The following is a 72,089-nucleotide window of genomic DNA, read 5'->3' as shown; positions in this document are numbered from 1 at the left end:
CATAAATAACTTTTCTAATATTTCATTTTTAGAAAAGAGAGTCACCCTCTAAAAATTACTTATGTGCTAATTTGGAAGATCAAAACCTTAAGTTTCAAAAATTTCAAGGAATCGATGGATTCAGGTACACTTCCACATCTAGTTTTGTTATTTTTTGTTCTTGATTATTTGACATGATTGATTCTAGTTTATGGTTTATTAATTTTACACCAAATCTTATTTTATGATTGTAACATATTTAAGAGATCTAGTTGAATAAATATGTCTCCTTTAAAGACGTGATTATTCAGAAAAGACACCTATTGAAAGTTATGTCTCTTGCGATTTTTTATAAATAGGAGTGAGATTTCATTTGGAAAATATACCAAAAACTTCTCAAAAGTTCTTTCTATTCTTTGTCAATTTTCTATTCTTAGATTGATTTTCTTATTATATTTTGCTCAATGCTTAGTGGACTATTCTCGTCAATGGAAAATGGGAATAGTTATTATGCTTCATTGTATCTTCAAGGTTTATTTGCTTGAAACTCATTTGCACAATAAGTATAGGTGGAGGTACCATCTTGAATAGCATAAAGCCAAATTTATTAATGAACATACCATTGGGGTACCATCTCAAATTAACACATCTAGATGTATTAATTTGAGCAGGAGCCACTTTAATCTTCCTAACCAAATGAGTAGGGAAACATGAAAAAATAAAGAAAGTAGTGCATCATACTTATTAAAGAAATCCCGAACCGAACAACCTACCTCCCATGCATCCAAATCACTAGAACGCTATCGAATTAGTGGCTCATCAAACAACCACTTGTCCAACCAAAACCTAACATTACCACCATCCCTAACCCGCCACTGTAAACCTTTCTCCAAAAGACACATACCAACAAGAATACCTTTCCAAAGATGTTACGAATTAAGTGGATATTCAATTGAAAATAAATTCTTATAAGGAGATAAGTATTTCAAAATACCTATTTGATCCCACAAACTATCGAACTCGATAATCAATCTCCATCCAAGTTTCGTAAGGAGAGTTAAGTTCCAGTCATGCATAGGATTCAACTTAAACCACCCGCCTCTTTTGGCAACCAAAGGGACTCCTAATTGACAAGATGGACTCATTATGCCAAAGAGGTAGACCCCCAAGGAAACCACCTACTCAACTTATCTACTTGATCACAAACCCTTACAAGTAAATAAGTTGTTTGCATGGTATAGGTTGGAATTGCCTCAATAATTGACTTCAGCAACTTGAGTCTCCAAACCAAAGAGATTTAGTTCACTTTCTAATTGGCAAACCGAGGTTGAACTTCTCAACAATATACCAGTAAATGCTCTTAGTAACTCACCCATGAACCAATAAAACTTCGAAATACTGACCCAAATCGTTTGTAAGAGCGATGCTTTCGAACTTGGTTAATGAGCAAAATTGGATTTCAAGTTGTTCACTTACCTTATAAGCAACATTGCACAAACGTATCGGATGGAGATGCTTTATTTGCCTTCACCTTTGGAATAAAGGTAATAAATGTTAAATTGATCCTCTCTGACATTAATCCAGTTCGAAAGCCTCTTTAACCAAGTGAACAACTTAAAACCCAATAACCTCTTAGTTACATGGAAAGAATATCGCTTAAAACCCATCAGGGCTTGGTGTTTTAAAGGACCCCATCCCAAATACTACCTCCTCAACCTCAATATTCATTACCATCTTATGTAACTCCTCCAAGTCCGCAACAGACAATAGAGGGAAATTAACCTGCATGCTAGGCCTACAGCTATACTCTATGGTCTTAGTATTTGATAAACCTCAATAGTAACATATTTTAATCCTGTGCTTGGCATATTTTTGGATGAATTATCATAAGATCTAGTGAATTTGATGCTCCTAATCTTTTAATTTCATGTTTTATATCCAGATGAGCATAGGAAAGCAAAAAGTGTAAGAAAAAGGCCAAAAACAGACAAAATAGGCTTATTTCAGTGCTGCACACGGCCTAGACACTTCTACACGGGTAATCCACATGCCCGTGTTAGACACACGGACAGACGACACGCTCATGTGTCATAGCCGTGTAGACTTAAAACCATACCAGAATTACACAAGGCCTGAGCACCTTCACACGAGCGTGGCACACGCCCGTGTCCTTGTCGAGTCCAAGTCTAATTTTATTTGAAAAAGGCTAATTTTTGGCTATTTTGGGCATTCCAAAGTCTATATAAACACCCTAGAAGAGGATCAAGGGGGACGGAGAGAGCAGAAGGCAGAGAATACTCGAAGACAGCTATCAGAATCAGCTCGAAAGCAGGATCTACTTCAAGACTGAAAATCTCCATTTAATTTCATTAGAAGTTCTTAGGGTTTCTTTAAGTTTTGTTGTTTTCCCAATTTTGAGATGTTTTCCCCAATCGTTATGAACTAAACTCCCTAAATACCTAATGGAGATTAAACCTAAGCCAGATCTTATTATTATTTGAATTATATGATAAATACTTGTTCTTACTCTTAATTATGCGTTCTTAATTCTTGCTTTAATATTTCAGGATATTAATTCAAGTCTAATGTACTTATTTAGTGGAGCACTGTTTAAGAGTAGATCTAGTATAATTAAGCGGAGTTGAATGCAATCCTAGACATAGGACGACGTAAATCTGCCAGATTAGAGTCAAATCTAATAAGGGAATCCATAGATCATGTTAATGCAACAATAAGGGTTTTAATTAGAAAGAGATTTCAATTAATCAACCTAGTTGTTTTTAGTCTCGAGAGAGATATTAACATAAATTAGAGCTTTCTACGGATTAAGTCAAGTGAATAAATCGTCTAATTCAGAAGTATTGTCTAGGTGGATTCTTCCTTGGGTATTGTCTTCTCCATCGGTTTTCCAAAAGTATTCTCCAACTTTTGCTTGTCATTTTCTTAGTTAATTAAATAGTTAATTTTAGTTTAAAAACATCCCTTTATTTTATTAGGATAGATAATAAAAAGATAGTAAGTACTAGTACTTTTAGTCCTTGTGGATACGATATTTCCGGTCTCACCACAACTATACTACTATTCGATAGGTGCGCTTGCCTTGGTCGAAATTTTTAGTTAGTTTAACGACCATCAAATTTTTGGCGTCATTGCCGAGGACTAAGATATGATACTGTTATTGCAAATTACTTATTGCTTTTAGTTTATTTTTTCTTTTCTAGAAGGAACCCGTAAAGACCTTTGCTTTTCGATAGTGAAATAGAGAGTACAGCTCGTAGAAACTGAAGAGAAATAAGGTGAAGTCTAGAATACATAGAGTAGGACGTTACAGATTTTACTGAAGAGATGGCTGATAATCAAAATAATCCGCTACCTCCTGTAGTTGCTGTAAATCCTGTCAATCAGAATCCTACTCCTTGTACTATGTATGATTATGCTAAGTCTACTTTAACAGGAACTAAATCGAGTATTGTTCGACCTGCTGTTGCTGCAAATAATTTTGAACTAAAACCTAACACTATTCAAATGATACCAGAGTTCAGTTTGATGGTTAGGACGAGATCCAAACACTCATTTAGCAAATTTTCTAGAATTTTGCGACAACTTTAAGATCAATGGCGTTTCTGACGATGCCATTCGCCTTCGGTTGTTTCCCTTTTCATTAAAAAATAAGGCTAAACAATGGTTAAACTTGTTACCACGAGGGTCAATCACTACTTGGGATCAAATGACTGAAAAATTTTTACTCAAATATTTTCCGCCGGCTAAAACAGCTAAATTGAGGAATGATATCTCTTCTTTTGTGCAGATGGATTTAGAAACACTATATGATGCACGGGAGAGATACAAGGATTTATTGAGAATGTGCCCTCACCATGGGCTACCTTTATAGCTACAGGTTCAAACTTTCCACAATGGAGGAAGTTTTTCTATTCCTTGCTTAATTGGTAGTTTAAATGTTGAGAAGGCACTAGCTGATTTAGGCGCTAGCATAAATTTGATGCCTTACAAAATGTTCATGCAACTTGGCCTAGGGAACCAAAACCTACTAGGATGAGTATTCAACTAGCTATAGATCTATTAAATATCCTAGGGTATTATTGAAGATGTACTAGTAAAAATAGATAAATTTATATTTCCTATTGATTTTTTGTGTTTGACATGGATGAGGATATTGAGGTGCCTTTAATTTTAGGTCGCCCATTTTTAGCCAGGGCTGTTATTGATGTGGGTGATGGTAAACTTGTACTTAGGGTAGGTGACGAAGAGATTATTTTCAAAATTTATGATGCCATGAGATTTTCTAGAGATCAAGATAACTTCTACTATTTTATTGATTCTATTGATCATGCTACTCAAGATTCGTTACAGGAAATCGTTCATAAGGACACGTTGGAACTATGTCTTACACAAGGAGAGGAGGTAAATGACGATGATTATGTGTTAGGTAAGACAAAAGCTGAATTAAATTCTAATGAGTCTTCACTGCAATAAAAAAATTATGAGGGTATTGAGGTAAACAATTAATTGAAATTAAAACCCTCTGTTGAAGAACCTCTTAAATTGGAATTAAAGTAACTACCAAATCATCCAGAATATGTGTTTCCTGGAAATAATTCCATATTACCAGTAATTATTGCTTCAGATTTACAGCCAACCGAAAATGACGAGTTACTTCAAGTATTGAAGAAGCATAAAAGAGCTATATCTTGAAAGATTTCTGACATAAGAGGGATCAGCCTCTCTTTTTGCGCACATAAAATTTTAATGGAAGATGAATATAAACCTTTTGTGCAGGCTTAAAGATGACTGAATCCTGATATGAAAGAAGTCGTAAAAGCTGAGGTAATTAAACTTCTAGATGCTGGAGTTATTTATCCTATTTCTGACAGTTCTTGTAAGTCCTGTACAGGTAGTCCCTAAGAAAGGAGGCATGACTGTTGTGGCTAATGAGAAGAATGAATTGATTCCAACATGTAAAATCACGGGATGGAGAGTTTGCATCAACTAGACTGTTCTTGTGAGTCCTGTACAGGTTGTCCCTAAGAAAGGAGGCATGACTGTTGTGGCTAATGAGAAGAATGAATTGATTCCACCATGCACAATCATTGAATGGAGAGTTTGCATCAACTATAGGAAGTTGAATGATGCCACGAGAAAAGATCACTTTCCCTTACCATTCATTGATCAGATGTTGGAAAGATTATCTGGGCATATGTATTATTGCTTTCTAGATGGACTCTCTGGTTACTTCCAAATCCCAATAGCTCTTGAAGACCAAGAGAAAACGAAATTTACATGTCCATACGGTACGTTTTCTTATAAAGGAATGCCTTTTGGATTATGTAAAGCTCCTGTTGCTTTTCAGTGATGCATGTTGGCCATTTTTGATAAGCTCATAGAAGACATTATGGAGGTATTTATGGATGACTTCTCGGTATTTGTGATAAACCGTAATTTATACATATTTTTACCCCATGCTTAACGCATTTTATGGATGATTTTTCCTTAGAATTGGTGAATTCGATGCTCCTAATATCTTAATTTCATGTTTTATACTTAGGTGAGCATAGGAGAGCGAAAGGAATGAAAAACGAGCCAAAAAAGGAGAAAATGGGCCAAAGTACGAAATCAACACGGCCTGGACTTCCTCACACGGGCAGACCACACGGTTGTGTCAATTTGGCAGAATAGAAACACGACTCACACGGTTAGCCCACTCGCCCGTGCCTATTTAATAGGCTTGACCACGGCTTAAAGTAATCGCACATTGGCGTGTCACACGGGCGTGTCCCTGCCGAGCCCAAGTTGAGTCCAATTTAGAAAAGGCTAATTTTGAGGGCTTTTAGGCATTCTAAAGCCTATAAATATGCCCTAAAGGAAGAGGAAAAGGGGATACAGACGGAAGGAGACAGGGAACTGCTCAAGGGAAGCCGATTGATCCATCTCAGAAGTCGGATTCACCATCAAGACTAAAGATCTCCCTTCAATTTCCCTTCAGGAATTTTGGGTTTTCTTTATATTTTGTATTCATTATTCTTCTGAGATGTTTTATTTTTTAGTTATGAACTAAATCCCCTAAATACATAAAGGGAATCAAACCTAAGACGAATCTTATTATTATTTTCTGAATTGTATGATAAATATTTAACTTGTTCTGAATTATGTGTTCTTAATTCTTGTTTTGATATCCCATAATACTGATTCAAGATAAACTCTTATTCAGAGGAGAAATAGACCCTGACTAAGAGTACATTTGTCATAATTAAGCGGAGTTGATTGCGCACCTAGACATAGGGTGACAAGATTTTGCCGGATTAGGGTGAAACCTAATAAGGGGATCCATAGATCGAGTTAATGCAACCCTAGGGTATTAATTAGAGAAAAGTCTCAATTATTCAATCTAGGGATTAGACGTTATTAGTCCTAAATAGGGATACTAACATAACTTAGGGATCTTTACGGGACAAGTTAAATGAATAAATCATCCGATTCGGAGTCAGAATAACAAGTGAGGTCAAGGTGGATTCTTTCTTAGGTATTGTCTTAATTCAATTGTTTTCCAAAAGTAATCCCCCAATTCTATTTTTTGTGAATTCTTAGTTTAGATAATTAGTTAGTTAAAATAAAACCCCCTTATTCGTAGGCTAGATAATAAAAAGACAATCATTAACTAGTACTTTTAGTTCCTTTGGGTTCGACAATCCGGTCTTGCTAAAACTATACTACTATTCGATAGGTACACTTGCCTACATCGTGATAATAGTTAGTTTCAAGAACGATTCTTTATAAATATTTAAAACCTGACACTCGAAAATCGTGATCAATTTGGTAACTTTTTCCATCTTTGCCTTAAAAATTTAAAACGAGTTCTAAAGAGATGTGAGGAAACGAACCTTGTACTGAATTAGGAAAATGTCATTTCATGGTTCGTGAAGGGATTGTGTTAGGCCAAAAAATTTCTAATAAAGGGATCGAGGTTGACAAAGCGAAAATTGAAACTAATGAGAAATTACCTCCCCCTAGTACAGTTAAGGCTATTCGAAGCTTTTTAGGACAAGCTGGATTTTATAGAAGATTTATTAAGGATTTTTCTAAAATAGCTAAGGCTTTAACGAATTTACTAGAAAAGGATGTGCCTTTCGATTTCAATTAGGAATGTTTAGAAGCATTTAACACTCTGAAAGATAAATTAATTAATACTCCGATTGTAGTTGCACCTGATTGGAATTTACCCTTTGAACTAATGTGTGATGCGAGTGATTTTGTAGTAGGTGCGGTTCTTGGACAGCAAAGAGACAAGCATTTTCAACCAATCTATTATGCTAGCAAGACATTGACAGCCGCACAAGAAAACTATACGACGACTGAGAAAGAATTATTGGCTGTGGTTTTTACATTCGATAAATTTAGACCATATTTAATATTATCTAAAGTTGCCGTATATACTAACCATTTAGCTCTTTGATATCTCCTTTCTAAATGAGATGTAATAAGATAGATATTATTATTGTAGGAATTCGATTTAGAAATTCAAGATTAAAAGGGAGCAAAAAATCTTGCAGCAGATCATCTGCCAGATTAGAAAACCCACATCTTAAGGAGCTTGATGAACATGAGATAAATGACTCGTTCCTTGAAGAACAAATCTTTGCTGTATCTAACTCTAAGGTACCTTGGTTTGCAGACATTGCGAATTATTTAGCTGCAAACGTTACACCAAAAGGGTTGACACATCAGCAGAAGAAGTGATTCTTTACTAATGTTAAAAACTACTTTTAGGAAGATCCTTTTCTTTGCCGTATATATGCAGATCAATTCATTAGAAGATGCATTACAAAGTCAGAAGCAATTAAAATCTTAGAGCATTGCCACTCAGGACCGACTGGAGGACATTACAGTGGGACTAGGACCACACATAAAGTGCTCGAATCAGGTTTTTATTGGCCCATACTGTTCAAAGATGCCAACAGGTATGTTACTTCTTGTGATAAATGCCAACGAACAGGTAATATTTCCAAACATGACGAAATGCCATAAATGTATATAGTTTCATGTGAAATATTTGAGGTATGGGGTATTGATTTTATGGGTCCATTCCCTAGCTCATTTGGGAATAAATACATCTTAGTAGCCGTTGATATGTCCAAATGGGTGGAAGCCCAAGCTTTACCAACTAATAATGCTAGAGGGGTGGTGAGGTTCCTTAAAAAACTCTTCTCCCGATTTGGAACACCTAGAGCAATTATCAGTGATAGGGGTACTCATTTTTGTAATGCTCAATTTGATAAAACCCTTAAGAAATTTGGAGTTTACCACAGAACAGCTACCCCTTACCATCCTCAAACTAGTGGACAAGTCGAAGTAGCAAACCGAGAGTGATCGCGTGATTTTGTGTGATAAGTTTTAAATATTTATAATTAATAATTCTTGAAACTAACTATTATCACGATGCAGGCAATTGTACCTATCGAATAGTAGTATAATTTTAGCAAGACCGGATTGTCGAACCCAAAGGAACTAAAAGTACTAGTTAATGATTGTCTTTTTATTATCTAGCCTAAGAATAAGAGGGTTTTGTTTTAACTAATTGTTTTAACTAACTAATTAACTAATCTAAGAATTCACAGAGAATGAAATTGGGGGATTACTTTTGGAAAATGATTGAATTGAGACAATACCTAAGGAAAAATCCACCTAGACTGTACTTGTTATTCTGGTTCAGAATCAGACGATTTATTCATTTAACTTGTTCCGTAGAGATTCCTAAGTTATGTTACTATCCCTATTCAAGACTAATAACGTCTAATCCCTAGAATGATAATTGAGTCTTTTCTCTAATTAACACCCTAGGGTTGCATTAACTCGATCTATGGATCCCCTTATTAGGTTTCACCCTAATCCGGCAAAATCTTGTCACCCTATGTCTAGGCGCGCAAACAACTCCGCTTAAATGTGAAAAAAGTACTCTTAGACTGGGTCTATTCCTCCTCTGAATAAGAGCTTATCTTGAATCAGTATCTTGGGATATCAAAACAAGAATTAAGAACACATAATTAAGAACAAGTTAAATATTTATCATACAATTCAGAAAATAATAACAAGATTCGTCTTAGGTTTCATTCCCCTTATGTATTTAGGGAATTTAGTTCAAAACTAAAAAGGCAAACATCTGAGAAGAATAACGAATACAAAACATAAAGAAAACCCAAAACTCTTAAAGGGAAATTGAGGGGAGAAGTTCAGTCTTAATGGTGACTCCAGCTTCTGAGATGGATCAATCGGCTTCCTTCGAGTAATTCATTCATTCCTCTCCGTGTTTCCCCCTACTTTCCCCCTCTAGGGTGTATTTATAGGCTTTAGAATGCCTAGAAGCCCTCAAAATTAGCCTTTTCTAAATTGGACTCAACTTGGGCTCGGCAGGGACACGCCCATGTGAATCGTGCTTCGAATCTGCAAAATTGACACGGCCATGTGGCCTACCCGTGAAGTTCAGGCCGTGTTGATTTCGTACTTTGGCCCATTTTCTCTGTTTTGGCCCGTTTCTCATTCCTTTCGCTCTCCTATGCTCCCCTAAGTATAAAACATGAAATTAAAGCATTAGGAGCATCGAATTCACCAATTCTAATGGGAAACCATCCATAAAATGCGTTAAACATGAGGTAAAAATATGTATAAATTACGGTTTATCAAATACCCCCACACTTAAGCATTTGCTTGTCCACAAGCAAAATTCTCAACTCATAATCAAAATAAATTCTTCTCAATTTATAATTTCTATTGATAATATCTCAAAATAATCCATAGGTAATCATATATTGAGTATTCAACTATAAGAACATAAAAGTTTCAAACATTCCAAATTGAGTGTTTAATCATGCAAACATAGGTGTCTCCCCTCATCTAAGTAATTACCTTTGATTCAAAATATCAAAGAGTTTTACATCCTCACTAAAGATTCACTCAAATCACTCGAGGTGTTTAAGGACAATAATTGAAGCACTCAATAGTCAATAATGAAAAATTATTACCATAGGCTTGCATGAAAATCAAATCCCCACCACTATAAATTGAGATGATACATCAATCAAAAGGTCTTTAGAGGGTTGTAATAAGGCTTGGTTAGGGCGTGTGGTCACAAACTGAAAGAAAAGGTTATAATTGAGATTGACTTGAAAAATTTACCTAACTAGAAAAATGGCTAGTCATCAATTGCGTATAACAGAGCTTTTCTCAGAATATGGAATTTTAACTTCTTTAGCTCAAAAGATTACTACTATTAAGATGTATACACATTTTTTTTAAGAAAAAGTTAAATACAAAGTAGAATAAAACTTAGCTAAGCAACAATTTCAATTCCAATCTCGACAAAAAATTGGGGATCAAATTAATTTAAGGGATTTCAACAATAATGGGTTAAGGGTTAATATTAAGGTAATACAAGAAATGGCTTGTTAGCTCAACGGGGTTTACTAAGGGTAATCGTGGAGGTAGGCTTTTCATGGTATGAGTGGGTTAATCCTAAGTGCCTTAATCATTTTGACATATCAAATCAAATGGTGTGGTCTTGACATGCATAATCAAGCAAGTTCTAGAATAACAATTCAATACTAACGCACTCAAAGCAATAATAAAAGTGAGCATGAAAGAATTAATAGATGCTCAAAAGGCACAAAAATATCACAAAAATTATGGCTTTTTGATGTTTAGAACTTGTGAATTCCAACTCGAAGTAATACCTAAACTTTGGGGAAACAACCTAAGATTTTAAATTCTTAAAGATCAACTTATCATGCTTGATTCTCTAATGTCTTAAATTTTAAACAATCAATGCATAAATGCCTATGTTTTAATTCAAGATATATCAATCAAAATCATAAATCAATCAAAATTTATCCTAAATATGATTTGAGAGCTTTTCAAGAGAACAAGGCAGTCATTTAGGGATTTTTCTGATAATAAAATAAATACCCCCCACACTTAAGATGTACATTGCCCTCAATGTACAAAGATAGGTAGGAAAAAATAAATTTGTAATCGTAAGATAGGGGGAGAAGTGAAACTTTTTGTATGTTGAATTCCTTGAACTGGAGTTTTGGAGAGTAATCAGTGCGAGAGTGGAGGAGGATACTCTGGCGATGGTAGAGGTTCATTAGTCCATAAGTCTTGCACCAAAAGAATATTATATCTAGTGGTAGCTATGGTCATGGTCGATCAGGACATGGCGGTCGTAGAAAGCCTTCCCCGGTGGAGTTTTTAGTTCCTATGCGATGATGAGCTTAGGAGCTCTATATAACTATGATAAAATAAGGAAGTTTTTAGGGGATATTAGGAAGAATAATTACTCATAAAGAAATAACCGAAATTGATGATTAAAAAATAAAATTCTAAAGTCTAATAAAAAATAAAAAGTAGTTTTAATAAAAATTAAAGACATAAAATAATAAATAAATGTTTTTAAACATCTTCATCGCTAGATGGTTTGAAAGGTGGGACTAGAGATAAGATGTGGAGGTGCTGACAAATCTGCTATAAAGTAGCATCAATGTTGTCAAATCGTTGAAAACACTGCTGTCGAATCTAGTGAGGCACTCAGAGATGTCAGCATATGAAGCCGCTACATAAACTGGATAAGAGGGTGGTGGTGGTTGAGCGGTGGGTCCTCATGCTGTGGAGGGACATCATCAGGAATGTCCTCGTAGGCCTCCTCCCCAGTAGATTGGGCGAGATGATATTGAGGAGGGTAGGTTCCTTTGCGCTTTTTGATCATCCTCATGCTAAGCATGCTCGAGATGCCTTGTGGAGACATCTGGCCAATGTGGGTTAAGGATGATTCTTGGGCTGCGGTGCTGAGGAGCCCGAAGTGTCAAGCCAACCGAGTAACATAGGGGCCAATGGAGATGACCCCCTTCCTATGCCACTCCGTCTAGTGTTGAATTGCGAGGGCAATAAAATAGGCAAGGTTAATGACGTGCCCGTGCGACATACACCATAAAAAGTAGGCGTCGTGAGTGTTAACGACGCCGGTGCTCTCTCGCCTTCCTGTAATCATGTGAGCCAAAATAACGTTTAGGTACCTCAGAGATGGAGGGAGAGCCGATGCCTTGGAGCGACTAGGATTGTAGGTGTCTCCACCTGGTACTAGTGCGTCCCAGCACCATGAAGGAGAACGATGGATGTGGCGGTTGAGAGCATGCAAGTCATTCTCTTCCTTGAATTCCTCCGTATATAAACCTAGATCCGTACCGAATTCTGGGACGCTGAGCTGGTGAACTAATCCACCTAGGCAAAATTAGACCGTGCCGGGATCATCATAGTTTGTCATCACGGTCTGAAGATGAAATGTGGAGAATAATTCCATCGTAAGCTCGAGATACGTCGGCTCAATGATCCCAAAGAAAAGCTCCCAAAGATCGGTGGTTAGGAGGGCCCAAATCGCTTTAGCCAACTGAACTTGTTCTACCGTAGCCCAGTTGATGCAACGGCCCGCAATTAAAGGTCGGGCCCAGAGTATTTGGAATAGTTCTTCTTGAGGCCTGATGGGGAACCTTAGGAAAGGGTGACGAACTTCCGTGGTAGGACCCGAGGAAGATGGCGCTCCCTTCCTTTTCTTTGAAGCAGGGACAGTGGCCTTTTTACCATGTGAAGATGACATGATACCTGCAAATAGAATCATCAAGTCGTCTTGATGAGTGGTCAAAGTAAAACGAAGACAAATTTTAAATAAAAATCATAATTTTAGCCACAACTACTAAAACTAACTAAAACAATAAGTTCAATGGCATACTTTTATGGCACTAGCATGGTGATATGAGTAAAAATGGCCAGGAATGGAAATATAAAGAGCATAAATTTAGCACATGGCATGAGTTGTAATGGTAAAAAACAAGAAGCAATTGAAAACTATGAATATTGATTTAGAATAAGGCATATGGAATGAATGATAACTAATCTAAAAGAAATGAAACTTGAATGATAGCATAGTGTGAGATACATGAAGATTATAGCATTAAAAATGAGTGGAGTTAAAGGGAAAAGAATGAACAAATGCTAAAAAATGGAGGACTAAGCGTCAGGAATGAAGTTGGAAGCTGCGCACGGGCGTGGTGGGGAGGGCGTGTGGACTTGCACCGGCTAGGGTTAGGGTTTTTAGGTGAAGAAGACAATGAATAGTACAACCTATTTATAGATTTTGGGGCACACGGCCAGGTAACATGCCCTTGTTCCCCAATTTCAGCCCGTGTGATTCACGAATTTTGAGTTTGGGTACGTCTGACATTGAGAACATGCCCGTGTTCCTTGGGCGTGTGGGTGCACAAGGTCGTGTAGCATAGCCGTGTCTGGCATTGTTCGCTTCTCCCACACCTGTGTCAATCTAATAGGTTCGACCACGGGTGCTAAACACAGGCGTGTCGCACACTCGTGTTGTTTTAACAGGTTTACCCAGGGTTCTTCCACATGGGCGTGTTGCACGCCTTTGTTGTTTTGGCAGGCTTGACCATGGCCATATCGTACAGTCGTGGTGTTTTATCACAGCCCGTGTTTGGGAGAATTGTTGCCCTATTTTCACACGGTCCCCTTCTAAGTGCCTCCTCAGGTGTTTAAGTAGGGTTTAGAATGCCTAAGAGCCCCCAAAATTGGCCTTTTCCAAATAGGGTTATACTTGGGCTCGGCAGGGACACACCCGTGTGACATGCCCTTTTGCGATTACCCCAGGCCGTGGCCAAGGCTGTTAAATGGGCACGGGCGTGTGATCTACCCATGTAAGTCGTGGTTCAATCCTGCCAAAGGGACACGGCCATGTAACATGCCCGTGTGAGGAAGTCCAAGCCATGTTGATTTCCCACGTGGGTCCATTTTTTCTGTTTTAGGCCCATTTCTCGCCCTTTTTACTCTTCTATGCTCACCTAAGTATAAAACATGAAATTGAAGGATTAGGAGCATCAAATTCACCAATTCTAAGGAGAAACCATCCATAATTGCGCTAAGCATGGGATAAAAATATGTATAAATTATGGTTTATCAAATACCCCCACACTTAAGCATTTGTTTGTCCTCAAGCAAAATAAATTCTTCTCAATTTATAATCTTTATCAATAGTATCTCAAAATAATCCATAAGTATTCATACATTGAAGATTCAACTAAAAGTTCATCGAAGTTTCAAACATTCCAAGTTGAGCATTTTATCACGAAAACATAGGTGTCTCCCCTTATCTAAGTGATTACCTTTGATCAAAATATCGTAAAGTTTAACATCCTCACTAAAGATTCACTTAAATCACTCAAGGTGTGTAAGGATATCAATAAAAGCACTCATTAGTCAATATGAAAAGTTATTACCATAGGCTTGCTTGAAAATCAAATCTCCACCACTATATATATTGAGTTGATACATCAATCAAAATGGTCTTTTAGAGGGTTGTCATGTGGCTTTGGTTAGGGGGTGTGGTCACAAGCTGAAAGAAAAGGTTAGAACCGAGATTGAATTGAAAAATCACTTAGCTAGAAAAATAACTAGTAATCAACTGAATACAAGTGAGCTTCTTCTCAGAATATGGAATTAACATTCAAACTCAAAAACGAGGAAATACTACCAATATGTATTGATTTAAAATTTTTTAAGAACAAGTCAAATACATAGAAGAACAAAACATAGCTAAGAAATTAGTTCAAATCAAATCTCGACAAAAATAGTGATCAAATTAGAGGATTTCAACAATAATGGGTTATAGGTTAATATTGAGGGTGAATCAATTAATGGATTGTTAGGCTCAAAAGGGTTCACTAAAGGTTAATTATGAAGGTAGGCTTTTGTGGAGTAAGTGGGTTAAACCTAAGTGCCTTTCTCATCTTGACATATCAAATCAAATGGTATGGTCTTGACATGCATAATCAAGCAAGTTTTAGAATAACAAATCAAAACTGATGCACTCATAATGAAAGTGAGCATGAAAGGAATACAATATGCTCTAAAAGCTCAAGATCTCCCAAAAATTATAGCTTTTTGATGCTCAAACTTGTGAATTTCAACTCAAGATAATACCTAAACTTAGGGAAACAACATAAAAGTTTTTAATTCTTCAAAAATCAACTTATTATGCTTGATTCCCTAATGTCCTAAAGTTTAAACAGTCAATACATAAATACATATTTTTTAATTCAATACATATCAATTAAAATCATAAATTAATCAAAATTTATTCTAATAGTGGTATGAGTGATTCACGTGAGACTAAGACAAAATTCAGGGATTTCTAATAATGATATGAAAGACGCCCCACACTTAAGATGTACATTGCCCTCAATGTACAAGGAGAGATATATTGACAAAGATAGATATATAATCATAAGATAGGAGAGAAGTGAAACTTCCTGAATGATGCATGGACTCCTTGAATTGAAGTCATGGAGAATGAACGGCGAAAGCAATGATGAGGGTGGAGGAAGATACTCCGGTGGTGGTAGAGGTTGGGTTCCACAAATGCTGCGCCAAAAGAATATTATATCTCAAGTTGACTATGGTTGTGGTCGAACAGGGCATGACAGTCGTGGAGAACCTTTTCAGTGGAGTTTCAAGTTCCTGAGTAATAGTGAGCTTTAGAGCTCTTTATAACTGTGATAGAATCAGGAACTTTTTTAGGAAATATATAAGGAAAAATAATTACTCGTAATGAAATAGCCAAAATTAAAAATTGTAAAATAATAATTATAAAACCTAATAAAAATAAGCTTAAAGAAAAATAAAATAAAAGGAACATAAAATAATAAATAAAATTTTTTAAACATCTTCATCGCTAGATGGTTCGCGAGGTGGGGGTGGCGATGAGATGTGGAAGTGCTGACAAATCTGCTGTAGAGTAGCATCAATGTTATCGAAGCGCCAAAAACACTACTGCTCGAATTGAGTAAGGCGCTCAGAGATGTCAGCGTATGAAGCCGTCGCATGAACTGGACGATAACGAGGTGGTGGCTAAGTCGAAGGATCCTCGTGACGTGGAGGGACATCATCAATAATGTCCTCTGGGTCTTCATCCTCGGTGGATTGGGTAAGGCAGTACTGAGGAGGTTATGTGCCACGTCATTTCTTGATCATCCTCATACTTAGCATGCTCGAGATGCTCTGTGTGGACATCTAGCCGATTAGAATGATGGAGGATGATAGGGCTACTGTGTTGAGGAGCCCGAAGTACAGAGCCAGTCGAGTCACATAGGGCCCGATAGAGATGACCCCTCTCCTGTACTGCTCTGTCTGGTGGCGAATGGCGAAGGCAATAAAGTAGACAAGGTCGATGACATGCCCATTTGCCATACTCATAAGAAATAGGCGTCGTGGGTGGTGACGACGCTGGTGCTCTCTCTTCTCCCTATTAGAGTGTGAGCCAAGATGGCGTGTAGATACCTTAAGGATAGAGGGAGAGCTGATGCCTAGGAGCAGCTAGGATCGTAGGTGGCCGAGGCAGGGACGAGGTCTCTCTAGCATTTCGAAGGGGAGTAGTAGATGTGGCGGTAGAGGGTGTTGAGTTCATTGTCATCCATGAACTCCTCTGTGTATAGCTCTAGTGCAATCCCGAACTTGGGTACACTCAACTGACGTATTAGACCACCAAGGCGAAACTGGACCGTTCCAAGATCGTCGAAGTTAGTCATGACGATCTTAAGATAGAACATCGAGCAGAGCTCCAATGTAAACTCGAGATATGTCGGCTCGACGATATCAAAGAAGAGCCCCTACGGGTCAGTCGTTAGGAGGGCTCAGACCGCGTCAGCCAATTGAATCTATTCAAGTGTGGCCCAGTCAATGCAGCGGCCCACACCTAGGGGTCGGGCCCGTAATATATGATATAATTCCTCCTAGGGTCCCGGGGGAACCTGAAGGAACGGGTGCCTAATCTCTGTGGTAGGATCCGAGGATGACGTTGCTCCTTTCCGCTTCTTCAAGGTGGAAACAGCAGTTTTCTTACCACATGAGGATGACATTGTACCTGCGTTGAAAAATAGAAGCTTAACCAATACGTCCCAAAAATAGCACAGAAGCATAAAACTAAATAGCAAGATTTCATGAGACTTACATAGTGGATGAAGTAAACAAAAATACTAAATATATCAAGTTACAGTATTATGGGAATAATGTAACAGGAATATGAATGAATGCATGTGGGAAGCATAAATTTCATGAAACTAGGAAAAATGAAAAAGTAGAGCATAATGGAGTAACTAAAATGAAAAAATTTTTAAAAACAAGCATGGGTATTTTAATATTCTAACTATGAATATTATTTCAAAATAGTTCAATAGAGCAGAGAGATCATGAAATAAGCAATATATTTAGAGAAAATAGAGGGAAAAGAGTAAACAAACGTAAAAGGAAGGAGCTTGGGGCATCGGAATCAGTGTTGTAGGCGGCGTACGGGCGTGGGGGTAAGGCGTGTGAAGTTGCTGCGACTAGGGTTAGGGATTTTTGGGGAGGGAGATGATGAATAGTAAGGGGTTTACATAGATTTTGGGGCACAAGGCTGTGGGACACGCCCTGTGGCCTAATTTTTGCCCTTCTATTTCGCAAATTTTGAATTTGGACGCATCTGACAATCGGCCCATGTAACACCCCTTACCCGTTACCGTCGCTGGAACAAGATACAAGGTATTACCAGAACATAACACATACCATTAAACATAACCGAAATATAAATATGTCATCCAATTTGATAGTGCATCGTATAATATATGTCTTGAACAATATTAGCCAACTTTAATGGCTTGTACAAATTAGCTGGTCGATCATTGTAACTAATATTTTAAACCTAGACAAATATGACACGTAACAAAATAATTAAGCCTACTATACATGCCATAATTCAAAACGTTTAGTTCAAATACCTTAAAGTATGATAGTGCGGGTAGATCTTCACGATCCTTAACTCTGAGCAAGTCAAGAACACTATAAGACAAAAGAGAGAAACAAAGTAAGCTTATAGCTTAGTAAGTAAGTATGTAAATACTAATTAAAAAAATCTAACATGTTTACACAACAATTCAAGTATATCTACTTTAACTTCACTATTCATTCCACTTTGATTAAGCTGTCTCTGCTGCGTCATATTCACTAAATAAATCATAACTCGAGTTACAAAACTCGAAATTCAAATCCGTAAAATTTCCTGAATCTAGACTCATAAAGCTTTTTGCTAATTTTTTCTATAATTTTGGTTCAGCCGATTAGTACAGTTTATTAGTTAAAGTTTCCCTGTTACACAGCTCGACTGATCTGACCTCTGTTCACTACAAATTGAATTTCTCTCAGTACACAATTCAAACAACCCTGAAGTCTGTTTAATTTAAAACTAGTCTCAATAAGGAATTTAGGCATGTAAACTATATTTCTTAATTTGCTTTGTACAATTTTTAATGATTTTCAAAGTTGGAACAGGGGATCACGTATTCATCCTGAGCAAGTCACATACAATTGTAAATATCTCAAGATATAGAATTCCTTTGCTTGCTCTGTTTCTTTTATATGAAAGTAGACTCATTAAACTTTAATTTCACATCTCATTCAACCTCTAATTATATTCCTCCTATTTTTGGTGATTTTTCAAAATCACGTCACTGCTACCATCTAAAAACAGTTTTAATGCTAATTTCACTCTTTCACACATTCTTTATGCTAACCTCATTTTATCTTATATATGTATATACCACAAATCATTTTCACCACATTTCATTCACCATAAGTGTAGGTCCAAACCACAATATCACCACAAAACCATCCCGTTGAACAATTCGGATCAATCCTCGATATTTAATGGTTTCCTTTACGCCCCACCATCATACTTCGTTTAGTTCGGCTCTCTTGTACACATGGTGAACACTTAGTACCACTCATGCGACCCAACCGATTTGTCTCGTAGCTCTCTTGTCTACATGGTGTCCTTCACTTGGAATCACGCATGCGACCTAGCTACATTTATCTTTCACGTAGTTCTCTTGTCTACATGGGATACATCTCGTATCACACATGTGACCTAGCTACTACTGAGGTGTCTCGTAGCTTTCTTGTACACATGATGTGCACTCAGCATCATACATGTGACCTAGCTACGCTCCCTCTATTTCATTCGATCTCTCCGAATGTTCAACAGGGATCTCTATCTATATTTATTTCCATTCTTCCAATAGTCGATTTATATTTTAACATCAGCTAGTATATTTATATAATAGGCTGAAATATAAGAATGTACATGAAATTATTGTAATATTTACATACAAACTTACCTTGGTGCAAAATGTGGAAATTTTTCAATTTAGTCCAAAACTTTTCCTTCCCCGTTCGAGATCAATTCGCGTCTTTCTTGATTATGGAGCTTGAAAATTGAAGAAACCCTAGCTATGGAGAGAGGGAGAATTGGCAGCAACTAAGGAGGATGATGATCAATTTTGTGTTATTTTTCCCATTTTATTTCATTTAATATCCAAATGACCAAAATGCCCTCCTTACTAAACTTTCAAAAATTCCTTCCATGTCCTAATTTTGTCCATGAACTTAAAATTGGTCAAATTGCTATTTAAGACCTCCTAATTAATATTCCAAAACAATTTCATACTAAAACTTACGGGATGCAAATTTTGCAACTTATTCAATTTAGTCCCTACTTTCAATTTAAGCACTTTAGGCATAGAATTTCATCACGAAATTTTCACACAATCATGCAATCATATCATAAACCCCAAAATAATTATAAAACAATTATTTCTATCTCGGATTTGTGGTCACGAAACCACTATTCGATTAGGCCCTAATTCGGGTTGTCACAATTCTCCCCCTTTTGAGATTTTCGTCCCGAAAATCTTACCGATAAAGAGGTTTGGGTCTTGTTTCCTCATAGCTTCCTCGGGTTCCCACGTAGCCTCTTCTATCCCATGTCGTGCCACAATACTTTCACTAAAGCTATACTTTTATTTCTTAACTGTTTAACCTCTCGAGCCAAAATCTTTATTGGTTTTTCCTCATAGGTCATATCCGATCGAATCTCAATTTCATTGGGAAATCACATGTGAAGGATCGAACGATAACGTCGCAACATTGATACATGAAACACGTTATGAATTCTTTCTAACTCTGCGGTAAGGCCAACCGATATGCCATGGTCCAATTCTCTCAAGAATCTCGTGACGGCCCAATAAAACGCGGACTCAACTTGCCTTTTCGACTAAATCTCGAATCTTTTCCATGGTGACACCTTCAAGAACACTTTATCACCCACGAAATTCAATCTCTTTTCTTTTAAATGCATATGACTTTTGTCGATCTGAAGCGACTTTCAAGCAATCCCGAATTACTTTTATTTTCTCTTGGTTTCTTTAACTAGATCAACTCCATGAATCTCATTTCTCACTAAGCTCGGTCCAATATAAAGGAGTTCGACACTTACGACCATACAAGGCTTAAATGACGGTGCCATTTGTGTACTTGATTGATAAGCTGTTATTGTAGGCAAACTCAATCAAAGATAGATATTTCTCCCAACTACCTCCAAATTCTAAAACACGACATCTAAGCATATCTTGAGTACCGGATTACTCTTTCCGTTTGACCATCTGTTTGTGGATGAAATGCGGTACTAAAGTTCAATTTTGTACCCAAAGCTTCTTGTAACTTTTTCCAAAATCTCGAGGTAAATCTTGGATCTCTATCGATATTATAGACATAGGTACTCGTGCAACTTCACAATTTCAGCAATATATAATTCGCTAATTTATCAAGTGAGTAATCAGTGCGTCTTGGTATAAAGTGGGCTGACTTTGTTAATCTATCAACCACTACCCAAACAGATCCTTCTTTTTAGGAGTTAAAGGCAAACCGTTACAAAATCCATGGTAATCTTGTCCCATTTCCACTCGAGCACCATTACGGTTGAAGTAATCTCGAAGGCACTTGATGTTCACTTTTACTTGTTGATGATCAAACACTTGGTTACAAATTGAAATGTCCCTTTTCATACCGCCACCAATCTGACTTCTTTAAATCATTATACATTTTTGTGCTACCGGGATGAACCGATAAATGCCATTGTGCGCCTCATGTAATATTTTCGAATCAATTTATCGTTTTTCGCACACATATCCTGTCTTGAAATATCAAGCAGTCATCCGGTCCAACTCGAAAATCGAGTCGTAACTTCGATTCGCATTGAGTTCTCTTGATCCGCAACTCACTATCATTCTTTTGAGCATCACAAATCAATCGGAGAAATAACGGTTTAGCTCTCATCTCTCGCTAAGATTGACCCATCATCGAGACAATGCTAACCCGTGTTCATGGCTCTCAAAGTAAAAAGAAATTTTACGCTCAAGGCGTCAAGAACTTCATTTGCTTTTCGGGATGATGATCAATCACTAAATCATAATCCTTTAATAATTCAAGCCATCTTATTTGTCATGATTCAGATCCTTTTGATTCATCAAGTACTTCAAACTTTTGTGATCGGTAAAAATTCGGCATTTTCACCGTACAAATAATGTCGCCAAATCTTCAAGGCAAAAACAACAATGACGGTTCCAAATCATGTGTAGGATAGTTCTTCTCATGCGGTTTTAACTGTCTCAAGCATAAGCTACCACTTTACCCTCTTGCATCAACACACATCCAAGGCACATCAATGATGCATCACTATAAATTACGAACTCCTTTCGACTCAAATTGTACTAAAATTGGTGCTTCAGTCAATCGTGCTTTCAATTTTTCAAAACTTTGTTGACATTTATCAGTCCATTCAAACTTAACATTCTTTTGCAACAACTTAGTCATAGGAGAGGCAATCATCGAAAATCCTTCAACAAAACGTCTATAATACCCGGCTAAGCCTAAAAAGCTTCTAACCTCGGATACATTCTTGGGCGGTTTCCAATCAACGATCGCAGAAATCTTGCTTGGATCCACCCGAATACCATCACCTGAGACTATATGCCCCAAAAATCCGACTTCACGAAGCCAGAACTCACTTTTACTAAACTTGGCAAACAGTTTCTTTTCTCTCAAGATCGCAATATAGTTCTCAAGTGTTCGGCATGTTCGGACTCATCTCGAGAATAAATTAAAATGTCATCTATAAACACTACTACAAACTTATCCAAATATGGTTGGAAGATCCGATTCATTAAGTTCATAAATATATTGGAGCATTTGTTAAGCGAAAGGCATCACAAGAAACTCATAATGTCCATACCTTGTCCTAAAGGCGGTTTTCGCACATCGACTCCTTAACTCTCATTTGGTAGTAACCGGACCTCAAATCAATCTTTGAAAACACTGTGGCCCCTTTAAGCGATCGAATAAATCATCAATCCTCGCAACGGGTACTTGTTCTTTATAGTCACCTTATTGTCGACGGTAATCAATGCAAAGTCTCATTGAACCATCCTTCTTCTTTACTGAATAATACAGAGCACCCAGGAGAGAAACTCGGTCTCACAAATCCCTTGTCTGTTAACTCCAAGAATCGAGCCTTCAATTCTTTTAATTCATCGGAGCCATTCTATATGGAGCAATCGAGATCGGTGCGATGCCGGCAACAAATCAATGGCAAAATCTATCTCTCGTTCGGAGGCAACCCGGGCAATTCCTCGGAAATACATCCGAAACTCACAGACTATCGATGCGATTCAAATTTCAGTTGAGGCAACTCAATATTCATTACATAAGCCGGATAAGCTTCACACCCTTTTCTCATGTATTTACGTGCGGACATATGCGAAATCACCATAGGCAATTTATTTGATTCATCTGTTTCAACCCACGAATTTCTCCATTTTCACATTTCAACTCTAGTGTCTTTTGTTTACAATCTACCTTAGCATCATATAATGTTAACCGGTCCATTCCCAAGATAACGTCAAACTCACCAAATGGTAATGACATCAAGTTGGCCGAAAAGCAGTGACCTTGAATCATTAATGGGCAATTCTTGCAAACCTTGTCAACTAGCACATATTGGCCTAAGGGTTCGACACTTTAATCGTAAACTCAATAAATTCAACAGAAACTTTTATTGGATACTAAATTCATGCAAATATAGGAATGAGTGGACCCGGATCAATCAATGCAATAACAATAGTATCATAGAGAGAAAATGTACCAATAATAACATCGGAGATGATGCATCTTCTCGAGCACGTATAGCATAAGCTCTAGCAGTGCTCTAGCTTCTAATCTTCTTGTTAAATCTTTCATCACAGTTTACTACTAGTCCCACCTCCGGTATTTCTCGGTGGTCTACCTCTACTAGCGGTGGTATTCATCTAGCACTCAAATCTTTCTTCTTTAACTTTCTCCGGACAATCTCTAATAAAATGCTCATGAGAACCTTTGAAACAAGCTCGCTCGGTCCCCAACACTCACCATAATGTTGCTCGCCACATTGTCGACACTCGGGCTTTCTAGGTCGCACATTACCCACACTTGCCATCGAAGTAGCTTGAGCTTTAGACCCGAATATGCTCTACCACGATCTCGTGTGAATCCCCAATTGAAACCTGTCATTCGAGGGTTTGTCTCTTTGGACCTCTTTGGTTGAGATTGAAATGGCTTGCTTATCATCTTTTTCGACATCTCGGGCCTCAATAGCGACTTTTCTTCTTTCTTTGTTCAATTCTTGGCTTTAAGAGCTCGATCAACCAATACTACAAATTCTTTCAACTCCAAAATTCCTACAAGCACTTTAATGTCCTCATTCAGCCCATCTTCAAATCTTCTACACATAATGGCCTCGGTGGACACACATTCCGGGCATACTTGTTGAGTCTTACAAATTAGCGTTCATACTCTACTACGACATTTTCCCTGCTTCAATTCAAGGAACTCCTTCCGTTTTGATCAATAAATCGCTGACTTATGTATTTCTTTCTAAATTCTTCCTGGAAGAAATCCCAAGTAACTTTTCTTTTGGCACCACGCAACCAAAGTCTTCCACCGGTGGTAAGTCAATCTCTCAAAAGTGATACTGACACTTTAAGCATTCCTCGGTGTACATGAGAGCTCATCAAATACGGGTAGAATTTTCAAGCCGAATTCCGCTTTCTCGGGATCATCATCGACCTTTGCTCTAAACTCTTGCCCCTTGTTTTCGAATCTTGTCAACCGGAGGCTTGTCCATTCTTACCAAATCTATACCTTGAGCAGCTCAGGAATCGCCCGAGGTATAGGAGGGGTGGAGGAGGTTGAGCATTTCGATTTGCTCGAATAAATTCAAGATACCGATTGTTCATCATTTGGAGAAAGGCATCCGAGCCTCATCTCCTTGTCTCAATGTCTCAGTCTACTTTCCACAGTAGCGGTCCCTTGTGCGGGAGGCGGCGTATTAGCAAACATCATCACCGCAGTTCCTTGAGGATCCATTACTATATTAAAACAAAACACGCTTTAGAATAATCAGAGTCACCACACTATCACAATATTTTTATGGCATGTATAGCTAGACTTTTACACACACTTTATTAGTCCAAGAACCGACTAAACCATAGCTCGATACCACTAAATGTAACACCCTTACCGTTACATCGTCATAGGAACAGATACAAGGTATTACGTAACATAACACATACCATTAAACATAACCGAAATATAAATATGTCATCCAATTTGATAGTGCATCGTATAATATATGTCTTGAACAATATTAGCCAACTTTAATGGCTTGTACAAATTAGCTGGTCGAAATTGTAACTAATATTTTAAACCTAGACAAATATGACACGTAACAAAATAATTAAGCCTACTATACATGCCATAATTCAAAAGGTTTATTTCAAATACCCTAAAGTATGATAGTGCGGGTAGATCTTCACGATCCTTAACTCACGAGCAAGCAAGAAGAACACTATAAGACAAAAGAGAGAAACAAAGTAAGCTTATAGCTTAGTAAGTAAGTATGTAAATACTAATTAAAAAAAATCTAACATGTTTACACAACAATTCAAGTATATCTACTTTAACTTCACTATTCATTCCACTTTGATTAAGCTGTCTCTGCTGCGTCATATTCACTAAATAAATCATAACTCGAGTTACAAAACTCGAAATTCAAATCCGTAAAATTTCCTGAATCTAGACTCATAAAGCTTTTTGCTAATTTTTTCTATAATTTTGGTTCAGCCGATTAGTACAGTTTATTAGTTAAAGTTTCCCCTGTTACACAGCTCGACTGATCTGACCTCTGTTCACTACAAATTGAATTTCTCTCAGTACACAATTCAAACAACCCTGAAGTATGTTTCATTTAAAACTAGTCTCAATAAGGAATTTAGGAATGTAAACTATATTTCTTAATTTGCTTTGTACAATTTTTAATGATTTTTCAAAGTTGGAACAGGGATCACGTATTCATCCTGAGCAAGTCACATACAATTGTAAATATCTCAAAATATAGAATTCCTTTGCTTGCTCTGTTTCTTTTATATGAAAGTAGACTCATTAAACTTTAATTTCACATCTCATTCAACCTCTAATTATATTCCTCCTATTTTGGTGATTTTCAAAATCACGTCACTGCTACCATCTAAAAACAGTTTTAATGCTAATTTCACTCTATCACACATTCTTTATGCTAACCTCATTTTATCTTATATATGTATATACCACAAATCATTTTCACCACATTTCATTCACCATAAGTGTAGGTCCAAACCACAATATCACCACAAAACCATCCCGTTGAACAATTCGGATCAATCCTCAATATTTAATGGTTTCACTTTACACCCCACCATCATACTTCGTTTAGTTCGGCTCTCTTGTACACATGGTGAACACTTAGTACCACTCATGCGACCCAACCGATTTGTCTCGTAGCTCTCTTGTCTACATGGTGTCCTTCACTTGGAATCACGCATGCGACCTAGCTACATTTATCTTTCACGTAGCTCTCTTGTCTACATGGTGTCCTTCACTTGGAATCACGCATGCGACCTAGCTACATTTATCTTTCACGTAGTTCTCTTGTCTACATGGGATACATCTCGTATCACACATGTGACCTAGCTACTACAGGTGTCTCGTAGCTTTCTTGTACACATGATGTGCACTCAAGCATCATACATGTGACCTAGCTACGCTCCTCTATTTCATTCGATCTCTCCAATGTTCAACCGGATCTCTCTCTATATTTATTTCCATTCTTCCAATAGTCGATTTATATTTTAACATCAGCTAGTATATTTATATAATAGGCTGAAATATAAGAATGTACATGAAATTATTGTAATATTTACATACAAACTTACCTTGGTGCAAAATGTGGAAATTTTGCAATTTAGTCCAAAACTTTTTCCTTCCCCGCTCGAGATCAATTCGCGTCTTTCTTGATTATGGAGCTTGAAAATTGAAGAAACCCTAGCTATGGAGAGAGGGAGAATTCGGCAGCAACTAAGGAGGATGATGATCAATTTTGTGTTATTTTTCCCATTTTATTTCATTTAATATCCAAATGACCAAAATGCCCTCCTTACTAAACTTTCAAAAATTCCTTCCATGTCCTAATTTTGTCCATGAACTTAAAATTGGTCAAATTGCTATTTAAGACCTCCTAATTAATATTCCAAAACAATTTCATACTAAAAACTTCTGGGATGCAAATTTTGCAACTTATTCAATTTAGTCCCTACTTTCAATTTAAGCACTTTAGGCATAGAATTTCATCACGAAATTTTCACACAATCATGCAATCATATCATAATCCCCAAAATAATTATAAAACAATTATTTCTATCTCGAATTTGTGGTCACGAAACCACTATTCCGATTAGGCCCTAATTCGGGTTGTCACAGCCCATGCTCGAGTTCTTTGGGTGTGTGGGTGCACATGGCTGTGTCGAATGGCTGTGGCTTACTTTGTTTGCTTCTCCCATGCCCGTGTACATAGGTCCACTCTCGTGTTCCTTTTGACAGTGTCGACCACAAGTGTATGAAACGGGCGTGTTGAACGCCCGTGTTACATTCTTAGTTTCAACCACGGTCTCAAGGAACAGGTGTGCCGAATGCCCGTGTTGTTTTGGTAGTTTCGGCCACGGCCATGTCGTACGGTCGTAGCAACTTATCATATCCCGTGTTGGGGAAAAAATCTTGCCCTGTTTTCACAGAGCCTAGTGCACGCCTGTGTGCCTGGTCGCGTGGTCTTTAGAAAGTCTGTGTTCCATGATTCAGTTAGTATGTTAGATGTTAAAAACTAAAATTTTAAAGAAATTAACACTGTTAATGCTCGGGTTGCCTCCTGAGAAGCGCTTATCTATAGTCTAAGCTCGACTTACCTCACTTTTACATGGTCAAGGTGGAACGAGGAGTTTACACTTCTCAACCCTACTATAAACTTTATCAACATAAGGTTTAAGACGAGTATTGTTTACCTTAAATGTGTCGAATTTGGGATGATTTACCTTGACTGTACCATATGGAAAAATACTGAGTACCGTAAAAGGAATTTTTCATTAGGTTCAAAAGTGGTAATACGAGTATCTGCTGCATCTAGTAGTGCTTTGTCTCCAACCTTAAGTTAATTTGGTAAGCTATTGAGCTCGTCCTGGCTCGGTTTTGGTTTATCAGGTGTTCTTGGTTTCTGTATCGGCCATTCATCTAGCTCCTCGATTTGTATCCTTCGTTCTTCACAGATAGGTCCTTTGTTGTTGTTTGAACACGGCCCATATGCGTTCTTCTTAACTATTTTCTGCACAGAAGGTTTCACCACATGATCAGTACTACTAGAATGATTTATAAAACCACCTTCAATTTTCGATGTGTTGCTCGAATTACGAGCGTGAAGGGTGATTGTTTCGTCTCCCACACAAGGTGTGAGTTCACCTATGCCAACATCAATAATGCTTCTTGCAGTCGCTAGAAAGGGTCGTCCTAAAATTAAATGTGCGTTACTATCCTTTTCCATGTCTAGAACAACAAAGTCTACTGGGCATAAAAATTTATCGATCTTAACAAGAACATCTTCAATGATACCCCTAGGAAATCTAATGGTTTTATCAGCCAATTGAATGCTCATCCTAGTTCGTTTGGGCTTCCCAAGACCTTGTTGTTTAAACATTTTATAAGGTATAACATTAATGCTTGCCCTTAAGTCAACCAATGCGTGATGAACATGGAAACTACCAATTAAACAAGGAATCGTAAAACTCCCTGGATCCTTCAATTTGTTGGGTAGCTTATTCTGTAATATGGCTGAGCAAAACTGCATTCAACTCCGCATGCGACTCTTCGTCCAACTTTCATTTATTTGTCAAAAGCTCCTTTAAAAACCTGACTGCATTTGGCATCTGCGAAAGAGCTTCAATAAATGGTAGCTTATTCTGTAATATGGCTGAGCAAAACTGCATTCAACTCCGCATGCGACTCTTCGTCCAACTTTCATTTATTTGTCAAAAGCTCCTTTAAAAACCTGACTGCATTTGGCATCTGCGAAAGAGCTTCAATAAATGGTAAGTTAATATGTAGTTTCTTTAAAAGTTTAAGGAATTTACCAAATTGTTCGTCTGATAGGTCCTTCCTTGACGCATTGGGGTATGGCACACGAGGTTTATATTCTATACTCATCAGCTTTGGGTCATTTTAGCCTACCTCATTCTTACATTTGCTTACCACCGTTTCTGGCCTTGGTTTTGCAACTAACCCTTCTTCATTTTGAATGGTAATAGCGTTGAGTTGCTCCCTTGGGTTAGATTCAGTGTTGGTTGGTAGGCTGCCTTGTGGTTATTCGGAAATCAACTTGGCAAGCTGTCCAATCTGAGTTTCAAGCCCCTGGATTGATGCTTTTTGATTTTTGAGTGCTGCCTTGGTATTCTGAAAATGAGTTTCTGACACTGAGATGAATTTTGTTAGTATCTCCTTAAGGTTCGGCTTTTTCTCTTGTTGGTAGGGTGGTTGTTGGAAGCCTGGAGGTGGTGGTCTCTGATTCCCTTAGCCTTCCCATGAAAAATTTGGGTGGTTCATCCAACCTGCATTGTAAGTATTGCTATAAGGATTGTTTTAAGATCGAGGATTGTTACCCATGTAATTTAACTTCTCCTTCTCCATGTTGTGGCCATAAGATGGGTATTTTGAACTGCTTGATCCACCTCCACTCGCTTCGCACTGCATTACTGGGTGAACCTGTGAAGAACTAAGGAAACCACCAATTTTCTTATTCAAAAGTTCTACCTGATTAAATAGCCTGGTGACCGAATTGACGTTTTAAACACCGGCTGTTTTTGTTGGCTTTATCCTCATGACTTGCCACTGATATTAATTCAGCGACATCTCCTCTATAAATTCATAGGCATCTTCAGGTGTCTTATTATTGATGGTTCCGCCAGCAGCTACGTCAACTATCTGCCGAGTCGAAGGATTCAGGCCATTATGAAAGGTTTGAACCTGTAACCAGAGTGGTAACCCATGGTGAGGGCATCTTCTCAAGAGGTCTTTGTATCTCTCCCATGCATCGTAGAGTGTTTCTAAATCCATCTGCATAAAAGAAGAGATATCATTACGTGATTTAGCCGGCGGAAAATATTTTAATAAAAACTTTTCGATCATTTGTTCCCAAGTAGTGATTGACTCCCATGGCAACGAGTTCAACCACTGTTTAGCTTTGTTTCTCAATGAAAAAAGGGAATAACCGAAGGTGAATGGCGTCATTAGAAACGCCATTAATTTTAAATGTATCACATAGTTCCAAAAAGTTTGCGAAGTGAGAATTGGGATCCTCGTCCTACAAACCATCAAACTAAACAAACTGTTGTATCATTTGAATTGTGTTAGGTTTCAGTTCAAAAGTATTTGCAGCTACAGCAGGTCTAACTATGCTTGATTCAGTTCCTGTTAAAGAAGGTTTAGCATAATCATACATAGTGCGTGAAGCAGGATTCTAATTAACAACAATCGCAGAAGGTAGCGGGTTTTCTTGGTTTCCAGCCATCTCTTCAGTTGTGGTTGAAGTATCGTCCTCTTGCTCTTCCTCTGTGTATCGTAAGCTTCGCCTTATTTCTCTTCGGTTTCTGCGAATTGTGCGATCGATCTCACTGTCAAAAATTAGTGGTCCTGACGAGTTTCTTCTGGTCATAAACTAGAAAAACTTGTCAGAAGAAAATAAATGAAGAATTAGAAAAGAAAATAAAATTTTAAATTGCAATAAAAGTAAAATGGCTAAAGTAATAAAAATCGAGTGTTCCTAAATTCCTAGCTCCCTGAAAAAGGCGGCAAAAACTTGATGCATAATATTTGTAACAGATTTTAAATATTTATAAATGAATCGTTCTTGAGACTAACTTATTATCATGATTAAGGCAAGTGTACCTATCGAATAGTAGTATAGTTTAGCAAGACCGGGTTGTCGAACCCAAAAGAACTACGAGTACTAGTATTTACTTCCTTTTTATTATCTAGCCTAAAAATTAAAAGGTTTGGTTATCTAAACTAATTACTAACTAAGAATGCATAGAAAGAAAACTTGGGAAAATACTTTTGGGAAAATTCGATTGATTGAGACAATACCTAAGGAAAAATCCACCTAGACTTCACTTGTCATTTGACTCTGAATTAGACGATTTATTCATTTGACTTGATCCGTAAAAATCCCTAAGTTATATTATTATCTCTCTCAAGACTAATAACATCTAACCCTAGGGTGAATAATTGAAATCTCTTTCTAATTAATACCCTAGAATTACATTAACTCGATCTATGGATTTTCTTATTAGGTTTCACCCTAATCCAGAAAAATCTTATTACCCTATCTCTAGGCGTGCAATCAACTCCGCTTAATTATGACAAATTTACTCTTAGACAGGGTCTATTCCTCTTCTGCATAAGAGCTTAACTTGAATCAATATCCTGGAATATCAAAACAAGAATTGAGAACACATAATTAAGAACAACTCAAATATTTATCATACAATTCAGATAATAATAATAAGATCCGTCTTAGGTTTCATTCCCTTAGGTATTTAAGGGGGTTTAGTTCATACTTATGAAAGAAAACATCTCAAAAGCATAAAGATAACAAAACATAAGAAAACCCAAAACTCCTGAAGGAACTTGAAGGGAGATCTTCAGTCTTGATGATGAATCTTCTTTTTTCTGAGATGGATCAATCGGCTTCCCTTGAGTAATTTCTTGCTTCCTACTCTGCGTCCCCCTCCTAAGTGCCTCCTCAGGTGTTTAAATAGGTTTTAGAATGCCTAAGAGCCCCCAAAATTGGCTTTTTCTGAATAGGGTTATACTTGGGCTCGGTAGGGACAAGCTCGTGTGCGATTACCCCAGGCTATGGCCAAGGTTGTTAAATAGGCATGGGCATGTGGTCTACCCGTGTAAGTCATGGTTCAATCCTGCCAAAGGGACACGGCCGTGTGACATGCCCGTATGAGGAAGTCTAGGCCGTGTTGATTTCCCATGTAGGTCCATTTTCTCCATTTTCAGCCCGTTTCTTGCCCTTTTTACTCTCCTATGCTCACCTAAGTATAAAACATGAAATTAAAGGATTAGGAGCATTGAATTCACCAATTATAATGAGAAACCATCCATAATTGCACTAAGCATGGGATAAAAATATGTATAAATTATGGTTTATCACAAATCATTTCAAAATCAAGTTTCACTTTGTGAAAGAAGTGAAGCAAGCCAAGGAAGTCACACTAGTTCACTGCAGTTTACAAGATCAATTACCTGACATCTTAACAAAATCTCTTAGGAAAATGAGGTTTGAAAAGCTACGTTATGGTATTGGAGTTCAAAGTATGGAGGTTAAGGAGGAGTGTTGTGAAATGACCATGCATGCAAACTACGAGCTTACTAGAAGAGCTCACCAAAATGTGCGAGCTCACCAAATGTGCAAACTCACCAAACTTGAGAGCTCACTAGAAGAGCTCACCAAAATGTGCGAGCTTACCAAATGTTGCCAACTTACCAACTTGCATTGGAGAAGTGATAATTTTGATTAGACATATTGGCATGTGATTAAACACAAACCAGCCAATGAAAAATAAAAGTTATATGAATCTAGTCACTAGATTAAAGTCAAGTTGTAATATTTTATTATTATTTTCACCTTATTTAAGCATATTTTTTCATGTAAACTATATATCAATTTTTTAATAAAACAGTTTACCAAAAATTAACCTATCCATTTTTCATGTTTTTGCTTCTATTTCAACCCCTCATTCATAAAAGATCCAACATTTGGTAAGTGTAAAAGTAGTGAAGTAATTTTCTTGTCTTTCCATTGATGCAGTTTTTGTTAATTGCAAGTGATAAACCGTAAATTATACATATTTTTAGCCCATGTTTAATGCATTTTATGGATGATTTTCCATTAGAATTGGTGAATTCGATGCTCCTAAGGCTTTAATTCCATATTTTATACTTAGGAGAGCATAGGAGAGAAAAAGCAATAAGAAACAGGCCAAAAATGAATAAAATGGGCCAAAGCACGAAATTAACACAGCCTGGACCTCCTCACACGGGTAGACCACACAGCCATGTCAATTTGGCAGGCTCGAACACGGTCTGACGTAATCGAACACGGACGTGTCCCTGCCTAACCCAAGTTAAGTCTAATTCGGAAAAGGCCACTTTGGAGGGTTTTTAGGCATTCCAAAGCCTATAAATACACATTAGAGGAGCAAGGAAGGGGGGACAAAGAATTGGGAGTAAGGAATTACTCCAAGGAAGCTGATTGATCCATCTCGAAAGCTGGATTCATCATCAAGACTGAAGATCTCTCCTCAATTTCCCTTCAGGAGTTTTGGGTTTTCTTTATGTTTTGTATTCTTTATTCTTCTGAGATGTTTTCCTATTTAGTTATGAACTAAACCCCTAAATACCTTAGGGGAATAAAACCTAAGACGAATCTTGTTATTATTTTCTGAATCGTATGATAAATATTTAACTTATTCTTAATTATGTGTTCTCAATTCTTGTTTTAATATCCCAGGATACTGATTCAAGACACCCTCTTATTCAGAGGACGAATAGACCTTGTCTAAGAGTACATTTGTCATAATTAAGCGGAGTTGATTGCATGCCTAGAAATAGGGTGACAAGATTTTCTTTGGATTAGGTGAAACCTAATAAGGGATCCATAGATCGAGTTAATGCAACCTAGAGTGTTAATTAGAGAAAAGTCTCGGTTATTCAATCTAGGGATTAGACGTTATTAGTCTTGAATAGGGATAATAACATAACTTAGGGATCTCTACGAAACAAGTTAAATGAATAAATCGTCCGATTTGGATCCAGAATAACAAGTAAAGTCTAGGTGGATTTTTCCTTAGGTATTGTCTCAAGTTAATCGATTTTCCCAAAAGCAATTCCCCAATTCTGTTCTCTGAGCATTCTTAGTTTTAATAATTAGTTTAATAAACAAACCCTTTTTATTCTTAGGCTAGATAATAAAAAAATAGTTATTACTAGTACTTTTGGTTCCCTTGGGTACGATATCCCGGTCTTGCCATTACTATACTATTGTTCGATAGGTGTGCTTGCCTTTTCGTCGTGATAATAGTTAGTCTAGGTTTGATCTTTATTATAAATATTTATTACTTGTTACGAATCACACGATCAAGTTTTTGGCGCCGTTGCCGGGGAACTAAAATATTAGGAACACTAAATTTTTATTACTTTAGCTATTTATTTTTCTTGCAAATTTTATTTTATTTTATTTTTTATTAATTTACATTTTCTTTCTCTTGGTAGGTTTTTATAGTTTATGACTAGAAGAAACCCGTTGGGACCATTACTTTTTGACGAAGAAATCAATCACACAGTTCGCAAAAACTAAAGAGAAATAAGGCGAAGCTTAAGATACACAGAGAATGAGCAAGAGGACGATACTCAACCCCCAACCGAATAGATGGCTAAAATCCAAGACAATCAACTACCTCATGTAATTACGGTTAATCAAAATCCTGCTCCACGCATTATGTATGATTATGCTAATCCTTCTTTAACAGGAATTGAATCGAGCATAGTTAGACCTGCTGTTTGTTCAGTTTGATAGTTTGCAGGATGAGGATCCCAACACGCACTTGGCGAATTTTCTTGAATCTTGCAATACATTCAAAATCAATGGTGTTTCTGATAATGCCATTCGTCTTCGGTTATTTCCCTTTTCACTAAGAAACAAAGCTAAACAGTGGTTGAACTCGTTACCATGAGGGTCTATCACTACTTCAGAATAAATGACCGAGAAATTTTTACTAAACTATTTTTCGCCAGCTAAAACGGCTAAATTACGTAATGATATCTCTTCTTTTGTGCAGATGGATTTAGAAACACTTTACGATACATGGGAGAGATACAAGGACTTACTGAGAAGGTGCCCTCACCATGGGTTACTGCTTTGGCTGCACGTTCAAACGTTCTACAATGGTGTGAATCCCTCGACAAGACAAATGATTGACGCAGTTGCTGGCGAGACCATTAACAATAAAACACCAGAAGATACCTATGAATTCATAGAGGAGATGTCACTGAACAACTATCAGTGGCAAGTTATGAGGACAAAGCCAACGAAAACAGCCGGCGTCTATAACATCGATTCAGTCACGATGCTCTCAAATCAGGTAGAAGTTCTCAATAAAAAGATTGATAGTTTTCTTGGTTCTACACAGGTACATCCAGTAATGAGGTGTGACTCAAGTGGAGGAGGTGTGCATACAGAATACCAGCCCTTCAATCCTACAACTGAAGAAGAACAAGTCAACTATATGGGTAACAATAACTTTAGATCTCAAAATAACCCATACAGTAATACTTATAATGTAGGTTGGAGGAACCACCCAATTTTTTCCTAGGGAGGTCAAGGAAATCAAAAGCCACAAAATCCTCAGGGTTTTCAACAGCCACCTTATCAACAAGAGAAGAACCAAACCTTGAAGAGATGCTTTCGATGTCAGAAACCTGTTTCCAAAATATCGAGACAGCACTTAAGAATCAACAAGCATCGATCCAAAGACTCGAAACTCAGATAGGCCAGCTGTCCAAACTAATCTCGAAAAGACTACCAGGAAAATTACTCAGTAATACCAAATCAAGAGAACACGTCAAAGCAGTTACACTAAGGAATGGAAAAGTGTTTGCGGAATTTGAAATGAAGCTAACACAAGAAGCTGTGGAAAACGAAAAGAAGGAAGAAAAACCTGAAAATAATGACAAACCAGTACTGGAGGAATATTCACCACCGGTTCTATATCCAGCAAAATAAAAAAAAAGACCGCATTGATGCACAATTCGGTAAGTTTCTTGAACTTTTTAAGCAATTACATATCAACTTACCTTTTGTTGAAGCTATCTCGCAGATGCCTACATACGCAAAATTTTTAAAGGAGCTTTTAACAAATAAAAGGAAGTTCGAGGACTTATCCACAGTAGAACTCAACGAGGAGTGCTCCGCCATACTCCAAAATAAGCTGCCAACCAAACTAAAAGATCCAGGAAGTTTTACTGTCCCTTGCTTAATTGGTAATCTGAATATTGAAAAGCACTAGTTGATTTAGGCGCTAGTATTAATTTGATGCCCTATAAAATGTTCAAGCAACTTGGTCTTGAGGAACCTAAACCCACTAGGATGAGTATTTAATTAGCCGATAGATCTGTTAAATATCTCAGGGGTATTATAGAAGACGTACTCGTAAAAGTAGATAAATTTATATTCCCTATTGATTTTGTTGTGCTTGACATGGGTGAAGATGTAGAAGTACCCTTAATTTTAGGGCACCCATTCCTAGCCACTGCTAGAGCCATGATTGATGTGGGTGATGGTAAATTGGTACTTAGAGTAGGTAACGAGGAAATGATTTTTAAAATTTATGATGCTATGAAATTCTCTAGGGAACAAGATAATTCATGTTATTTCATTGACTCTATTGATCATATTACTCAAGACTCTTTTCAGGAAATTGTGCAAGAGGCAATGACAGAACTGTGTCCAGCTCAAGACGAGGAGATAGTGTAGGTTGTCCCCAAGAAAGGAGGCATGACGGTTGTGACCAACGAGAAGAATGATCTAATCCCAACAAGAACAGTTACAGGATGGAGAGTTTGCATAGACTACAGGAAATTGAACGATTCCATAAGAAAAGATCACTTCCCCTTGCCATTCATTGACCAAATGTTAGAAAGATTATCCAGACACAGGTATTACTGCTTCCTAGACGGGCTCTCTGGTTACTTCCAAATCCCAATAGCTCCTGAAGATAAAGAAAAGACGACATTCACATGCCCAAATGGTACGTTCGCTTATCGTAGAATGCCTTTTGGATTATGCAATGCCCCTACTACTTTTCAGCTCTGTATGATAGCTGTATTCGACGAACTCGTGGAAGATATCATGAAGTTTTCATGGATGATTTTTCGGTATTCGATAACTCTTTCCATCTTTGCTTTAAAAATTTAAAATGAGTTTTAATAACATGTGAAGAAACAAACCTTGTGCTTAATTGGGAGAAATGTCACTTCATGGTTCAAGAAGGTATTGTACTAGGGCATAAAATTTCTTGTAAAGGGATTGAGGTGGATAAATCTAAAGTAGAAAAAATCGAGAAATTACCACCTCCTAGATCAGTTAAGGCTATTAGAAGATTTTTAGGACATGTTGGTTTTTATAGAAGATTCATTAAGGATTTTTCTAAAATAGCTAATCCTTTAACCAAATTGTTAGAAAAAGATATACCTTTTAACTTCAATCAGGAATGTTTAGAAGCATTTAATACTTTAAAGGATAAATTAATTAATTGTGTGATGCGAGTGATTTTGCAGTAGGTGCAGTACTGGGACAGCGAAGAGACAAGCATTTTCAACCCATCTATTACGCCAGCAAAACCTTAACAGCTGCACAAGAAAATTATACTACAACGGAAAAAGAGTTACTAGCTGTGGTTTTTGCTTTTGATAAATTTCGATCATATCTCATATTGGCTAAAGTTGTTGTTTACACTGACTATTCCGCCCTTCGCTACCTTTTAACTAAAACCAATGCAAAACCTCGACTCATCCGATGGATTCTCCTTTTGCAGGAATTTGATCTTGGAAATTCAGGACAAGAAAGGAGTCGAAAATCTCACGACTGATCATCTGTCCAGGCTCGAGAAATCTAATACTAGAGAACTAGATGACGTGGAAATAAATGATTCATTCCCTGAAGAACAATTTTTTGCCATATCTAACTCCGAGGTACCCTGGTTTGCAGACATCGCAAATTTTTTAGCTGCTAACATTATCCCAAAAAGGTTTACACACCAGCAAAAGAAGCGATTCTTTAATGATGTAAAAAAACTACTTTTGGGACGATCCATTTTTGTTTCGCAGATGTGTAGATCAAGTCATCAGAAGATGCATTACAGGACCAAAAATATCAAAAATATTGGAACACTGCCACTCCGGGCCAACCGGAGGACACTATAGTGGAACTAAGACTGCACACAAAATACTTGAATCAAGTTTTTATTGGCCTTCATTATTCAAAGACGCTATCAGGTATGTTACTTTATGTGACAAATGCCAACGGATAAGTAACATATCTAAACGTGATGAAATGCCTTAAAAATATATGCTTTCTTGTGAAATATTTGATGTGTGGGGTATCGATTTCATGGGCCCATTCCCCAGTTCATTCAAAAATAAAAACATCTTAGTAGCAGTCGACTACATGTCCAAATGGGTAGAAGCCCAAGCTCTACCTACTAATGATGCTAGAGTGGTAGTACTTTCTTAAAAAACTCTTTTCGAGATTCGGAACACCTAGAGCAATTATCAGTGACAAGGGCACTCATTTTTGTAATACCCAATTTGAAAAAACCCTTAAGAAATACGGAGTTCATCATAGAACGGCTACCCCATACCATCCTCAAACTAACGGACAAGCTGAAGTAGCAAACCGAGAACTCAAACGGATCCTTGAAAAACGGTAGAATCAAATAGAAAAGACTGTGCAACAAAAATAGACGATGCCTTATGGGCTTACAGAACTGCTTTTAAGACTCTTATAGGGACATCACCTTACAGTCTTGTTTATAGAAAAAGTTGTTATCTCCCTTTCGAACTAGAGCATAAAGCTTTTTGGGCTATTAAATTTCTAAACCTTGATCCCGAACTTGTAGGAGAAAATAGGTTGATGTAGCTGAACGAACTAGATGAATGGCGAGCCAATGCATACGAAAATTCACGCCTATACAAGGAAGCAACAAAGCGGCGCCATGATATTCACTTAAAGCAATGGAAACAATTTGAAGTTGGGGATCTTATCTTACTAAACAACTCAAGACTCAAATTGTTTCCTAGAAAACTAAAATCACGATGGTCAGGACCCTTCGCAATTCAATCTGTTCATCTATATGGCACAATAGAAGTAAGTCACCCATCATATGGTACTTTTAAAGTAAATGGACAACGTCTCAAACTTTATAATGGTGAGGATTTTAAAGTCCATGGAGAGGAGCTACGACTCCACAAACTGCCCTGAGTATGCTAACAAGGTAACAGTCAAGCTTAGACTATAAACAAGTGCTTCTCGAGAGGCAACCCGAGTACTAACCATTTTAAATTATTTTAAATTCAAATTTTAAACATTTAGGTCACTAACAGAGTATTTGAAGCACAGGTTCCCAGCACCACACGGCCTGTAACAGGCCGTGCTTAAGGCCGTGTACACCAACACGGAGGGAAACACAACTGTGCAATACAACCGTGGTCGAGCCTACCAAAACAACACGGGTGTGTGACACGCCCGTGTCTAGCACCAGTGGACAACACTGTCAGAATGCCACGGGCGTGTGACAACTTACACGACCGTGGGAGAAGCGAACCTCGCCAGACACGGGCGTGCGACACGATCATGCAGCCACACGGCCTATACACACAGGCGTGCGAGAAGGCCGTGTGACGCCATCACAATTCGCGACGAACACGGACGGGACACGAACCACACGGGCGTGTGCACCAGTCGTGCCACTTGAAAAATTAGAATAATTATTTTCTTTTATTAAGGTTTTTAAGATTCATTTGTTTTCAAGATTCATTTTTTTTCCTTTTAAAAATGGCTTACCTTCAGAGTCAAGCTTGCCATCCAGAGTTATCTCCAATACTCGATCTCGTCAACCCAAGAATATCACCCATTCTTAATACAGGAAGTTTCACTTCTCTCCCTATCTTAATTTATTTATTCTCTAATATCTATCTTTGTACATTGAGAGCAATGTACATCTTAAGTGTGTGGGGATATTTATTTCATTATCAGAAAATCCCTGAATGATTGCCTTGTTCCCTTGAAAAAGCTCTCATATCATATTTAGGATAAATTTTGATTGATTTATGATTTTGATTGATATATCTTGAATTAAAACGTAGGTAATTATGCATTGATTGTTTAAACTTTAAGACATAAGAGAATCAATCATGATAAGTTGATTTTTAAGATACTAAAACCTTAGGCTATTTCCCCAAAGTTTAGGTATTCCTTTGAATTGGAACTCACAAGTTTTTAACATCAAAAAGCCATAATTTTTTGTGAGATTTTTTAGCCTTTTAAGCATCTATTCATCCTTTCATGCTCACTTTTATTATTGTTTTGAGTGCGTCAGTATTGAACTGTTATTCTAGAACTTGCTTGATTATGCATGTCGAGACCACATCATTTGATTTGATATATCAAAATGATTAAAGTGCTTAGGATTAACCCACTCATGCCATGAAAAGCCTACCTCCACAATTAACCCTTAGTAAACCCCCTTGAGCCTAACAAGCCATTTCTTGTATTACCCTTAATATTAACCATTAACCCATTATTGTTGAAATCCCCCAAATTAATTTGATCCCTATTTTTGTCGAGATCTAAGTTGGAAAAGTTGCTTAGCTATGTTTTTCTTCTTTATTTAACTTGTTCTTAAAAAAAAACACAACTATGTATGCATATCTGTAATTTCATATTCTGAGAGAAGCTCTGTTGTACGCAAGTGAAGATTAACTCTTTTTTTAGTTGGGCAACTTTTCGATTCAATCTCGATTTTAACCCTTTCTTTCAGCTTGTGACCACACCCCCTAACCAAGTGTCATTACAACCCTTTAAAAGACCTTTTGATTAATGTATCATATTAAATTATAGTGGTGGAGATTTGATTTTCATGCAAGCCTATGGTAATGACTTTCCATTATTGACTATTGAGTGCTTCCTTTATTGTCCTTAAAACACCTCGAGTGATTTGAGTGAATCTTTAGTGAGGATGTAAAACTCTGTGATATTCTGAATTGAAGGTAATTACTTAGATGAAGGGAGACACCTATATTTTTAGAATAAAATGCTCAACTTGGAATGATTGAAACTTTTAAGTTCTTTTAGTTGAATTCTCAATGTACGATTACCTATGAATTATTTTGAGATTTTATCGATAGAATTATAAGTTGAGAAGAATTTATTTTGATTATGAGTTGAGGATTTTGTTTGAGGACAAGCAAATGCTTAAGTGTAGGGGTATTTGATAAACCGTAAATTATACATATTTTTACCCCATGTTTAATGCATTTTATGGATGATTTTCCATTAGAATTGGTGAATTCGATGCTCCTAATGCTTTAATTTCATATTTTATACTTAGAAGAGCATAGGAGAGAAAAAAGAATGAGAAACGGGCCAAAAATGAAGAAAATGGGCCAAAGCATGAAATTAACACGGCCTGGACCTCCTCACACGGGCAGACCACACAACCGTGTCAATTTGGTAGGCTCGAACATGGCCTGAAGTAATCGAACACGGCCATGTGCCACGGGCGTGTCCCTGCCGAGCCCAAGTTAAGTCCAATTCAGAAAAGGCCACTTTGGAGGGTTTTTAGGCATTCCAAAGCCTATAAATACACATTATAGGAGCAAGGAAGGGGGGGACGGAGAATTGGGAGTAAGGAATTACACCAAGGAAGCTGATTGATCCATCTCGGAAGCCGGATTCATGATCAAGGCTGAAGATCTCTCCTCAATTTCCCTTCAGGAGTTTTGGGTTTTCTTTATGTTTTGTATTCTTTATTCTTCTGAGATGTTTTCCTATTTAGTTATGAACTAAACCCCTAAATACCTAAGGGGAATGAAACCTAAGACGAATCTTGTTATTATTTTCTGAATCGTATGATAAATATTTAACTTGTTCTTAATTATGTGTTCTTAATTCTTGTTTTGATATCCCAGGATAATGATTCAAGACACGCTCTTATTTAAAGGAGAAATAGACCCTGTCTAAGAGTACATTTGTCATAATTAAGCGGAGTTAATTGCGCGCCTAGAAATAGGGTGACAAGATTTTACCGGATTAGTGTAAAACCTAATAAGGGGATCCATAGATCGAGTTAATGCAACCCTAGAGTGTTAATTAGAGAAAAGTCTCGGTTATTCAATCTAGGGATTAGATATTATTAGTCTTGAATAGGGATAATAACATAACTTAAGGATATCTATAGAACAATTTAAATGAATAAATCATCCGATTCGGAGCCAGAATAACACGTAAAGTCTAGGTGGATTTTTCTTTAGGTATTGTTTCAAGTCAATCGATTTTCCCAAAAGCAATTCCCCAATACTGTTCTCTGAGCGTTCTTAGTTTTAATAATTAGTTTAATAAACAAACCCTTTTTATTCTTAGGCTAGATAATAGAAAGATAGTTATTACTAGTACTTTTGGTTCCCTTGGGTACGATATCCCGGTCTTGCCATTACTATACTATTGTTCGATAGGTGCGCTTTCCTTTTCGTCGTAATAATAGTTAGTCTAGGTTTGATCTTTATTATAAATATTTATTACTTGTTACGAATCACGCGATCAGCAAGTTCTGCAAAGACCCAAAGCTTGCAACCCTAGAAGACTTCTTCCTTTCAGGGCTCAACATTCGAGGAAATACATCAAACCGAGTACGATCAGTGGTCACTCCAGCCAATGATGAACAAATACCAGGACTTAACACTGTAGCCATTTCTATAATTTGAGTTGACTATTTATCTTACGGGTGACTAAACCCTCCTCACACTCACCCTCGTGCCAACGAAATCCTAGTCATTTTGGAGGGCACACTCCACGTTGGCGTCACTACATCAAACCCGGATAACCATCTCTTTACCAAAGTCTTAAACCTTGGAGATGCTTTTGTTTTCCCAATCGGTTTGATTCACTTCTAGCAGGCAGACTCATGTTGTTGCCTTTTCTACTTTCAGTAGCCAAAACCCAGAGACTATTACCATTCCAAATGTACTATTTGGTTTATGTTAGAAATCAAACCAACTTTTCAAAGTCAAAAATTACAACCAAAGAGTTTGTATCCAAATTGGCTTCTACCTCATACATCTTGGTTTTCAAATTGGATACAACTTTGCAAATTGGATAAAGCTTATCATGTTGGAAACTTTATGAAAAATCAAGATGGTAGCAATATTGAAAAAAAATACAAGGCAAGGCATGTATAATGGATAAGCATTATCATTTATGATATACTTAAGGGATAAGCAATCATAAAGGTAACTAGACTATGTCTATATATATATATATGTATGTATAGTTCATGTGTTGTGAGTACTGAGAAAAAAATTAGCTAGAGTTTGAGAGAAAAAAAAGTGTTGTGAGTATAGACAGAAAAACTAGCAGCAGCTAGTATTGTGAGAAAAAAAAATAAAGAGAGTTTGTATTGTATTTTTTATTGTGCTTATTTGTGAGTAATAAAAATTAGTATTTGAGTTTTTTTATTACTATGCTTCCAACAAGTGGTATCCGAGCTAGGTTCGTGTTGACGTCATAATGGAAAACATGATTCAATGCAGATACCGAAATTAACAAAGACAAATTATGGCAACTGGAGCATCCAGATGAGGGCTTTGCTTAGTTCTCAAGATTCTTAGGACATTGTCGAAGAAAGATATGTCGAGCCCGAAAATGCAGCTGCCGAAGCAATTTTTACAAATGAAGAAAAAAGAGCATTGAAAGAAGCTCGTAAAAAGGATAAAATGGAGTTGTTCTTTATTTTTCAAGGTGTTGATGAATCAACCTTTGAAAAAATTTCAGATGCGAAGACATCAAACGAAGCATGGGGAATTTTGCAAAAATCCCTTCAAGGATCGAAGAAGGCCAAAAAGGTACTTTTACAAACCCTTAGAACCGAATTTGATACATTGAAAATGAAACCTTCAAAAAACATTGATGATTATGTTATCTGAGTGAAAGTGGTGGTAAATGAAATGAAAAGGAATGGAGAAACACTTGATGATGTCAGAGTAATCGAAAAAATTTTGCGGTCATTGACACGCAAATTTGACTATTTGGTGGTTGCCATTGAAGAGTCAAAAGATTTGTCACAAATATCAATTGATGAACTTCTGGGTTCTCTCCAAGCCCATGAGCATAAAATGAAGCTAAATGATGATATTAAAAATTCAGACAAAGTCTTGCAAAGCAAGTTGTCCTTCAACGAAAGTGGAGTTAGGGATAATTTTGGACAAGGTACGAGCAATTGTGGAAGATACTGTGGAGGATATAGAGGTAGAAACAGAGGTGGACGAGAAACACGTGGACGAGGAAATCAATCATATGGTAAAGTCCAAACAAGTGACGAATATCAAATATCGAGTCGTGGACAAGGAGCTTGACGCCGAGGTCGAGGCAGAGGTAGATTTCAACAAGGAAATAAATCTCAGGTACAATGTTATAATTGCAATAAATATGGCCATTATAGTTACAAGTGTAGATCAAATCCCAAGACGGAGGAGAGAAATCATGTAGCAGCAGCTAAAGAAGAAGAAAACGTGGAATCTAGTGTATTTTTCACTTATAAAGAAAGTGAAAAATCAAGAACAAATATTTGGTATCTTGATAATTGCGCCAGCAATCACATGTGTGGCCGAAAAGACTTATTTTCAGAATTGAATGAGAATATTCATGGACAAGAAACGTTTGGAGATAAATCGCATGCCACGGTCAAAGGCAAAGGCAAAGTCGCTATTATACAAAAGAATGGAGAAAAGAAGTTCATTTCAGATGTTTATTACGTACCAGCTTTGAAAAGCAACATCATCAGCCTTGGACAGCTTCTAGAAAAAGGATATGAAGTACATATGAAGGATTCCATGCTCTCCTTAAAAAATAAAAGTGGTGAATTAATTGCCCAAGTTGATATGACGTGTAACCGTCTGTTTACTATTGACATTGAATCTGGAGAGGTGAAATGCATGAAGAATACAATTAAAGATGAATCATGGTTGTGGCATTTAAGGTTCGGTCATCTTGGTTTTTCTAATCTGAAGCTATTGTTAAAAGAAAATATGGTGAATGGGTTGCCAGAAATTAATCCTCCTGATCAACTATGTGAAGCCTGCATTAAAGGAAAACAACACAGACAGAGTTTGAAGCGGGAAAAACTCGACGAGCTAGGAGACCATTGGAGATCGTGCACTCCGATATAGCAAGTCCTTTTGATATACCATCACTTGGTGGAAACAAGTACTATGTTACTTTTATTGATGATTTTAGTAGAAATATTTGGATATATCTTCTTAAAACAAAATTAGAAACATTTGAAAAGTTTATCGAGTTCAAAGCCATAGTAGAAAAACAGAGTGGACATTTCATTAAAATACTTAGAACTGATAGAGATGGTGAGTATACTTCAAAGCTATTTGAAAGCTTCTGCAAGGAACACGGAATTATTCACCAGTTGTCAACTGCGTACACGCCATAACAAAATGGAGTCGCTGAAAGAAGAACCGTACTATTCTTGATATGGCAAGAAGCATGGTTAAAGGTAAGCATTTACCAAGAACTTTTTGGGCTGAAGCTGTTCAATGTACTGTTTATTTGTTGAACTGGTATCCAAAAAAAAAGTGTGAAATACAAGACGCCAAATGAAGCTTGGAGCAATCAAAAGCCAGGAGTCGAACATCTTAAGATTTTTGGATTCATCACATATGCTTATGTTGCTGACCAGATGAGAAAGAAGTTTGACGACAAAGGAGTAAAATGTATTTTCATTGGTTATAAAAAGAGAAGCAATGCATATAGGTTATACAACCCTCTCACCAAGAAAGTTATTATTTCAAGAGATGTTGAATTCGATGAAGCTGATTATTGGAGATGGAGTGAAGAAGAAAAGAAAATTGAAGGATTATTTTTCAGTGATGACAAAGACGACGACTTCGTTAATCATGAACAAGGCGATGATCAAAGCCCTCCTCCAAGTCCTATTGCAACAACTCTGACAACATCATCATCACCAACCAGCAGCAATACCAGCAACTCAGAGGAAACACCTGCAAGAATGCGTAGTTTACGTGATATTTATGAGGTTACAGAACCAATAGAAACAATACTCAATTATTCATTATTTTGTTTAATGACAGAATGTGATCCAATACTATATGAAGATGCAATTAAAGATGACAGATGGAAGAAGGCAATGGATGAAGAAATTGCAGCAATAAGAAAAAATGACACATGGGAGCTAAAAAGTCTACCAGAAGGACATAGTTCAATTGGAGTCAAATGGGTGTACAAGACGAAGACCAACAGAGAAGGAAAAGTGGAGAAATACAAAGCAAGACTAGTTGCAAAAGGCTACAAGTAAAGATATGGTGTAGACTATGATGAAGTATTTGCTCCAGTCGCTAGAATTGATACTATAAGGCTTCTCATGGCAATTACAGCACAAAATAAATGGAAAATTTATCAGATGGACGTGAAGTCAACATTCCTTAATGGCTACCTAGAAGAAGAAGTCTACATTGAACAACCACCTGGATATTGCAAACAAAGACAAGAAGGCAAAGTTATCACTTGAAGAAAGCTTTATATAGACTAAAGTAGGCTCCGAGAGCATGGAACACAAGAATAGATGAATACTTTCAGAAGAACAAGTTCATGAAAAGCCCATACGAGCATGCTCTATATACGAAGAAAAATGAAGTTGGTGACATCATGATCGTGTGCTTATATGTGGATGATATGATTTTCACGAGAAACAATCCAGGTATGTTCAATGACTTTAAGAAAGCTATGACTAAAGAATTTGAAATGACAGATATAGGTGAAATGTCATACTTTCTTGGAGTCGATGTGAAACAAATGAAAGATGGAACATTTGTGTCTCAAAAGAATTATGCGAAACAAATTTTAAGAAAATTCAATATGAAAGATTGCAAGCCAGTAGCCACGCCAGCAGAACCAAGCACAAAATTAAGTGTTGATTCATCTAGAGAGCCAGTAAATCCAACGTTGTTTAAAAGTACCATTAGAAGTTTAAGGTACTTGACTATCACACGGCCAGACATCATGTACGCAGTGGGAATAGTTAGTAGATACATGGAGAAGCCAAAACAAGATCACCTGATTGCAGCAAAGAGAATTTTGAGATACATCAAAGATACAATGGATCAGGGTTTATTTTATACATACTCACAGAGTTCAAAATTGGTTGGTTATTCAGATAGTGATTATGGTGGTGACTTGGATGATCGCAAATGCACATCCGGATATTTATTTCATATTGGCTCTGCAGCATTTTCATGGTTATCGAAAAAGCAACAAACAGTATCCCTTTCAACATGTGAAGCAGAATACATGGTTGTTGCAACATGCACATGTCAAGCAATTTGGTTGAAGAATATTTTGGTTGAATTATCTATTATACAAGAAGGTCCAATTACAATTTATGTTGACAACAAGTCCACAATATCTCTTGCAAACAATCCAGTGTCTCATAGTCGAAGCAAGCATATCGGTACAAAGTATCATTTTATTCGAGAGCAAGTGAAAAATAAAAATGTGGAGTTAGTTTACTGCAAAACAGAAGATCAACTGGCAGACATTTTTATGAAGCCATTGAAAGCAGATATATTCCATAAACTCAAAGAAAAGCTTGAAATGAAAAGTTCGATTTGAGGGGGAGTGTTAGAAATCAAACCAACTTTTCAAAGTAAAAAATTACAACCAAAGAGTTTGTATCCAAATTGGCTTCTACCTCATACATCTTGGTTTTCAAATTGGATACAACTTTGCAAATTGGATAAAGCTTATCATGTTGAAAACTTCATGAAAAATCAAGATGGTAGCAGCATTGAAAAGTTCTACAAGGCAAGGCATGTATAATGGATAAGCATTATCATTTATGATATACTTAAGGGATAAGCAATCATTAAGGTAACTAGACTTTGTCTATATATATATATATGTATGTATAATTCATGTATTGTGAGTGCTGAGAAAAAAATTAGCTAGAGTTTGAGAGAAAAATAAAATTGTTGTGAGTATAGAAAAAAAAAACTAGCAGCAGCTAGTATTGTGAGAAAAAAAAATGAGAAAAAATAAAATAAAGAGAGTTTGTATTGTATTTTGTATTGTATTGGATTTATTTGTGAGTAATAAAAATTAATATTTGAGTTTTTTATTACTACGCTTCTAACAGTTCAGACCCTGCCATCTATGGTGGGATAACCAAAAACTTGCCTAATTGATGATCGTCTTGTCTGGATAACGTTTCATTTGTTGCTTTGAATTTTGGTATTTCGTGGATTGAAATATAAAAATAAAAAATAAAGAAGTTTTGCTTACTTAATAAAACCTTTCTGCATGTTTTTACGATCATATGATATGGAATGTTGTCAATTACAATTACTGTCACACAAATCAAGATTCAAGAATCATCCGTACACCCCATCAAAAGTTTTAATATAAACCCTCAATAGTTTCACTGCCTCTCCCCCTTGCGCTTCAAAAACACGAAACAGTGTCTCTCAAATAAAGATTGAAAGCTTTGAAGAATCAACAAAGGCAGAAGCAATGGGTGAAATGACCCAAGAACCAGGCTTTGAAATTCCAAACCAGGAAGAAGATGACCTTAAACTCCAAGAACCCATCAACCTATCCCTCCTCCACCTTGATAACTTCAAGAACAACCAGCAAAACCGCCATTCATGCACAACCTGTGCCTGCAATGTCGCCGCTTCCAACCCAATGAAACGTCCTTCTCCTGAATCAATCGCTGAACACAAGTCCAAAAAGCCTTTGCTCGAGAATCACTACTCCCTTTGTGGCTTCTCCAAGATCCCTCTTCCACTGCTTCAACGCTCTACTTCTGACCCTTATACACCTACAAAACCTAGCCCTTCGGACACCGCAAAGGCCTTAGAAGATACCCCACTGTCAAAAGGAAGTGCTTCTTCTTCATTGCCTCCAAGAGCCCCTGTCTTAAGCAGGTCTATATCTGATCCCATTTTTTCTCCTGCCAAGTCCTTGTCAAGGTCTTCAAGCTCCTACGAGATGGGGGTGGAATTGATCAAGGAAGAGAGCCCCAGTGCCAAGGTTGGTTTTCTCTTTCATTTCAAACTGCTTTTGTTATTTTCTTGGTCCATGGCTGATTTATTATACATGCGAATGGCAGAGATTGAAGAGAATGAAGGAGCGGATGAAAGAAATGAGCAATTGGTGGGGTGAGGCTATGCGAGAAGTTGAAGATGTACTGTGCACCACTGAGGCAATCAAGGTTGGCTTTTCTAATTTCTGTGGGGTCTTTGCTTATTGGTTGCTGTTTGATTTCCAAGAAAATGGTGCAACTAAAAGGAATTTTAATTCTTGGTGTTAATATGTGGAGCTTGTTATTATAGGATAATGGTGAGCCAGATTGTGAAGAAGCTGTGAGAGTGGAGAAAATTGGGGAATGTTTGGACCTTCATTTCAAGTGCCCTTGCGGAAAAGGCTATAAAATTCTTCTATCTGGAAAGAACTGCTATTACAAGCTCATCTAGATTTGGTTCTTACCACCAACGGTTGAGTGCTCATCAATCATTACATTTCAACTTCATTTCTTTTGTTAGAATTTATTCTTCTGGTACCTGCACCAGTTTGAGGAATTGTAGCTTTTATTTTCTTTTTCGCACATCTTTGAACCGAGTAACCCGTTTCCGACAGCAACTTGCTTACTCTGATTCTTTAGATCACATCAATCATTCTTTTAGGTGAATTCAGATATACTTGTGGCTTCAATCCTGCAAATAATTAGTGTATGAATGAATGTAAGGTCTTGCATTTCTTCTAGAGATCTGTAATGGAGTAGATTTCTTTTGCCCATTGAACAACTTGCAACTTCATCATATTCTATAATTCAAACAGACAGGCTTACATAAGTAGAGAGAGTCTATAAGGAATGTTTGCATTAACAAGGGATGTCAATCATTCAACATTGCAGTATCATCAGAATTTGGATTGGAGACTTTTCACCATACTTTTGTCCAATTTAAAGGCCTTGGAAAGAACATCGGGATTAATAGATGGATCTGATCCAAACACTGCATCTGCTATTGTAATAACACCAGGATCTTGGCTGCTCAAAGCAGCAATAGCAACAGCTTTACTCTTTCCTGGATTGAATTGGAAGTGAACGAGACCAACTGGGAACACAAACACGTCCCCCTTGTTTAAGACTTTGGCAATTAGACGATTATCTGGGTTGGATGTAACAAAACCAACATAGAGCGTGCCTTCCAAGACCACAAGAATCTCCGTGGCACGAGGGTGAGTGTGAGGAGGGTTTAGACCACCATTAGCTGCATAGTCAATTCGAGCCAAAGATATCCCGAGAGTGTTAAGTCCTGAGATTTGCGCAACATTGACAGGAGTGACAGATGATCCAACTGAATTTGATGTGATTTTTCCGATATTGAGTCCAGAAAAGAAGAAGTCATCTGCTGTGGCAAGCTTTGCGTCTTTGCATACTTTCCCATTTACAAACACTGCATGAAAGTAAGAAATGTCAGTAATATCATACCATCCATAAGAAAAGGGGTTCCATAAAGGTAGAAAGCAGCAATATTCTAGGTCCATAGACTGAAAGCTAAGGAAGATGGAACATACCAGCATCATTGGGGTCATTTATGGCTACACAAAAGTCCTGAAGAGGGCTAGGATCAAAGGCATAGGCCAAAGAGGATGCCAGAGCTAAGATGAAAAGGGCTTGGAGGAAATGAAAGCCTTCCATGGAGGTAAGGTAGCTTTTTCTAGTTTAGATGCTTACAAGTTTTATTGATCGATGAGATATGAGAAGCCTTGCATGGAAGGACTAGGCATTTATAGGTTGAATACGATTGAACTAGTCTATGATGTTGGCTGTTTTTCTCTTAGTTTTATAATTTATGTATTTTCAAATCACTCTGTGAACCATTCTTCAGCAGGCTAATTTAATTCTTCTTCCATCGCATACACCAGTACATCTTGAAACAGACGATATCATTTTCAGCTATCCCATGTTCCTGTCTTTTTTTTAGTTATGCTTCCGTCTTTTCTTTCATAACTTTTTCTGTTGAATTATAGGTGTGGGTCGGTTGGATTTTGACATCTGGCATTCTATTTTTATTTTCTAATGGTGGAAATAGTCCACTTAAAACACAATAAAGATAACTATAGAGAATTTTTATATGTACAATTAAACAATCACATTATAATAGGGAAGAAGAAAAGGTTTACAAAAACAGGATTAAATCGTATATCTTATATCAATCAATTTTGAAACCCACATATATTTCCCGCTGAGCCATCGGCAAAAATAAACCAACTTCTCAACTACCACTGCACTTCTCCACATAATACTTATAAAAATTTTGCTTCAAGCAAGTTACGCACTTGGATGATACCAATTCAAATTATATCATTCTCTTTCACCTCTTGCAATATTTTAATCTCAATATTGTAATAATAAAAAATTATAATTAAATCTGTCACCGTACTAAAATGAATATTAAATTTTTTTACTAAATCTTGTTACTATATATTAATTGACATTTTTAGGGTATATTTTAATTGACTTTTATCTATACTTGAAGAATATAGGTAACTTTATCACTTTATCACGTAACATTTATATAATTGAACTTTATCATTAAACTTTAAATCTTATTAAATTCTCTCACCCACTTTAAATTTTAACTAAAATTTAACATTTGATATCGATTTTGATAGTTTAAAAACAAAAATATAATGAAAAATATCATTCAAATAATTTACATTAATAGTTAATAATAAAATCAATAATTTATAGACGACTAAAAATTAATCAATTAACTTCGAATTTTATTTAATAAAAGAAAGGCTTGAAAAACTTAAAATATGGAAAAGGAAAATTAAATTATTATTATTATTATTATTATTATTATTATAAAATAAGAGGCTTTTTAGAGATATAAATAAGAGTTTAGTTTAATATTTAACATTATATTAATTTATTAATATTTTATTAAATTGTTCTCAAGTTATTTAAAAGTTAACTTTGGATAGTAAAATTCAATCAAGTAAACTCGTAAATTTTAATATAGAGTTAAAATAAGTGGTAAATTTACCTTTAGTTCAAGGCAAATTCTAAAAATAAATTAAAATATAGTGCCAAATTTCAAATTTTACCTAAAGTATAATGGTAAATTTATACATTAACCCCCAAAAAAGATAATTTATAATTTGTAGCGCTTTTTTGACATTAATATTACCCACTGGCTTTGGTAATAATAAATAAAGTAAACTAGCCCATTAATCAATCTAAATATGAGTCGTTCCTATTTTTGTCATTCCATTTTATTTTTTTTTAATTTGGCCACTCCACCGTTGAATGGTAATGAAAACTAAAGGTGAATTTTCACATTAGCCACCCTAAAAGTAGGGTAAACAACTCGTTAATCACTCTAAATAAGGATTATTCCTATTTTGTCACCCCAATTTTTTTCCTACAAATGCATTGTAACATCCCGATTTAGGGCCTAGTAGAAAAGGTGGTCTCGGGACCAAAAATCCAAAGTTAAAAAGATTATTTTATTATTATTTTGATGTTCTATCATTAATATATTAGTGCATGAAAAATTTGGTAAGTTAATTTTGACGTTTGTGAGGCCAATTGTGAAAAAGGACTAAATCGCATAAAGTGTAAAAGTCCCAAATTGATAGCTAAAGGTGTTATTTTGTTAGAGAATCAAAATTTGGGGATTTTAAAAGGCAATTACACCCTTAATTGGTAGTGTAGCCGGCCATGAGACATAGGGGAGACAATTTTCAAAGTTTGGTGGAAAGTTGGGTAATTATTTTGACCAAAAAGAAATAAAATAGAAAAAAGTTGTCAATTTCTTTTCTTCTCATCTCTTTCCACCGAAAATATCAGCCATGAAAGGGGTTTGAAAGCTTAAAATTTTCAGCAACTTGAAGCACTTGCAAGTAAGTGATTTTGATAGTTTCTCTTAATGATTTTTACATTTTTGGACTCCTTAAAGCATAAGCTTTCAAATAAGGGGTCTATTTTGCAAAATGATTAAGAGTTTAGAGTTTTTTCATGAATGGATTTGTAGTGTTTGCTGAGTTTTTATGGAAGAAAATGAATCCTAGTTGGGTTATAAACAACTTTTTTGAGATGTGTTAGCATGAAAACACCTAAAGGGTTTATTTTGCATAAGTTGCAAAATAGGTGATAAGTGTGTGAAATAGTGAGATTTTGGAGTTGCTATAAGAGAAAAAAGAGTTTGGATAGGCCTCAAATACATTAAATTCGATAAAAATTGATTTTTAAGCAAAGAGGCAAAATGGTCATTTTGCCAAGATCTAGGGGCAAAATGGTCATTTTACCTATTACATGAATTTTGGATTGCCTAATTTTATTTAGTGACTAAATGAGTGTATTTGGTAATATAGATCAAGATTTTCCAAATTCGAACATAGATCGGAGGAAAGCCAAGCAAAACGACTAAACTAACCAATCATATACATTTTGTAACCCGAGGTAAGTTGTATATGAATAATGCAAATACATTGCTAATGGATGTGTCGAATTAAATTTAAATTTAATATAGTATGAATTGCTTGATTGTGAAATAGAGATAGTAGAGTTCCCATTGAACATAGGAAATAAACTGGATATTCATGCCGTAACATTAGGGTCACTTGTGTGAGCTAGTGTAAGACATGTCTGGGACATGCATCGGCCACATTAAGACCATGTCCGGGACATGGCATCAGCATTGAGACAAGGGCTAGTGTAAGACATGTCTGGGACATAAATCAGCCTCGAGGCGTAAGCCAGTGTAAAACATGTTTGGGACATGCATCGGCTACAAGGTGTTAGTCAGTGTAAGACCATGTTTGGGACATGTATCGGCCTCGAGGCGTAAGCCAATGTAAGACATGTCTGGGACATGCATCAGCTATGAGGTGTTAGTCAGTGTAAGACCATGTTTGGGACATGGCATCGGCTTGAGCTATGAGCCAGTATAAGACCATGTCTGGGACATGGCATCGACACTTAACCCATGTCTGAGGCTTAATGAATACCCAGTGATATTCTGAATGGTTTAACGGTGAATGTTATGTTCTTGAGCTAACGAGAAAAGTATAACCGTGTTGTGAATGATATAGGTACCTAATTGGTACTTATGAGATATGAGCTCAATATATATAATGTGACTTGTATGGATGGTAGTAAGTTACACCTATGCCTACTTTGGTGTTATGAGCATGTTGTTTATGGATAAATATGGTGGTATGCTTATTTATATGCGACTTACTAAGCTTAATGCTTACTCCCTTTCCTTTCCCTTTTTCTTTCAGTGCCGCCTAACTAGCTCAGGGATCACCAGAAGTCAGAGATATCAATCACACTATCAGCCGAAACATTCAATATAGTTGGATTTATATTTTTGAATATGGCATGTATAGGGTTAGAACTTATTATTTTGAGTCTTTGAAAATTGGCCAAATGTGTTGCCTTGGGATATATCCCACACTTAGTATTCACTCATCATTTTCTGTAAAAAAAACTCCTCTCTAAAGCTCTTAGCCTTTTTTTCATTTTATTTTTCAATAAAATTTGTTCCATTAAACTTATTTTTTTTCTCGAGAAGTATGAGCCACTAAACTCATTTAGCCAAATGTTATCGAGATTCCTCAAAAAAGGTTCATGAGGCTTAGAATCCGCACTTAGCCTTCTCAACGAGTATTCATCATTTCTCCGCATACGGGACTGACGCTTTCGTCCATGTCCTTCCAAAAGTGATCTTTTCGTCTTGTACAAGGAACAGCTGCTTTGTATATATTGGGAAGGTTGCACAGTTAGTTCATTAACCTACTACGTTAGAAGTTGTCGAGCCCAAGAGACGAAATGGCATGTCATTCGCCATTGAGAAATGATGATATAGTGTAAGACGGTCCCACAAAAGTGACGGTTGGCTAGAGTCAGGTTCCTCTAAATCGTAAGGCTAAAATTTAAATGGAGCTAGTGGTCGTAGGCATCCTCTTCAACTATAACTGGCTTATTCTGTCATGAGAAGGATCACCTAAAAGCCTAGGATTGAACCTAAGGAGGATCGAGCTAACCGGTGGCTAGTATCCCTCAAATTGAAGAATCTCTTTCCTAAATTCTGTTTCTTTTTACAATTACAATTTTTAACTCGTCCATATTTTTAATTCTATTTTTTTATTTTTCCCAGGTATGTTATTTTTCTTGGGCATGACTGTGTCCAAGATTTCGAGGAACAAGAAGTTGTAGCAATCCAGTCCCTGAGAATTTGACCCTATTTCTTTTATACTATTCTTTGTTGTTATTTATAGGGATAAGCTAACTTTTATACTTTCACCGACACACCAAATTTTGGCATCGTTGCTAGGGACTAGCAACATACTAGCCTTATTTCTTTTTCTTATGACCAGATCTGCCCCAGAAAATCTTGCGTTTGATTCAAAGATAGAAAAGACTGCGAGAGTTAGTTGCAAGGAAATGAAGCTATGGAAAAAGAAGTCAGAGGTGGTAGGAATTTAGAGTAACCCACCGCCAGAAATAGAAGCTACAGAAAAAGCAGTCAGTGGCGGTAGGAACTCAAAGTAACCCACCGCCAGAAATAGAAGCAGGAGACGAAGTTGAGTCTAGGGTTAACGAAAATCCTACTCAAACACTAGAGAATGAAAGAATAGAAGCCCATCCACTAGAAGAAGTGCCTAACACTAGGGTTAATGTAAACCTGAATCTAGCACAAAATCCTATGGCTCAAACGATTTTGCAATTGGCCGAAGCTCTTGTAGAACAATAGTCGTTATGCATTGCGTATCCTAATATGGATACTAATTTCGAACTAAAGTCAGGATTAATCCAGTTGCTACTGACTTTTCATGGATTACAAAATGAAAATCCACACAATCAACTAAAAGAGTTTCATATGGTTTATCTTAGTATGAAACCTCAAAGCGTAACTGAAAATCAAATCAAATTGCATGCTTTCCCTTTTTCCCTAGCAGATTCTTCTAAGGAATGGTTATTTTATCTACCTCCTGAATCTATCACAACTTGGATTGATCTTTCCTGTTTGTTTCTCAACAGATTTTCCTAGCATCGCGTGCAGCTGAGTTAAGGAGGGAGATTGTTGGGGTAAGGCACAGAGATGTGGAGTCTCTTTACGACTATTGGGAGCGATTTAAGAAGTTGTATACAAGTTTCCCACAACATGGGATAACAGAACAATCTCTGCTCCAATATTTCTATGAGGGCTTGAAGCCCATAGAAATGAATATGATAAATGCCGCAGTGGAGGGGCATTAGTTAACATGAACCCCCGATAGACAAGGGACTTGATCACCACGATTGTTGCAAATACTCAATAATTCCAAGCCAATCTTCAACCCCCTAGAAGGGTTCACCAGTTAAGTAATTCAACTTTAAAAGATAAAGTTGATAGACTTATTAATATCATGAATTCTCTTTTTCTAGTAAAAACAGGAATGACACGACTATATGGAATTTGTGCAACACCCAAACATACAACAGATGCATGCGTTAGTATGTGTGATGATACTATGGCCCATTTGGATGCTATGGAGAATTTTCTTGGACCACCCCAAAAGCGATATGACTCTTACACTAATACATCCTAACTTGAGTTATGGGGTTAACCTACGGTATAACCAGCCATACCAAAATCGGTTTCCACAACAAATGTGAGATTCAGGTGCCTCTCTAGAAACCATGATCAATAAATTAGCAGCTAATATGCTTGATTTTCAATAGAAAACTGATGCATCTATAAGAGAGTTGACCACATCAATTGAGAAAATGAACTTACAAGGAAAACTACTGTCACAAACGGAACCTAACCCAAGACAAAACGTAAATGCAGTGACGTTACGGAGTGGAAAAGAATCAGAATCAAATCGTAGCAGAAATCTTGATCAAAATTCCGCTCAAGAAAAGCATGAGAACGATGAACAAGTCCAAATGAAATCTCTATTGCCCAAAATTCAACCCTCATTTTGAAAACTATTGAATCAACATCGGAAAGATAAAAAGCATAAACAGATCCTTGAAACATTTAAAAATGTCGGGATTAACATACTATTTTTGGATGCTATTAAACAAATTCCGTGATATGTCAAGTTCCCTAAGGGACTTTGCACCAACAAATGAAAATTAACTGGAAATAAAAGAGTAAATGTTGGTGAAAATGTATTTAGGGTGTTGCAGCAAAGGATGCCAGTAAAGTGTAAAGATAGGGGCATGTTTGCAATACCATGCAAAATAGGCCACTTAGGAATAAAAAAGTTATGTGTGATTTAGGGGCCTCCATAAATGTAATGCCTTTTTCCATTTATGAATCACTTAACATGGGTTTTTGATAAAAACAAGTATTATCATTCAATTGGGGGACAAGTCTATTGTGCATCCCGAAGAAGTCCTTGAGGATGTATTAGTAAAAGTCAACGAACTTATCTTTCCTGTAGACTTTTATGTAGTGAAAATGGAAGAGGATAACACTCCTAGGTCTTCGGACATCTTGATGGGGCAACCTTTCCTTAGTCCTGCTAGCACTAAGATTGGTGGGCGTAAGGGAACCCTCACGATGGAATTTGATAGGGAGATCGTGAAGTTTAACGTTTACGACGCTATTAGTCACCTAAGTGAAATCTTGAACTTAAATCGTGTCGACATAATTGACTCATTAGTACGAGAAACTTTTGAGTCACCTTATGAAGATAAACTTGAAACGTTGTTTGATGATTTTGATTTAGGATTTATTTATGAATCTGTTAATGAATTGTTGTCTCCTATGAACACTAAACTTCTACCTTCTGTTGTGCAGACACTAGTTTTGAAATTGAAACCACTTCCCGAGCATCTCAAATATGCATTTCTGGGAAAAGATAATATCTTACCAATCATAGTTTCAAATAGACTCTCTAAGATCGAAGAGGAAAGTTTGATACAAGTACTAAAAAAACCATAAGAAAGCAATTGGCTAGACCATCGCCGACTTAAAAGGGATAAGCCCCTTAACATTTACATACAATATTTACTTGGAGGAAAATACGAAACAAAAGTGAGAGGTGCAAAGACAATTGAACCCAAATATGATGGATGTGGTAAAAAAGGAAATAATTAAGCTGCTAGATTCTAATAATAGATGGGTAAGTCTGGTGCAAGTCATGCCCAAGAAAACAATTGTGACAGTAAAGAAAAGTGATGAGGGTGATTTGGTATCAACTCGTGTGCAAAATGGGTGGCGTGTTTGCATTGATTAGAGGAAGTTGAATTCTTATACTAGAAAAGATCATTTCTCTCTTCCTTTTATAGATCAAATGCTTGAACATTTAGCTGGAAAAACTCATTTTTACTGTCTTGATGGACACTCATATTTTTTACCAAATCTTAGTTGCACTAGAGGACCAAGAGAAGACCATTTTTACATACTCATTCGGCACATTTGCATACAAGAGGATGCCATTCGGGCTTTGTAACTTGCAGACCACCTTCCAAAGATTCATGATGAGTATATTTTCTAAATATGTAGAAAACATTATCGAAGTTTTTATGAATGATTTTACTATGAATGGAAACTCTTTTGATGAATACCTTAAAAACCTCACAATAATTTTAAGTAGATGTATAGAATTTAATCTTGTCTTGAATTACGAAAAGTAGCATTTTATGGTAAAAAATGGTTTAATTTTAGGACATATAGTTTCAGTTAAAGGGATTGAGGTCGAGAAGAACTAACATTATAAATTCTTTGCCATATCCCTCAACTGTAAGGGAAATTAGTTCTTTCCTTGGCCATTCAAGGTTTTACAGGCACTTTATAATGCATTTCTCAAAAGTTGCTGAACCACTATGCTAATTGTTGCAAAAAAGATAAGAAATTTAAGCTCAGCCTAAAATGCAATAAAGGCTTCTGACATAAACAAAATTTGTTTCTGCTCTTATAGTACAAGCACCAAATTGGAACTATCCCTTTGAAATCATATGCGATGTAAGCGAATGAAGTGTGGGGGCGGTGTTGGGGAAAAATATATACAGAGAGCCCCATGTCATTTGGTATGCCTCAAAACCCCTAGATAATGGACAAAGCAACTACACCACTACAAAAAAAAAATAACTTTTGGCTATTATATTTGCTTTGGATAAATTTTGGTCTTATCTATTGAGATATAAAGTGATTATTTTTTCTGACCATGTAGTCTTAGGTATTTGATCGCGAAAAAGGAAGTAAAATCGAGGCTCATTAGATGGATTTTACTGCTCCAAGAATTTGACATTGAGATTTGAGACAATAAGGGATGTGAAAACTTTGTGGCTAACCACTTGACTAGGTTAAAAACACCCTGTGACGGCACTCCTATAAAGGATGAGTTTTCTAATGAGGGCCAATTTTTGGCTAAAGCATATTTCCCATGGTATGCGAATATGGTAAGCCTTCTTGCTATAGGTTCATTACCCACTAGGTTAGCTCGTCTCTTGAAAGACAAGTTTAGAAGAGAAGCTCAATATTATATTTGGGAAGACCCATACCTATGGAAATATTGCTCGGATCAGATAATAAGACGATGTGTTCCGGAAACTGAGGTAGCTTCTATACTCACTTTTTGTCATATTGAAGCTCGTGGAGGACATTTTGGCCTTAAACGGACTATTCATAAGGTATTGGAGTGTAGGCTATATTGGCCCACAATTTTTCGATATGCATATGATTTTTGTGAATCTTGCGATAGATGCCAACATACAGGTAACATAACTAAATCAAATAAAATTCCCCTATCCTCAATTCATGTATGCGAGATTTTTGACGTGTAGGGCATCAACTTCATGGGTCCGTTTATTTCCTCATTTAGAAATGTGTATATAATTCTTGCGGTAGACTATGTTTCTAGGTGGATAGAAGTAAAGTGTACTCGCAATGAGAATGCTAAAACTGTCGTGGAGTTTCTAAAACAAACTAATTTTTCTAGGTTTGGCACACCTCGAGCCTTGATCAGTGATCGTAGAACCCATTTTTGCAATAGATGTAACACCCCTAACCCCTCTTCATCATTAGATTAGGGTCACGAGCATTACTAACACGTCATACAATTAATCAATCATAATTACACATATATATACTAGCCATTAACAATAGAATATATAGGAGCAGGTCACAAACAAATCAAATTATATCATACTAGAATATTATAAATTCGAATAACGATCATGCTATGCAATGTTAAACTTAGTCTTCCACTTTTTACACTCTTATCACTATTTATCCCTTCTTGAATGTCAGAATTCGGATATATACAAGACTATTCCAATTATTAGCATCAGATAATTGGTCCATACTTTGTCAACAATTATCTTTTTAATTTATCTTCGATGATGCTAGTGGAATGCACTTAATTTAGGTTTGTTAATCCACCCCAATTTAAAGTAAAAGTTACTCTTACAGCCCTTATTACGAGTCTACGAGACCCTAAAAGTAGTTTAAAAATAGGTAGGGACTAATTTGAAATAATTCTGGAATTTAGGAAATAATTACAAATATTCTGATTTCAAGGGGCACACACCCGTGTAGCCATGCCTTGTAACTCTCTGACTTGGGTCACACACCTATATGTGTTGCCCATGTGTGACACACACCCGTGTGACCAGGCTGTATGCATCCAAAAGTACCTTAAAACTCAAGTTTACTATTTCTTATTTACTTGGGCACTAAGCAACTCAATTACCAATCATTTAACCTATCCAAAACATGATTAAACATGCCCAAAATACACCAAAATCATCAGCTAATATGCCTAACTAATGTACCTTCATTGGTACCACATTTTATATGTTCAAATATATCAACAACACATCAAACATTTAAGACTTTCATTCATATCACATTTACCATATTTTAACTAACGTTCAATTTCCGAAGTTACCAAATATGAAGCTAAGCACATACCAAGCATTATGCTAAGCTACCAAACTTTAACTATCACATATCAAAATATAAACTAGGCTAACTTACCAACATAGCCTCAACCACAAACATATACAGATTTAACCATCATTTTACTAGCAACTAAGTTAACTACATCTTATAAACTATATCAACAAAAGACTCCCTAGGTACATTCCATTACAAAATGAAATATCACCACAGAGCTCAAGGTTTGTGACTTGATGTTGAGTCGGTGACATATCAAACAGTACCTAGCTTGCGCATGGAAAACAAAACCATACGCTGAGTAAAACTGAGTGGTATTTCTATAATACGAATAATATAAACTTTATATAAGTATTTGAAATGCAAAATGCAACAAGTAAGCTATGTTCATGTGTTTCAATTCAATAGTATAACTTTTTCTCATTCCTTATTCACATCTACTAAGATTTTCACATGTTCAAATATATAAGTATATATCAATGGCATTTCATTTAACATTTGAATACATCATTTCATGCAATGGCATGATTCATATATTTGATCAATACTTGAATTTATTCAAGTTTCACATCTCAATTTATCATTTCATATTTCATTTCTCATCTCATAATCATTTCCCATATTTTCCATTTCAATATTTTCTCATCTCATACTCATTTCTCATCTTTGCCATTTCAATATCAATTACATAAATTGTTATTTTACTTTCCCCCATTAACACGACACGGACTCGGACGGATACACGAATCCAACCAACACACCAGTTTGTCACCCAGTGCCTCATTAGATAAATCCAAAGTAAAAATTGCACCCAGCGCTATATAAATTAGCACCTAGTGTTTCATTGGTTAAACCGAAGCAAATTGACATTGAAAGCCACATTGACTTGAGGTCAAAGTAATCCCTGAATTATTCCTATCCTATGGTATGCCATCTATATCCGGCTCAGCCCGATACGATTAATAGGGATTCATTTCACTTTTCAATACAACTAATGTCTCAATTTCATGAATGTATATCATCGCATATAAGCATATATTTAATTTCATAATAATCACATTTTCTCGATACACATATATTCATAATCAATATATTTCATAATATACAAAACCAATCCATTTTATTTCAATTATGAATTTAATTCAATCCCAAAGTACTAAAGTACTCACCTCAAATGCTTACAATTTGCAACCAATTATATATGCAATAATTTACTATTTAATTCTGATTATAGAAACACAAACCATGATTTCCAAGCTATTCGATATCGATTTTATCCTTCCCCTTTTTATTCGAGGATCTCGGTATGACGTTAGCTACGGACATAAACAATTAAATCACATTAATATTACACATTTCAACTTCACATTAAATTTCAAATTTCACACTATATTTTGCTAATTCTTCAATTTAGTCCTCATACTAAGACTAATTTTAACCTTCACAATTAACTTCATATTTTTATACTAATTTCACTCTAGACCACATTTAGCTTCCTCTTTTCCAATTCGACTCCCTAATTTTATTTTTTTTACAATTTAGTCCCTATTGTTCAAAATCAACAATTAATTCCACAATTTAGTCCATTTCCATTTCCTAATACTAAAACTATTAAACATTAACAACATTTAAAATCTTAATCAATGCTAAAATTTCAACATGGTTTGGGTAGTACTTAACACCGTGATTACAAAAATATAAAAATTATAAGAAAATGGGCTAAGTTGACTAACCAATTGAAGTTGAAACTTAGAAACCCTTATGGCAGTGTGTTCTTCCTTATTTTCTTCTTTTTTTTTCTTTTTCTTTCTTTTATTTTCTATTTTATTTGTATGTCTTCTTTCACATTTCTCTACTTTCTACCTAATATAATTTCATTTATTATATATTATATAATACATATACATACTTTTAACTTATTATAATATATATAATAAGTTTACATATAATATATATGCTTCGTTATCAGTCCACTAAACAAGGTAATTGGGTAATTACTACTTTAATCCCTCTATTAATTTTAATCTTATAATTCAACTTTTACTCTACACGCGATTTAGTCCTTATACTATAATAATTCTTGATTAATACAAATTCACATAACCAAAGTCTAATTAACTACATAGCTAACTTTGTAAATATTTATTAAAAATATTTACGAGTCTGATTTATGGGAATGGAGTCCTTGGAATGCACTTTTTGACACCCCTAACTATAAGGTCATTACAATAGAGTTATGGAGGCACTTATGAAAAAATACGGAGTTCACCACAGTATTGCTACAGCCTATCACCCCCAAACGAACGACCAAGTGGAAATCTCGAACCTAGAAATCAAGACCATTTTAGAGAAAATAGTTTAGCCTATCCGAAAGGATTGGAGTCTTTGGCTAAATGACGCACTTTGGGCTTATTGGATGGCATATAAGGTACCAATTGGTATGACCCCATATCAGCTTGTTTTTGGCAAGGGTTACCACCTTCTGGTACAATTGGAACATAAGGCCTACTGGGCTATACAACAATGTAACATGGAGTTGGAACCTGTGGGAGGAGCAAGGAAATTAGACATCCAAGAATTGGAGGAAATTCGTAATAATGCCTACGATAATGCTCGTAGCTATAGGGACAAAACAAAATTGTTTCATGACAAGAAAATATCCCAGAAGCATTTCTCAATAGGACAAAAAGTGTTGCTTTACAACTCCATGCTAAAATTGTTCCTCGGTAAGCTTCGGTCTTGATGGCAAGGACCCTTTATTGTAACCAAATTATTCACAGATGGTGTAGTTGAAATAGAAAGTGAAAAGTCGGGAAAACGGTTCACAGTTAATGGTCAAAGGTTGAAGCCGTTTTTTGAGAATTTTCAAGCCCATACGGTTGAAAAATTTCAGGTGGAACCTTCATAATACTAATCGGAACATCAAGCTAACGACGTAAAACAAGCGCTTGAAGGGAGGCAACCCAATTTTTATTTATTTATTTATTTTTATTTTCTTTATTTTATTATTTATTATTTATTTTTATTACTTTTTACTTTTTTATTATTACTTTCATGTTAATAAATTTCTCTTCTTATGTATAAGAGAACCGATGACAAAAAAATTAAAATTGGAACGGTATCTTGAATGAATGGGCATGCTTTAGCAAAACCCCATATTCTACCCTAATTTAGGTTTTCTATGTACTATAAATACGAGAAAACTAGATTTTTTCTATGTACAATAAATAGGGGATGGAATGACATGGATATTCACTCATTATTTTTTGTAAAAAAACTCCTTCTCCCTAAAGCTCTTAGCATTTTGTTCATTTTATTTTTCAATAAAAATCCGTTCCATTAAACTTATTTCTTTTTTTCCCGAGAAGCATGAGCCACTAAACTCATCTAGCCAAAGGTTATCGAGATTCCTCAAAAAAGGTTTGTGAGGTTTAGAACCCACACTTAGCCTTCTCAACGAGTATTCATCATTTCTCCGCATTACGAGACTGACGCTTCCATCCATGTCCTTCCAAAAGTGATCTTTTCACTTGTACAAGGAACGACCGCTTTGTATGTTTTGAGAAAGTTGCATAGCTGGTTCGTTAACTTACTACGTCATAAGTTGTCGAGCCCAAGAGATGAAATGGCATGACATTCGCCATTGAGAAATGATGATATAGAGTAAGACGGTCCCACAAAAGTGACGGTTGGCTAAAGTCAGGTTCCTTTAAATTGTAAGGCTAAAATCTAAGTGGAGCTGGTGGTCGTAGGCATCCTCTTCCACTATAATTGGCTTATTCTGTTATGAGAAGGATCACCTAAAAGCATAGGATTGAACCTAAGGAGAATCGAGATAACCGGTGGTTGGAATCCCTCAAATCGAAGAATCTCTTTCCTCAATTATGCTTCTTTTTACAATTACAATTTTCAATTTATATAAATTTCAACTCGTCCATATTTTTAATTTTGTTTTTCTTTTTCCAGGTATGTCATTTTTCTTAAGCACGACTGTGCCCAGGATTCCGAGGAATAAGAAATTGTAGCAATCTAGTCCTTGAGGATTTGACCAAACTTCTCTTTTAATATTCTTTTCGTTATTTCATAAGGATAGATTATTTTTAATGCTTTCAACTACACACCAATTAAATATTAAATAAACTATTCAAATAAAGGGATGTAAAATATTAATAAAATAAAGAAAACCTACTTTAAGATTTTCATCATTTTCTCTTCAACTAAATTGCTCATATCTAGTGACCTCCCTTTAACTTAAACCTCTTGCATTTTCATCTTCCGGAAATATTTTTTCCTATTGGTCAAGAATACTTCTTGTATTTGCTTCAAAATCATTATCGTACTTTTTCAAAGAAAATCTTATAAATTTCAACGTGAAATGTGATAAAATATAACGCAAAAGCCAAAACCATATAATATTTAGTCCATTACTTATAGAGGTGGAATAATTAGAACTAGTTTTATGCAAGTTTATGTCCAACTAGGATATGGCCTTTACATAGTCCTAATTCAAGTTAACTTAGGTAAGGGTTTATAATTAAATTTGAAATTTCACGTTTATATCTTGAAAGTTCAAATTGTATCTTGTAAAATTCTCTTTAATGGTGAAAAGCACAGTGCAATCGTAGACATAACAGGTTTTTCTTCGAACTACACAGATTCGGTGTCCTTGTGTGTTGATTAGCAGCAACCTTCTCTCTCTCCACCCCCAAAACAAGCTAGCTTGAAATAGAGCTAGTGGCACTTTAATTCGTTAGAGATTTTTTGTCCCACTTCTTGGTGATCTTTAGACGTACTACAAGCACATTTGCAGAACTGTTTTAAATTTGTCTTGATATTTATGCTACAATCTTTGCTGTACAAAGTCGGGTTGATTTAAATATGAAGGTGCCCGAGGCTGGTGAAAGGTTTTCAAAAACTTTTAATGCTTTCATTTCTTATCATAACTTTGATGTGCTTAAACAAATTTTGCCAGATATGCAAACATTTAGTAATAAGATTTAGGTTCATTCACAGGGCTCTTCTATTGGCAATGACTGATTATAACTAAAGTAAGAATTCAATATTAGAACTCAAAGCAGGCTATATTACTGATATAAACGCAAATTTTCCACTGATGATAGAATTCCTTGGTATTTGCCCCATCCTAATTTGGACAAAAACTTGCCTGATATGAATATATGAAAATTTGTATAGACGTGCCTAGTCTTTAAAATTAAGCATGAAAGCCTAAAGAAGCAGTACTAAATCTTGCAATGATGCCATCACCTGTCTTTCTGCCCGAAGTCTTCTTGCAGAAGTTAGAGTACCCTCTTGAATTTCTTCTGCCTTGATCATCTCCAGCAAAGTCCGGTTTTTCCAACACATATTATACAGGATGGCGGTAGAGTTCTCAATAGCACGTTTGGAACTGCTATTTCTTATGATCCGAAATAAGCCTCGGATTGTACGAAGATCCCCAAGTTCAAAAATGGTATCTTTATGTGTAGATAGGGCTGCAAGAATGCCAATAGCTCATCAACAAGTATACCATCATTGATCTTCTGCAGCATTACGTACCTTTACCGCCCCCATTGCTATGAACTTTGCTTTGTTCTCATGTACTGTACAAAAGCTGAGTATTGCTGACGCAGCATCCTTCATTGTCAAAGGATGCCCCATATGCAAAAGTTAAGAGTAGAGGCACAAGAGCCAGGGATATTCCGATGATGAACTTGTTTGATTCAAGTGCGAATAATGATGAGAGAACAGCTGCTGCATTTCTCCTTATTTGACTGGTTCCAGACTTCATGGGATGACAAGAGGATGTTCCGCTACGAGTTTGTAACCAGTTGAAATGTTTAAAGCTGATGACTTCCCTTTTTCAGCCATTGAAGATGTTTCTTCCCCTCCTCCACCAATCTCTTAATAAAATGAAGTGGAATTCTTTGCGCCATATATATACTTACGATTATATCTATACGTGAGCTATCAATTAAAGCGAGTTCTGATTGAGGTAGAGTTCTTATGTCAATCTAAAACTTAAATGGGTCTTTTTATTTATAAATTATAAAATATTTTTTATTTTTCCTTAAAAATATAGTTTAATGTCCAAATTAAAATAAAACTTAATAAAATATTTATCCTAAATAATATTTACCTTAATATTAAAATTATTTTAATATTTTTCATAAAGATAAATATTATTATAATAATTAAATATCATTTAATTATCATAAAAATAAATATTATTTATTTTAATATTTAAATTTATTTATCATTTCATAAAAATTCATAACACAAGAAATCTCATTGATAATATGACTAAATTTCAAGTTAAAAGAACATGAATACCATATATATTTGAAAACTATATGAAAACAAAATAAGAAAAAAAGAAGATAATTGGTATGATAAACTTAATTTGATAATTTATATTTTTTATAAAATTTTGGAAAAATATTTTACAAATATTTTGAATTTTTGCAATTTTGTTAAGAGTGACCAAATTGCACATATTCGAAATTGTCAAGGAATCACCAGTATTTGCATCAGTTTGCTACTTAATTTTTTAAACTATTTGAATTGTAAAATTTAGCTTGATTTAAACTCAAAAAATTAAATTATTTATTCCAATTGATTCAAAAAAATCAAATAACTTGAGTAACTCAATTAAATTAACTTAAAATTCGAAAAAAAAAACGCTTTTTTAAATCTAATTGAATTTTTTCACCCTTATTCATAATATAACTTATAAAATCAATTGCAACAAATTCTCAATCCAAAACTTGCGCCGATGGGGACTTTGTTGATGGTGAATTTATAGAACCATCAAAGCTGCAAGAAATGATAAATGTAATAATAATTGCTATAAACCTCGGTGTTTCATTTTTTTTTTTTATAAATTAAGCTTCAGTCTAGTATTAATCTAAAAAATAGTTTTAGGTAAGAAACACTTTGTTTAAATTTTCTACTTCCGTCAAAAGTACTTTTTCTCTTAAAAAGAATTTTATTTAACAATGCTTTTATCTCAGTAATGTTTTTTGTCCTAAAAAATTCTTTTAGAAACAATGCTACACTGACCTATGTTCAATTTTCTCAAATCTCAAAAAGAGCACTTAAAAAACACTAAACCCTGTATATGTATAAGAAGGATGGATTTAATGGTCGAGCACGAAATAAGACTGCAACATCATGGGGTGAATGTTTAAATTTCATAAAATCAGGAATGAATCTCAAATCTAGCACACTTGATGACCTTTGAAACTGATCACTTCATCATAAGTTTTATACAAGTAATTTGTTGGTGCAGTACAATCGCATTATACTACTGCAAAATAGCATATAGAAGGAAAATAATAACAAATATAAACAAAGAACAAAGCGAATTGTAAAACATCAGTTTGTAATACATACATGTCCATTTGAAGAATAATAAGCACAATATCATATTGAAGTTAAAACAACAAATAAACACAATCTGAGTTCAAAATAAGCATACTTTCCATAACAATAAAAGTGGGAGAGAGGGAGGAGAAACAGAAGAGTCGATTACCATTGGAAGCTGCCAACAAAGAACCTCCGGTGACCTCACTGCCAACCGACGAGGGGGAAAGGGGCAAAAAGAAGGCAGAGAGAGAACAGGGCAAAGGGGAGGAAGGAGGAAGAAAGGGGCCAAAACCGAGTTCAAAAGGGATATTAATTATTGTGATTAATTATCTTTAATTATTTACCTTCAAAATTGATAGTGATTAAATTATTCCGCTTCTTTTAGAAAACTTAATTCATTTAGTATCGAAATTGAAAAAAAATCAAATAACTTTTTTTTTACCAAATATAGTCCACTCAGCTGTTGCTTTTTAAATATCTCCTACTCTTTTTCAATTATAATAACGATGTTAATTGCAGGTAACTTGAATAGAGATGGGAGAAACAAAGATTCCATTCAAAGCTAAATAAAGCTGTTGAGTACTTGAGAGCCAACAATTTGAGAATGATAGTTTACCACAATGTTCCCTAACCAAGGAGGATTTATTGCGAAAAGAAAATTTCTGAATCTCATCTTTTTCATGTATATTATCATATCAAAATAAATTTATTTGTAGGTTGGATTGGGTTGAAGCGAGTTTGAGTCCAAATCAAACAAAATATCTATATTCAATTTCTTTACATCAAACTGATACAATCCAAAACATAGGTTAAAGCGAGACAGCTATAGCAAAACATATTAGCTACCGCGTAGCATTTGCATCCGAAAACACAAATTATTTTAGCATTTAAAGTCTAGTAAAGCAAACGCGCCGTACATATCGGTAATTCATCAAATTCCAAAATATAGGCATGGCAAATACATCATCTTCATGCATTTCGTCAGTTTCTTAAAGATTGTATCTATCATATATGAACATCCATTTTGTTCCCTGGATCCTGAAGTAGGATTATAATAACTTCTTTGCCATGACCAGCTCTCTACAGTCTACACGACAGCCGCCTCAAGAATTAGAAACCGAATAAGATGATTTGTAATCCTTATATTTAGTAATAATAAATCACTTCCACTCTCATAGTGCGTGGCTCTGGTGGATTCTGCATCATCACCTTCACTTCTATGACTTCTTCGCTCATCAGACTGCCCACCATCTTTTTCGCTTGTTTGTAAATAATATATAGCTCGTTACATAAGATTATGATACCAAAAAATAATATCAATACCACATGATACAGAGACTGTTGTTTTTAGTTATGGACATGAAAGACACAAAATTGGATGAGAACTTCCTGAGATATCCATGTACATTCACAATTTTCACTAGAAACGAAAGCTGAAATTTTGAAGAGGAAGACCAGTGTTAAGTGTGTCAACTTTTCACTCGGGATTCTAGATAAGGCTGCTTTTTAAGTCAATTTTGTTTTAAATTATTATAATAGACATTTCATATTGTACTTACCACTTATCTGTGAGCTCTTTTTTTATTTATCACCAAAAAAAAAAAAACAGCTCTGGATTAGCAACAAGGCACCCAAATGAAATGCATCCACTTGATGTCAAAGCTAAGGGAAAGGCAATTAAAAAATGTGCCTCGGTTGGAGTAGGAAAGAGAAATGAGATAACCTTTGAAGAATTGGAAAATGCCACATTTTCCTTGTGTGTGTGTGTGTTTTTAATGTGCTGGTTTCAGTGACTCGTATCTATAAATAAGCCAGTAAGCCATGAAGAATTTGTATCTCATCTAGAAGGATTTAAGATTAGCTTAAGTCAAAATGAAAGGTCATTGTAGTTTCCTAGCAGTTTTTGCCTTATTGGCGTTGGCTTCCATTTTGGGCACCTCAGCTTATGACCCAAGCCCTCTCCAGGATACCTGTGTAGCCATCAATGACCCCAAGACTGGAAGTATGCTATTTCTCCTTTTTTTTTTTTTGTAATCTTTGAATTAATATCTCAAAGGAAAGTTAAGTTAACGTTTGAACTAATGCTCTCTTTGGCTTGCTATAAGCTTTTAACCATCACTTTTTTTTTATTGCAGTATTTGTCAATGGAAAGTTCTGCAAGGACCCAAAGTTTGTTACAGCAGATGATTTCTTCTTCTCAGGGCTTAACATCCCAAGAGACCCATCAAATCCTGTTGGATCAGTTGTGACTCCGGTGAATGTTGACCAAATACCAGGCCTTAACACTATGGGCATCTCCTTGGTTCGTATCGTCTTCCCTATAGGCCTCATTCACTTCCAGCAAAATGTGGGAAAGACTAATGCCGTTGCCTTTGCTAGTTTGAGTAGCCAGAACCCTGGGGTGATTACCATACCAAAAGCTGTTTTCGGATCGAATCCACCTATCAATCCTGATGTTCTTACTAGAGCTTTCCAGCTTGACAACAATGTGGTGAAGTATCTCCAGTCTCGTTTCGGGTGGAAAAACAATTGAGGGGATAGGCTTTGACTTAGTAGCCATGAACCAGTAGCTTGTTTACAATCACCTCAACATACTAAGCAAGAATAAAGGCATGATTATATCTTAAATTAAGTACAACATCAACTGAATAACATGTATCCTTACTATTGGGGATTGACCCGATTAAGCAACGAACAAGTAAAAACAGCGAATGAAATTAAGAAATTGAACACAAATTTAACATGGAAGAACCCCTCCAAAGAGGATAAAAACCCACGGGTAAAGATAATTTTAATATAATGGCAAAAGAACGAAGAGTACAAAAGATGATGAAGATAAAAACTAAACCCCGAAAACTCTAAAACAAAGCCCTCAAAACGTAAATATAAAATTCTCTAAATGTGTTATTAGTGTTAATCTATAATGGGTATATATTTTCTAAGGTTGTTAAAAAGCCTATTTATAGGCCAAATTCATAGGTCAAATAATAAAATAATCTAGACTAATCAGAGTTTGATTGAAACAAATAAACAGAATTTAACTCGAAGATTATTTCCAAATTTGATAAATATAAGAGTCATACTTAACAAATCTCCACATTGACTCATATTTCCACAACGCTATCTTTGCCAAAGCCCGCCACGGGCCTATCTTGAACTATGTAAGGAATTAACTAAGTCAAATCTATGTTTAGAAACTGGAAGGCTTCTAACCTTCGACTTGTACACTACCAAATCAAAACTAACACGGGTCTGATTTTCATGAATGCAGTGCCTTAGCTTTTTAAAACTTGCATCCAAAAGTGAACCTCTTTTCAACGAAACAATCATACCTTTTTTCCACTTATGACCAAGTTGCATCTAGTCCAAACGAGTTGACTTTAACTCCGTAATGGATGAGGGATGTCCAATTTCATTGGTCATTGTAGAACCTTCCAGAATATAAAGATTGTAGAACCTTCCAGAATATAAAGACTGTCGATCCTTTTACCTTTTAACAAAACAAGAGTTTCACGAGATACCTTAATTTTGCTCCACTCGATGTTGATTTTGCATCCTTTCAGGTCTAAAATACTTAAGGAGATGAGATTTTTTCATAAATCAGCTACATACCTGACATCTGAGAGTGTCCTAGTCATCCCATCATGCATTCTAATTTTAACAGTACCAATACCAATTACCTTATTGGATGAATTGTTTCCCATACACACAACTCCACCTTCAACATAACTGTATATAGAGAATCATTCTCTATTGGGACACATGTGGAAAGAATGTAACAGTCCAGTTTAGACCCTAATCGGAATAGTGGTTTCAGGACCACAAATTCGAATTAGAAAAATATTTTAATATTATTTTTAGTGCTTCTTATATGTGAATTAGTATGTGTGAAAATTTCGTATGAAAAGTTAATCGTTTGTGTGCTCAATTTGATAAAACGACCTAATCGCGTAAATTGTAAAAGTTGCTTGCCATATGTTAAAAGTGCTTATTTGTTATGTATCTTTAATTAAGAGGTCCTTATATTGTTATTATGCCATTTTCATGATAAGTGGAAAATTATGGCCTTGTATGTTAATGTTTTATTAATATTTTCATTAAGGACAAAATTAGAAATTGTTAATTAAAAGTTAATTAAATTAAACAAAAAAAAAAACAAGGTCATTTTGTGTTCATCTTAGCCAAATTCATCAAAGAAAAAGAAAGAAAACTTGATCTAGGGTTCGGCCATGCTAAAGTTTGATTAAAGGTTCGTTTTTGATTCGTTTTCGATAATTTCTATGTTTTTGTGATCGTTCTTTGTGTTTTACTAAGCTCATATCTCAATTTCTAAAATTTTTTATGATTTTGATTTATGTCATTGTTGATAATGTGAGCTTTGTGAAGTTTGATGATAGTAAATGAAAGATATGTGTTAGATTACTAAGTTTTGTCTTTAAATTTTTGTTGAATTTGAGTAATTTGGACTAAATTGTAAAAAGGAGATTTTTAGGGGCTAAAATGTGAAATAAATGAAATATGTGGACTTT

General features: G+C 35.9%; 4 protein-coding genes and 3 non-coding genes across 7 annotated transcripts; 4 read left to right on the top strand and 3 right to left on the bottom strand.

Moving 5' to 3' along the window:
• Window positions 1-3,754: 3,754 nt before the first annotated feature.
• On the bottom strand, window positions 3,755-3,861 carry LOC128284724 (small nucleolar RNA R71). The gene has a single exon (XR_008275147.1). It is a non-coding gene; the product is annotated as a small nucleolar RNA R71 (small nucleolar RNA).
• A 25,534-nt stretch (window positions 3,862-29,395) lies between these two features.
• Window positions 29,396-29,501, top strand: LOC128284695 (small nucleolar RNA R71). Its single transcript, XR_008275118.1, has one exon. It is a non-coding gene; the product is annotated as a small nucleolar RNA R71 (small nucleolar RNA).
• A 4,728-nt stretch (window positions 29,502-34,229) lies between these two features.
• On the bottom strand, window positions 34,230-34,336 carry LOC128284998 (small nucleolar RNA R71). The gene has a single exon (XR_008275414.1). It is a non-coding gene; the product is annotated as a small nucleolar RNA R71 (small nucleolar RNA).
• A 12,687-nt stretch (window positions 34,337-47,023) lies between these two features.
• LOC108472556 (uncharacterized) lies at window positions 47,024-49,083 on the top strand. Its single transcript, XM_017774098.2, has 3 exons — window positions 47,024-48,310; window positions 48,390-48,491; window positions 48,613-49,083. The coding sequence occupies exons 1-3, from the start codon at window positions 47,789-47,791 to the stop codon at window positions 48,751-48,753; spliced, it is 765 nt and encodes a 254-aa protein (XP_017629587.1). The 5' UTR covers window positions 47,024-47,788; the 3' UTR covers window positions 48,754-49,083.
• LOC108472557 (germin-like protein subfamily 1 member 11) lies at window positions 49,063-50,249 on the bottom strand. Its single transcript, XM_017774102.2, has 2 exons — window positions 49,859-50,249; window positions 49,063-49,737 (listed from the first exon to the last, which is right to left on the bottom strand). The coding sequence occupies exons 1-2, from the start codon at window positions 49,980-49,982 to the stop codon at window positions 49,199-49,201; spliced, it is 663 nt and encodes a 220-aa protein (XP_017629591.1). The 5' UTR covers window positions 49,983-50,249; the 3' UTR covers window positions 49,063-49,198.
• Window positions 50,250-62,725: 12,476 nt separating this feature from the next.
• Window positions 62,726-63,103, top strand: LOC108471586 (uncharacterized). Its single transcript, XM_017773183.1, has 2 exons — window positions 62,726-62,921; window positions 62,976-63,103. The coding sequence occupies exons 1-2, from the start codon at window positions 62,726-62,728 to the stop codon at window positions 63,101-63,103; spliced, it is 324 nt and encodes a 107-aa protein (XP_017628672.1).
• Window positions 63,104-69,367: 6,264 nt separating this feature from the next.
• Window positions 69,368-70,188, top strand: LOC128284336 (germin-like protein subfamily 1 member 20). The gene is made up of 2 exons (XM_053022343.1): window positions 69,368-69,562; window positions 69,696-70,188. Exons 1-2 carry the CDS (start codon window positions 69,433-69,435, stop codon window positions 70,091-70,093), a joined length of 528 nt encoding a protein of 175 aa, XP_052878303.1. The 5' UTR covers window positions 69,368-69,432; the 3' UTR covers window positions 70,094-70,188.
• Window positions 70,189-72,089: the final 1,901 nt, after the last annotated feature.

This window comes from Gossypium arboreum, chromosome 11 (assembly GCF_025698485.1).
Source record: "Gossypium arboreum isolate Shixiya-1 chromosome 11, ASM2569848v2, whole genome shotgun sequence".
Lineage (NCBI taxonomy): Eukaryota > Viridiplantae > Streptophyta > Magnoliopsida > Malvales > Malvaceae > Gossypium > Gossypium arboreum.
Note: the sequence above shows the minus strand (reverse complement) of the source record. Positions and strands in the feature narration are given on the sequence as shown.

Bases quoted from the DNA above. Each gene is read 5' to 3' on its own strand.
- LOC108472556 (XM_017774098.2), top strand. From the start codon at position 47,789: ATGGGTGAAATGACCCAAGAACCAGGCTTTGAAATTCCAAACCAGGAA. The intron at 48,311-48,389 runs GTTGGTTTTCTC...TGCGAATGGCAG, and splicing joins AAGAGAGCCCCAGTGCCAAG to AGATTGAAGAGAATGAAGGA. The intron at 48,492-48,612 runs GTTGGCTTTTCT...TTGTTATTATAG, and splicing joins GCACCACTGAGGCAATCAAG to GATAATGGTGAGCCAGATTG.
- LOC108472557 (XM_017774102.2), bottom strand. From the start codon at position 49,982: ATGGAAGGCTTTCATTTCCTCCAAGCCCTTTTCATCTTAGCTCTGGCA. The intron at 49,738-49,858 runs GTATGTTCCATC...ACTTTCATGCAG, and splicing joins AAATGACCCCAATGATGCTG to TGTTTGTAAATGGGAAAGTA.
- LOC108471586 (XM_017773183.1), top strand. From the start codon at position 62,726: ATGGAGTTGGAACCTGTGGGAGGAGCAAGGAAATTAGACATCCAAGAA. The intron at 62,922-62,975 runs GTAAGCTTCGGT...AATTATTCACAG, and splicing joins CATGCTAAAATTGTTCCTCG to ATGGTGTAGTTGAAATAGAA.
- LOC128284336 (XM_053022343.1), top strand. From the start codon at position 69,433: ATGAAAGGTCATTGTAGTTTCCTAGCAGTTTTTGCCTTATTGGCGTTG. The intron at 69,563-69,695 runs GTATGCTATTTC...TTTTTATTGCAG, and splicing joins CAATGACCCCAAGACTGGAA to TATTTGTCAATGGAAAGTTC.